The sequence below is a fragment of the Molothrus aeneus genome, chromosome 32 (genome assembly GCF_037042795.1).
Source record: "Molothrus aeneus isolate 106 chromosome 32, BPBGC_Maene_1.0, whole genome shotgun sequence".
Taxonomy (NCBI): Eukaryota; Metazoa; Chordata; class Aves; order Passeriformes; family Icteridae; genus Molothrus; species Molothrus aeneus.
In genome coordinates, this window is record NC_089677.1 from 1795813 (window position 1) to 1867901 (window position 72089).

Below are 72089 nucleotides of genomic sequence, written 5' to 3' on the forward strand. Positions count from 1 at the left end.
AAGGACCTCATGCAGTTTGCCTTGAAAAGCAAAAAATTCTAGTGAGCTTTTGGGCAACAATACCAACCTAGGCAGTCAGTGCCAGCCCTCTGCACCTTTGGCTGTGCTCATATTCTAGATGAGTGCACAGTGGACTGAGTGGGGGAGTTACAGTGCCAGGAAATAATTATTTCCCTTCTGTTTCCCTCTGTGTTTGCCTACTTAAAGCTGCTGAACAGCAAACCACCCATGGCCTCAGCATGGAAAAGCTTCCTTAAGGCTTACGTAAGCCAGGTGACCTGGGGAAAGTCATTCCCTGGCACGTAGCAAAGGGGACCTGAGGTAGGAGGGGAGGCAGCCTCAGCAGGAAGGATGTCCCTGCATGCTGCACGGCATTTGGGGACCTTTCTGCTCACTCAGCTGTACTGAAGGTTTGAGGGACTTCCTGAAAGGTATCCTTGTGTTATGAAGGTGTTGGACAACCCACCACTGCCCATTGTGGCCCATTACACCAGATTCATTCTGTAGCCACCCAGCTTCCAAAAAATTATGAGAAAAGAAAGAAGAGAGATTTTAGGAAGCCTGCCTTTTCCCTAAAAGTCTCCAAAGTTCCTGTTTGTGGAGCTGGAAGTTTGGAGCAGCTATTCTAGAATACAGCTTGAGGAGAGTGGCTGAAGTCATTAGAGCTGGCTACAGTTTCACCACTGTGTACCAGGAGTTTTCCTGAGTGACCTCTCTCAGCCTGGACCTGTTTTAATCATTAAATGATAGCACAATAAGGAGGATTTGGAGAAGGTTCTTGTCCTGTAGCTCTGCTTTAAGAGGAATAGAGAGCTTTTTCTCTTTCTTTGTAGAGGAAGGATGTTATTTAAGTCCAGAGAGGAAGACATGTAAGCTGTGCATCTCTCATTGGGTCAAAGTAAACATCTGTTCTCCTCATGCTCCTGTGAATTATGTTAGGCAGCCACCTGTGCAAGGCCCTGGCTGCTGTAAATCCCATTTTGAAGAATTCACCATTCTTCCCAAATGTTGCACAGGAAATTTAGACACACCTTTAACACTATGTAAACTTTATGCCAAAGGATGAAGTGTTTCAAGAGAGCTGATGAAATGGTAAAGGCAACAATACCCAACTCCTTTGGCTGGTCTTTCACCTAGATTGATTGGTTTCATTTTTAAGTAGAAATTATCCAATTTTTTTAGTAGGCAAATGATCAGTACAGCAGAAACCAAGAACCTGCCCGACTCCCCACTTAACCAGGAATCCTGACAAGTTTAAGGAGGATATGAGGGCTCTGCAGAGGGATCTGGACAGGCTGGATCCATGGGCCCAGGCCAGTGCTCTGAGATTCCACAAGGCCAAGGGCCCGGTCCTGCCTTGGGTCACACCAACCCCCTGCAGCTCCAGGCTGGGGCAGAGGGGCTGGAAAGCTGGGAAAGGCCCTGGGGGTGCTGGGGACAGCGGCTGGACAGGAGCCAGGTGTGCCCAGGGGGGCAGGAGGCCAATGGCACCTGGGCTGTGCCAGCCATGGTGTGGCAGCAGGGCCAGGGCGGTGACTGTCCCCTGGGCTGGCACTGCTGGGGCCACACCTCAGATCCTGGGGCACTTCTGGGAACCTCAGGACAGGAAATGGACATTGAGGGGCTGGAGTGTGTCCACAGAAGGGAACGGAGCTGGGGAAGGGTCTGGAGCAGCAGGAGGGGCTGAGGGAGCTGGGGGGGCTCAGCCTGGAGAAAAGGAGGCTCAGGGGGGCTCTTCTGGCTCTGCACAACTCCCTGAGAGGAGGGGACAGCTGGGGGGGATTGGGCTCTGCTCCCAGGGAACAAGGAACAGGATGAGAGGAAATTGTCTCAAGCTGTGCCAGGGGAGGTTCAGGTTGGACATCAGGAGGAATTTTGTCATGGAAAGGGTTCTCAGGCACTGGAAGGGGCTGCCCAGGGAGGTGGTTGAGTCCTCATCCAAGGAAAGACTGGACGTGCCACTCAGTGCTCTGGTCTGGGTGACAAGGTGGGAATTGGTCACAGTCCCTGTCTACTGGTATTAGCATTTAAAAAGAACTGCCAGGTCCAGATCTTCAACTGCTGCAAATCATTGTATTCTCTTTTCAAATGCGCTGGTGAATTGGTTTTTGAAACCAGTAAACTGTTCTGCTTGAATAATACTTTTATATGGAGCAGTTCCCTTTTACTTCAGTGATGTTTTCTAGTGAGAAAAACAGTATAAAATTCACACCAGAAATTGTACAGGAGTCCTGACATCTTTCCCAGCTCTGCTCTGCTGGAAGATGAAGGACTTTTCACTTCCTCTTACTTTGTATTTCATCCCTTTTGTCCTTTGTTTGTTCTGCTCTCAATTGCTCTGCTCCTTCCTCCTCTGCTTCCATGTTTGTATACTCCTTGTCTTCCTTCTCCTGCCACTTCTCTGATTTTAAGCTTAGCCAACACTATTAGCTAAGTTCAGAAAGACAAAAGTGAACAGTTAGCTGGGTTAGAATGCTGAATTGGAGAGGGTAAGCAGGTACCAGAGGGAGGCTCTGCCTCCTTGGCATAGCCAGCTGGTGGCTTGGCTCTGTCTGTGGCCTTACAGCAGGGTCAGTGCAGGCTGAGGCACATTTCCAAACATTTTGTGACTTGTGGGCAGCCCCTGCTCCCCTCTGCTGGGTGTGCAAGGGAGAGGGCACAGTGGTGTGCCAGCTAAAGCTGGTTAGTGGGTCAGGGAGCTGGCTCTGGCATGGGGAGGGACTGATCTTCACCTCTGCCCTCTGCCATTCACCAAAAAACACATCATGGGAACCAGGCTGCTGCTGTGCCTGTTCTTTCAGAAGTCCAGAGCCTTTTGCAGTTTCTGTCTGTGCTGTAACAAGAGTGACCAAGGGGTGGGGCCTTTTTGGCCTGTCCATTCTCATCGACCCAGTCTGCCCTGTGTATATCCCAGCAGATGTCCCTGATGCGCTCCTGATGTCTGTTCATGTGCCTTCTAAGAAATGCTGCTGAGGACCATTCTGGTTACATTTTTAACCATCTTAAATTGTGCAGAAAACAGTAATTGTCATCTTCTCAGGCCTCAAGTTCTTGTCTGTGCACTGAAAAGGCACAAAATAATTTTGTCTCCTTCCCAGCCCATTCTAATTTAGGAATCTAGGCCACCATGTCACACCATTTCCCTTTACTCCCCATTCCCCCCACTTCTTTCCCAGCTGCTGAATGTTGGCTTGCTGTAGGGAATTTGGCTGTGGCATGATGTAAGTTATATTGTGAAACAGCCAGACTCTGATCTTAATTCCTGGCTGGTAAAGGCAGAGAAACTCATAACTTCAACTTTACCCTCAGTGATCTGTCCTGACTTGTCCTGTGGAATGAATAATACTCCAAAAATAGGAGTAAATACAATGTCCTTTCCCTAAATAAATACTTTGGTCAAAGTATTTGGTCTGACTTTGGTCAACCAAAGAAACAAGGATTATTTCCTTCAGTCCATTTCAAAAGCAAAGCATGAAGTTTGATCTCGCTGAACAAGTTCTGAAAAAGAAAACTCCATAATTTGATTCACTCCTTTTCCAGAGAACACCATCACTGCTGCCCACTGATTTCCACTGAACCCTCCAAAATGTGCACACACCCAGAGAAAGGGCAGTCCCTGTTAATTAACTGAACTGTGCTTCTGCTTTCAGCAAAAGATAATGTTCTGACTGCCAGTGGATCAACCCCTTCTTTGCCACCTCAGAAAGGATAATTTGCATCCTGCTGCACAAGAGACCAGGCTAATACTGATTACTCCCAGGATTCACGGCAACATCACAGGAAGCTCATGAAGACTGCAGTACGTGCAGGCAGAGGATTCACTCTCTTGTAGCAAGTTCTTAGCTTCTATTCTTCAAACCCAAGAAATAGGCATTTTCCTAGCACAGCTGAAATGTTCTGTCATCTCTGGATGCTCTGTGGAAGAAAGGAGATAATTTATACCAGTTCAGAAGAAACACAACTGCTTTGTTGTGTTTTCAGTGAAATCATTGATGCTAAGTTTGTGATAAAATAGAACCTCAGTTTATAAACACTTATGATCCAGTGACAGACCTAAAACTGTATTTTGGTGCTTATATTGTTAGTTTTTCTATATATATATATGCTCATGGTTGCATTTCACTTCTCATGGTTACAGAGGTTGAAGTATGTTTAGTAACATAATGGAAATTACAATAGGGAACAAATGAACTAATTCTTTTAGTTTCTATTTGCTAACCAGACATGAGGAGGGGCTATTTCTTGAGGAGGTCCTTGACAGCTGTGTGCTGTGAAGTCTTTGAATGCCCCCCTTTTCCTCGCCTTTCCATGCAAGTCCTGCCCTTTTTCTTTGCTCTTAGCCTCTGTAGGCAGCAGACTCCTTGCCCTGTTGCTTCAACACCAGGCAGCCCTCCAGCCTTCCTCCAGCACATGTTGCAGCCCTGACCCCATTAATCTGGTCAAAAGGCTTTCAAAGTGGAAACACTTATAATCATGGGACTTTCTCCTGTTGTCAGGCGCAAGCAATCTGTTATCTTCACAGAAAATATCTCTTAACAATGGGTAAATTGTGAAAGTAACAATACCCCAAGGGCTGTCTGATCCGTGGAAAATTAAAAATCCAGAAAAATTCTTTTAAGGAGTATGTAAAGGCAAATCACTCCTCCTGGATCAGTTTCTAAATTGGTGGGGTAGGGATGTAATTAGTTTGAAGGAGTCTTTAGACAAGTCTCAAGTTACCAGTAAATTATAATTATATTTTACTTTGTAAAATATGATTTAATATAATCTACATTCAAATCCAATGTCCCACAGAAAGAGCATGTGGGAATTTTTCCCCATAGTTTTATGGAAAGGTCCAGCATTAATACTCACTGATGAATCCTAGAAGTATAAGAGGTCTGATGTCAGATGTTGGCCTATTGTACAAACCCTTCCTACCACACATCCCAGACAGCTCACAAACGCTTTATTCATCCTGAGTTTTAGAGACCTCAATTCCCTGTCACAGCCCAAGACCTCAAAAACCCTTTCAAAATGCAACTAAAACTTATAAAAAATTCTTTCAACTCCCAGTCCTATGAATTGGCTGTGATGTCCCCTGCTGAGGGGATGAATCCATTCCCGTCATTGCTATATATTGTATTGATGGCTTTAGTGAATCCAGAGCTTCAGTCTCAGTCTTCTGCTTAAATCCACAACATAATTCGTTTTCCCTTCCTGAGAAATCAAACCAGATCAAAGCTGTCCTTAAAATTTACCTGATCTCTTGACGGAATCCACAACATGCTGCTCCCTAATGAACCTAGGGATTTTGTGCAGTATTCTCATCCTGGTCATCATGTAATACTTAATACTACTGATTAAGTATTACATTATAAAATCCTTTTACTTTCCCTGAATAGAATGGACATGAAATTGTCTCCAAGAAAACTAGATTTCTGTGGGTTTCTCTGTGCTGTGGCCATCAGTAGTGCGCAGAGTCTAGGTCAAAGAAACAGTGCCCTGCAGTTCCAACAGGGACCAGTTCTATGAGAGAATGTTCCTAATACAAATATTTTTCTGCTTTTCTTAAGCCTCGGTCTCTATGAATTCTATATTACATCCACTGATATTCTGCCTATCAGAAGCCTGACTCCCTAACCAAAAATCATTCTCATCTGAGCCCTTCCTTTCAACACTGTTTCCTCCTCACAATATAAGCCCTGAGCTGACAGGAGACTACAGCTTATCCTCTATCCTCGTGGTCTGTTTTGTGACATGGATGCGGAGCCACAGAAGCAGCCAAAACAACACAACTGAGAAGCTGGCATGGAAACAACTTAGCAAGAATGAACAATTGAGGCTGGGACAAAGAAGGACATGGGGAGACAACTGACGAAGAGCAAGTATGGTGGAACAGCCATCTGCAACTGTTCTTCAGCTTTTTGTGGGATCTGGGATATGTGCTGTCACCGCTGCTTCAGAACAGAAGCTAAAACTTAGTTATAACTTATTGTACACAAAATATCTGTTTTAATTGAGATTGAGACACTCCTAATTCTGTTGTATTTTTTTTTCAAAAAGCATTCCTGATGTCAAGTAAGTTTGATTAATTTGTAGTTTCCTGGAATGACAAAGGAATGCTGCAAAGCAGCAACCAGTGCAACCAAGCCTGCCCAATGTACATTTCACAATTAGAAAAAGGTACAATATAGAGAAAGACTGTATAAAATGACCTTTAAATCTTGAAACAACTCTTAAAAATACCAGAAAACAGTCTATAGAGCAGAACATTGCATTAAATGTAATTTTCAGGAGTTCTTTGAGGTATGTATCTCAAGGATATTTGAATCTGCAAGTACAATCTACATACTAATTAAAAAATCCCTGCTGCAGCTCATAAGATCCAGATAAAATCTCAGAACATTGTTTGACTCATAGTCCATTTTCTGCATTTCAATATTTTGATTTTTCTATGTAACAGCAGATTCAAAGGACCACAGAATGCTGTCTTTGTATTCATTATTATTAGTGCAACATCAAAATATAGCTTATATTTTTCTTATTCTCTTTTGCCTTCCTTTACAGAGGAGGAGCAAAAAGTAGACTAAGACATAACTGCTCCCCCAGTTTGTGCAAACCACAAGAAATTACACAAATAGATCTTTTTTGCTTGAGGCTTTGCACTTAAAACTAAGTTTTGTCATGACCTAATGGGCAATATGTCACTAGGCATTTACAGGAGGAAAAGCATGCTGCTCAAGTATTTAGCTGACATAAATTATTATAGAGCAAAAAGTGGATGGTGTTGCAGTATTTACAATTAAAATGTGACAAGTAGTCCAGTAAATATTGTTTTGCTTTTCCCTACTGTCTTTTCCTTTGCAATGCCAACAGCAGGAGCAATCTGGAAAGGAGGTTTAGCACAGGTTAATGCAGTTCTATTCCCAACAGAAAATTTATATTCTCAGTAGCTGGAAGGCATGTACACAGGTAATGTGGGTGCTGGTTTCTCAATTCCAAAGCCAGACCTATGAAACCAAATTGCCCTAGCTTATAAATCTTTTTCCAGCTTCATTTACATGTAATAGCATGGAATGTAATGCTGGTATAAATTAAGTGAAATCACCGCCAGGTGTAAGAGAACTAGGAATGGACTTAGTTTGTTGGGCAAGAAGGAACACTCCCTTTCAGGTCAAATTTTCAAAATCTGGCAGGCTGAATTTCTGGGGTTGTTCCCCACAACCCCATTTGGCGTGTGCCTGGCTTTTGTAAATGCAACAGTCTAACTAAAGGATGGTTTAAGCAAGAGTTACAAAAGTGGGATCATGCAGCACCTAGAAGACTGGCTTCTGGTTTACTTCGTGTTGATTTCTCAAAGGCATTCAAAGAAATCTCTGTTACTACCCATCTCAAAGTACTGGCAAAGATTCAGTGAGAGCTGAATCTTTCATGATTTCTATCTATTTGATATTTTGCTTAATAAAACACCTTCAATTATGTGTAGCAGACCTTCAGTTACAGCCTGAGCTGTATTTGTTATGAGTAGTCAGTGCAATTCAAGACAGTTTGAGTAACTCTCTACCATGGTTTTTCTAAAGAACAAATAGGAGAGTGAAAACCACAAATTTAATTAAAAAAGCATTACCTGCAGGGTCCTAGAGCTGGACACTAAATCCCAGGATGATCACAACCATACCACTAAGCCAGCCAATGACCCCAGCACTCTGTGCAGCACCAGGGAGAAGAAGACAAAGACTCTTGAGGTGCACTTCTGAATTTCCCTACTCCAGGCCCCAAAATTTTCTAGCACACAGGTTCCACAGGAAGCATGGGGGGCCTTCATTCTCATCCAAGCCCACCACTAAGCCACTTTCATAAGCAGATCTACATGGTTTTTCAAAAGATTCCAAGACACTAAGACTACTATTCACTGCATTTCATAAGTACAGAAAGAGAAGGTTTAAGAACTTGAGTGGAAACATCGAGTAAGTTAGAGCAAAACTGGGATTGGAAACTAAGACTTCTGTTTCCCATTGCCAAACTTAAACTTCAGAACAATACTCTCTCTCCTGGAGTACCTCTGCTTCGTGTTGGCCCTCTTTTTAGAGATTAACCTTCCATCCCTAATTCCCATGATCAGTCCATGGAAATGAATGAGAAAAGGCTCAGGACTGAGCATTTAAGTTGCAGTCTTAATATTTTGTAGCCCTTTTTTTTGTTAACCCAGCACCTGTGCTCTCTTATCACTCAGTACTTAAACTGTGATTATAAAAGTAATTAGAAATAATCACAGGTACCTATATTCCAAAGGCTCCAAATTATATTTGGCAAACTGAAGTTATAATGCATGGTGTAAGAAAAACACACATAATTTGTCAGCCTAATTAATGAGTCTGGGTAGAGATAAGTCATATTACACCTGAACATATGACATCCTCTTGAAAGCCTGTGACCTCTCTCCTTATTATGGGTCCACCCACAGGAGATGACTGCAGTCTTTAGCAGAAGACACGTTACATCTGAACTATTTTTGGGTGCTTTCAGCTGATGATGTATCCAGAATAATCATGATACTACCACATGCCAGCAGATACTGTGCCACAGTCCTTGTGACTGATTGTCTGAAGAACTATATTCTTACCTATAACTATTAGGATCAGGGTGGAGTTGGAGGTGGTCTGGAACCAAGAATCTCTTAACTTTGCAATTGTCAGCTTCTGGATTTGGCAGCTGAAGGATGAACTGCCTGAATTCCAAACATAGCAAGTGCAAGTTAAAAAGACTTCTCTTCCACTTGTGCATCACTTCAGAACTTGCAGAGCAGAGTGGGGTTGAAGCCTGGCATGCAGAAATGTGTAGTAGAATGTGGTTTCTTAACCTCTTACAGACTCCTGGGCACAGTGAGGACACAGTGAAGTAACACTGCTGCTCTCACAGAACCGGTTGTGCCTTACACACAGAGAAGGTTCAGTGAGGTTCTTTTAGCGGCCACTCCTGGGTGACTGTTCCCTCCATGTCTTATGCAATCCTTAAGCAGGTGATGCTGTAGGCATTGCTCACATCTCTTCCTGCCCCTACTGAACAGACTTTTTGTGATGATGTCATGGTTTGACCCCAGCCAGACCCAAGCCCCTGGCAGCTGCTCACTTGCTCCCCCACCAGTGGGATTGTGGAGAGAATCAGAAGGGTAAAAGCTGGAAAATCCATGGGTTGAGATAAAGACATCTTAATAGGAGAAGCAAAGGCTGCACACACAAGCAAAGCAAAACAAGTTGTTAATTCTCTGCTTCCCATGGGCAGGCAGGTGTTCAGTACCTCCAGGAAAGCAGGGCCCTGTCCCATGGAATAGTGACTTGGGAAGACAAACACCATCACCCCAAATATCCCTGCCCTTCCTCTTTCTTCCTCCTTCTTCCCCCTTTACATACTGAGCATGATGTCGTGGGGTCTGGAGCATCCCTTGGGTCAGTCAGGGTCACCCGTCCTGGCTGTGTCTCCTCCCAAACTCCCAGGCACCCCAGCCCCTCCCCAGCATGGCCTTTGAGGGGCAGGAAAGGCCTTGGCCCTGTGCAATCCCTGCTCAGCAATAACAACAACACCTCTGTGTTATCAGCCCTGTGTGCAGCACAGATCCAAACCACAGCCCCATTCTAGCCCCTGGGAAGGAAACTAAAAATTAAAATTAAAAATTTGCCTATTTTCTGAATAAAATTGCTCTTAAAAATAGCCACAAATTCAGCACCACATGAGTACGGAATGGAGACAGAAATGTGCAGGTAGCTAAAGCCCACTGGGGAAAATATTTACAGCTATGCCATATTAAACTATGCAAGGTATCCAATACCATCTTGTCTAGTGGAATTACCATTGTACAATTTGTGCTGGGGGTCTACAAAACCAGCAGATTTGAACTTTCAGGAAAGCAGAGCAGAACTGACTTATTCACTGCTCCTCTTCCCCTCACATGATCTTTGCTTTGAGGCACTGAAAATATCGATGCATCCCCAGTGTTTTTCCCTTGAAGAAATCAGCTTGCTGTGTATTTTCATTACTCATCTCTTTGTGTTCCTGCCCTCATTTCTTGTACAATGTACATGATGCAAAGGGATCACATGATTTTTTAATTCTGTTGAAGCTAGTGATACAGCAAGCTCATCTTGTCTGGATGTCTCTATCTGGCCTGTTCGGAAGGGTGGTGTTAAGAGTAAAGATGATATGTGATGTCTACATGTAGTCATGATCCAAGTCTGCTGAATGTGAAATGATCTAGGATATAATTTTAGGAATGCTGTAAATTTGTGAAAGATATTCTCTGGTAAGGACCTGTCTCAGAGCTGGCACAGCGAGTGATTTGCATTGCTCCTGAATGTAACACTGAGTGTCTCCTACAGCCTGGGGCACTCAGCAGCTGGTTTTGTCAAGTACCAGCTAAGAAAATTTCAGAGAGAAATACAAACCCTTGCATCCCCATCACATTGATCAGGATCACATCAAAGAAATCATGATTGGCATCAATCCTGTCTCCTAGAAAGACCACGTATCTTTTGATTAGGTAATGGGAGGCAAGAGATTTATCTTCAGACTGCCTCCTGAGGTGGAACACAATCCTTGCAACTGTTTTGACAGTTGGAAATTAAAGCAAAGGGAGACTGAGTTATTTAAGGTTACACAGAAATCAGAAAGAGAGCAGAAAAGAAATCATATTCCTTAACATCCTGGCTATAAGGCCAGAGCACTCATTCCTGGTTACAGGTACAAGAAACAGAAAAAAGATGGGCGAGTGCTGACTAACAGCTTGATCCTCAGCCTCATAGGCAGCAGGAGAATCAAATGCTGTGTTAGAATCCTGTGCTCAAACCTCCCATGGTTGTAGCTCACATTTGGTGTGAGTCAGTGAGAAACATTCCTGCAAGTTCATGTGTCCTCACTGAACAAATGCCAGTGGCCAGCAGGCAGCAGTGTTTTGTAAACACCAAGCTGGTGCATTAATACAACATCACATGCTGTTATTAGGGTAACACCACACCAGTGTAGTGTAATACCTACAGGAGCCTTCATGAAATGTCATGTCTAAAGACTATTTTCAGTTAGCCTTTATCTTCCTGTGCAGTCCATCTTTCTGTGAACATGCCCCTCCAGCCCTGATGCAAGTTTCTATTACTGTGTTTTAATACAAAGGTAAAGCAAAATATTGCCAGGTTTAGCTTTGTTCATCAGATGCATTTCAAAAACTGAAACTCCATTTTGGTATGAGCATCAGTGTGCACACACCTCAAGACAGGGACATTCTTTACAGTATCTTCAGCTTTAGGCACATCTGGCAGCAGCAGCAGCAAGGAGACACCTCCTGACTCTTCAGGAGTACGAAGGTGTAGGAGCACTCTGTGCAGTGACAGACCACAGAAATACAGACATAACAAAGCTGCAGAGGAACAGACAGACTTTTTGCCAGATTTAAGTCCTGCTTCTTCTTCTAAGATCTACTCCTTAGTTTTCTCTTAGCCAAGTTTTATACAGAGATGAGTCTAATGAGGTTTGTCCCAGTTTACATCCCTGTGAGAGAATCTGAAGTTTTTTCACCTCCATCACTTTGCAAGCTACATATTCTGATTCACTCCATGAGTCCTGTCTAGTTTGAGGGTAAGTGAAACACTCCAGGATGGTTCATCTGCTACAGCACATTTGATTTTTATTTAGCTTTAACACTGGATCATCCTCCGGTCATTTGCATAAACTCTTGGGTACCTGAATGAGAGTCTGACAGCCTCACCCTCTTTGTGAATAATGAATCTACTGACTGCAGTCTGTTTTAACAGGGAATTCCTAAACAGTTTCCATGCATTTTGTGGTTCAGTTGTCTTGAAATACCCAGCAGATCTGATGTGACTCAGGTATGTCAGATCTGAGTAAGCACTGGGCCAGTGATCTGCACACAGGCATTAAACCCTGATGTTTAATATCCACATAACATGCATCAGCTCTGCAGTTTGTGCACTACAGATCCCACATCCTCACTTACTGCACCTGCAACACAGAGACAGTCATCCCAAGTGTAGTTAGTCCAGGGGACTTGTTTCCCAGCCACATTCCAACTGCTCTTTCATTTAAAACATTATATTGTTGGGTTTTGAGGGTGGGTTTTTTTGTGTTGTTGTTGTTGTTGCTACTGCTGTTGTTAATTTTTTCCCTAGTGCATCCCTGTAAAGCATTTCCAGTCAATGAAATAATATTTTTGAGGTTAGATTTTGACATACTTTTCCTACCTGCCCTAACCATAGCTTTAATATCTGCAGTTTATTTTTAGTATGAACAGACATAAGTACAGTAAAAGCATGGATTTATGCATGCTGGTGCGTAGGTCTACAAAGCCTGAAAGCAGTTACTGCTCAGCCATTTGAGCTGCTACTTTTCCTGAGGTTGCTTCTGTAGAAGAGAGAATTTGACAGGACACACAAACTCCACAATTTAGAAAACTCAATTGAAACTAGCTGTTGTAATTTACTCCCTAGTACTTAGACATGTATTTTCCAAGCAGCTGTACCTTCTTCCCTTACTTTGCTTCTTCTTTATATGCTTATTTTATTTCTTTCAAATGTATGAATCTGCTACAGATGGTTTGAAGCTTTTAAAGAATTTCTGTTGTGTTTTAGTGCCATCACAGAAAGATACATAATTTAAAAATAAAGCAGCTGTTATAAGACAAGCAAGAGTAAACTAAACCAAAGTTCTTCATTGATGCTTCCAAAACAAAGAGAAGTCTTAATTCTGTTGAAATACTGCTGGCTTTTCATTCATGCCAGACCAGGTAGCCACACTGGCTTTTCTTTTGGTAGCACAAATATATTTTAAGGGAGGTTAGGTGTGTTGGGTACTGCTGAGTGCTGAGGCCTGAGCCCCACCTGAAAGATGCCCCAGGCTGTAATGAAAGCTGTTTCCCCCGTGAATACACAGAGGTGGCATCCAAGAGATTGGGATGAGGGAGCCAGGATGAAGAGTATCCTGTGTGGAAAGCAGGTGCCGGTTTAAACGGGAGTAGTGTGAGGAGCAAATAATGTGTTGTTGAAAAAGCAGGTGGGCTCCCCTTTGTCACCGTCTTACCTACCCCCACCATGGATCATGACTAATCTCGGTGCAAGGGCGGGTATGAGCCCCCGGTTCACTTGGCGGCTGTGGCTCATCCCTCTCCCCTGCACTCCCCAGCATCCCACCTGCCCTCCGAGGCCTTGGCACTGCCACAGCGCCCGCACCGCCGCGGGCTGGGTGGAAACGGGGTCGGCATCCATCCATCCATCCATCCATCCATCCATCCATCCATCCATCCATCCATCCATCCATCCATCCATCCATCCATCCATCCATCCATCCCCTCCCCTGCCGGTCCGACCGCGGCTGCGGCTGCCCCGCAATGACATCACCGTGCGCGGAGCCCCCGCCCGCCGTGCGCGGGGCTGTGCCGGGGGCCGGGGCTGCCGCGCCCGCCGCTCGCCCGCCCCTTCCCTCCCCTCCTCTTCCCTTCCTCCCTCCCCACCTCCGTCCCTCCATCCGTCCCTCCCTCCCTCCCTGCCGCCGGAGCGCCCGCGGCCCGCGCCCCTCGGCCTCCCCCGCGGCCCGCAGGGAAGAGGATGGCGGAGAGCGAGGCCGAGACCCCCAGCACGCCCTGCGAGTTCGAGAGCAAGTACTTCGAGTACAATGGGGTGCGGCTGCCGCCGTTCTGCCGCGGGAAGATGGAGGAGATCGCCAATTTCCCGGTGAGGGACAGCGACGTCTGGATCGTCACCTATCCCAAATCAGGTAGGCGGGCGGGCGGGCGGGCCGGGGCTGCCGCGGCTGGTGGGGGCAGCTCCTCCTCCTCTCCCCGCTGGCCGGGCCGCCGGGGCCGGGAGCGGGGGCTGGAGGTGCCCCGGCCGCCCCCGCGGGATGTGGGAGCGAGGCCTGAGCCTGTTCTCCACCGCGGGTGTGCCCGGGGACGGTGCCCTGTATCCAAGGATGGTACCCTGTATCCGGGGATGGAGCCCTGGGGCCGGGGATGATGCAGTGCCCTGTGTCCAAGGATGGTACCCTTGGGATGGTGTCCTGGATCCAGAGACTCTGTCCTGGATCCGGGGATGGTGTCCGGTGTCCGGGGATGGTGCCCTGTGGCCAGGTGTGGTGCTCTGCGCCCGGCAGCCCCCGCAGCTCTGCAGAGTTGAGAGCCTGTCCCGGGCACGGAGAGGGGTCGGGGCCCTGTGGGGACTCACGGGGGGTGGGTACACGCGGGCCCAGCGCTGCCCCGGGACCCCGCCGGGCTGGTCCCGAACCGCTGGAGTGCCGCGGTGCCGCTCCGGGCGAGGGAAATCTCGCTCAGCAAAGATGTCGAACGGGGAAGGGCTATGGCATCACTGCAAATATCTGCGTGGTGCACAGGTTCGCTGTCTGCTCCACAGCCTTCCCTCCGTGCTGCGCTCCCGAGTCGGCTGCCCTGATCCTTCTGGGAGAACATGTGCTCCAAGTACGTTCTTCCTGCACTGTCTGAATCACCAGAAAGGCCCCCTGGTCACAGTACAAGTGAATGTTTTGTCCAGTAAATGCTTCCTTTGGCTGTTGCACACCGTTTGGGTGTCTGCTTGTAACGCTGTATTTCTTGATTTTTTTATTCTCTCCGTTTCCAAGCAAAAATATTTAAAGATATTTTTCATGGATGTAGTGCTGTCTGCAAAGAGACAGACAATATGGGAGCTTTGTACCCCACCTGATAAAATCAGATAAACTGTTTTGTGAGTGCATTCTCGAGTGACTTTTTTCCTGACAATGAGATGATCTCTTTCTAGGAAATCCGAAGTCCACTGGAGAAAACAGATGTCAGCTCTGTAAATGTCCTTGTAATACGATGTTTCAGTATTGTAGGTTTCTCACTTACTTCATTGTTTGTTGTGTGAATGGCTAATGCTTTTCAATTTCCTGGTGTGCTGCTTCAAGCATGCACATTTCTACAAAGTAGCATCTATTATGCTTTTATAATTTCTCAAGCAGTTTCAAACATTTGTCTTTACATTTTTTTATATCTTGTTGCTAACTATGCTCTTAAAAACTGGCAAGACCTTTATAGATAATCCATTAGATAAGGGAAAATGTGAAGATGGATGGCCCTCAAAATACTAGGATTAGGAATAGACAGCAACTTTCAAACTGTTCTTTTAAATTGTCTTCTTCAAGATTTATATGTTGCATGCAGCACCAACTCTGTTAAATTCTTTGTGGTTTAGGATTTCAGTTTTGAGAATCTGAGGCTACAGTGTTCCTGTGTTAGATTTGCACCCCAATTTCATAGTGGCATCTTGTTAAATATCTTCAGCCAATCTCAGCCAGCCACAATATCATTAATAGCTGGCAGTAGCTTAGTTTTGATGGCTAGACAGTTGGCTGTGGAAAGCCAGCTTGCATAATCATATTTAATTTGCTGGTTTGTGCATATAGCAACATAATATTTGATCTTTTGGGGCCCCAGTAACAGGGAGCTGCCCACTTAGAAAATGGACATGCTGCAAGAGGATTTACTGGCAGTCAATGGGAGAAGGAGGAGATGGGTGAGATATGGAGAAGGTGCAATATTGTGTGGATGAGCTGGAGGAGCAGCCTTGAGATCAAAATAGGATTTTATTTGCCAGGAAAGAGAATGCTTGGGTGGCGAGTAATCTGATGTCATTGTTGAGGGAATAGGCTCTGGACAATAATAGCATCTTCAAGCTCCACCTTCTTGTAGCCCAAAGTCTACCAAGACCCTTGGAAGTTTGTTTTGTCAGCTGCTCCTGTGTGGCTTACAGCTTATTTAGGGCTTCAGAGGGGCTGCTGGCTAGGGACAGGCATAGCAGCAGAAACTGGGCTTCCCTAGGATGGTTCCCACTGATTAAGCCAAGGTCATGCAGAAAGTCTACAGCAAAGCCAGGAAATAAATCCAGAAGCCCATTATCTAAACTCCAACTTCATCTTGCTGCCTCTCTTCCGCTTGTTCTGGTAACATTCAGAGGTAGAACATGGCTGGGACCACTTTACTAGTTTCTGTGAATAAATTGTGTTTGAATAATAGTTCAAGAAAGAAAAATGCACCAATGTCAAATAGGTCCAACAGAAAACTTTTTTCTTGTTCCTAAGGAAATCAGCTTTGTTCAGTGTAGCAGCAGCTCTCCATCTGCTCAAACTGTGGAAAATACCCAAAAAAGTCTGTTTGCTGGATGTGTGAGAGGCCAGAGCCTGTGGCTGCAAGCAGAAGGCTTCAGCAGTAGCTATTGACCATATGGTGGCTTATTTGGCAATGAAAATCCACAAGTGGCCAGGACTGCTTCAGCTGTCCCAGGGACTGGTGGAGTGGTCTGGAAGCCATTTGGAAGACACTGTACACTGCAGGAATAGTGCAGCTCCAAACATGTGAAATGGAGGCGGTGCTTGGAAATAGTTACAGTTATTGGTAAATTGGGAGTGACCCAGGAAGAAGCTGTTCCAATAATGGTTGAAAATCAAATGTACCAGTGGCCTTACTGGCAGTAATGTAATAAGCCTAATGGAAAGTGACTCTGCTTTAATGTGATTTCCACTGAGGGATGGCTGAATAATGATATCTCTTATATCTTTAATTATTCTTAACACCTGTGCCCAATCAATGGTAACAGCTTTTGGGAGCTTCTGGACTATGAGAAACTTTATGCCTAAAACCCAGAGACTCAGATATATGAATGTGTGTCTATGTTTGTGCATATGGGAGTACTGTAATTATAGAAAACCTTTTTTATCATGATGCATAATTTAAAATCGGGTGTGCTACTGAAGAAATGAAGTCAAAAGTTTCATCTTCCACATAACTTTGTTGTCTAGAGTGGGCAGGCTGAGTGGGACACACAGATTTGCAGGAGAAATGTAAACCAGAATGCTGTTCTCTATAGTGTGAAATAACTGGAGCTCACACCACAGATAAGATACAGAGGCACTGTTTATAGGGAGCACTGTGCCTCTGCCACAACTTGAGCTGAACCCTCTCATCCTGTGGATTTCCTGTGCCCTACTTGAAAATTAAAATTCTCATCTGTGAGCTTAAGCTACAGAATTTATGGAGAAGCAAACTTTTCCATGGTATTCCCTTTGTCACCATGCTGAGAGCCAGGTTAGCTGTTTGCTAACATCAGTGATTTCAGTGGAATTAAATCAGTCCCTAAAGTGTAGTGTTTGGTTCAGGTTCACTCAGTGTTTTATTGTATCTTAGAGTGTCCCCCTGGCTGGACGTGATCTGTCCATGTCCTTGCTCAGAAGTGGTGCACAGCAGCTCCCTTCATACCATCTTGTGTGTGTTCTAAATGGATGTGTACTCGGTCTTCTCAGGTCAAAACCCACAAGTTCATGCCTTTTGCAAAACTGGTAATTTGAGAAAGTGAGCTGTTTACATTAATAATGAAGCACTCTCTCCCATGGTGATTATTTTGCCAAATAAGTTTTTGGAGTTCTGTGTGGAAAAATGTCAATTATTGAGCAAATATCAGCTTCAAGTCCAGCCAGTTCATGAGAACTTGCATTTGGTGCCAGACAACAGGTGAAAAGAGCAAATGTTGCCTATGGCCTTACCTATCTGGGGGTGTCTTTCTATAGATTCTCAATTTCCCTTGTAGCACTGGATTTTTGTAACTACCCTTTGGCTGCTAGGGAATATGATGGCTCTAGACCTTTGCCTTAATGAATTGCCAGCAGTGATTTTGTGGGTCATTCCAAGGACAGCTTTTATGTGTGTGTATTTACTGAGTTCTCCTCTTTGGAATTCTTTCACACTCACTCTGGTGTTACGTGAAATGAATCGGGGAAAGTCAGTTTGAGTTGTCCATTTTGTAATGTGTTTGAGAGGTTCTGTGTGTACAGGTCATGCCTCTGGCAGTGCATTGTGTGCATGGAGAGGTTCTCAGTTCTCCTCCTGTTCTGTGTGCCTCTCCCACTGTGTGCACATCTCTTTTATTCTCCTATTTCTAGCACTCCTGAATCCAACACTCCCTCTTGCTGGGTCACCAGGATGTGCCAGTCCCTTCCTTGGCTCATGGAGGAGCTCTGTCCTTCCCCTCCCTTACAGTCTCTCTGCATTCTTCCATGGCCCATTTCCCTCAGCTCATAGTCCTTGTTATGTTCTTCCCATGCGGGGACTCTGTGTGCCCTGAGGTTTTCTTCTGTTACAGGGAAAGAGTCGTTTGATGCATTGACCATTACAGCTATGGCAGGGACAACTGTTAAACTGTGGGATACAGTGGGCACAATATAATCAGCAGTTTTCCTCTTTGTCTGATTCCCCAGTAAAAGTGATAGACTTCAGCTTATCAACATCTAAAATATTGTTTGATTAGACTCAGCACTCAAAAGTTGCTGCACTTAAGGCAGAGAGGCTTGAACCATTTGAGATGTAGACATACATGCTTTTTCTTTGGATATGAAGTTGGTTTAAGAATTCCTTATCTTTGGCCTCTTGTTTCTTCCCCTTCCAATGAGCCTTAGCTGTCTGTGGGACCATGTTATAAAACAGATTGGCAAAATCTTGAATAAAGAAATACATTACAAAGAAAATGTACCAAGTAAGTATGCCAAAATCTTTCTTTGTTTATCTTGTTCAATCTTACTTTTCATATTTTCCACAGACTGTAAAAATCTCCTGGAAATGAGGCTATATTTCCAGGTGAGATTGGTATTACTGTATTTCACAGTAACAGTCTTATTATTCAATATACAGAGTATTATTGCTTGACTAAGTTCCTGTGGCTGCAGATACCCAGATGGGCACAGGTCAAACACTGCTGACAGTCAGTCCTGATTTGCACAGTCATAACTGAGAGGAGAATCAGGCTGAAGGGTTGCCCAAGGATGTTCCTGAGCTGTGGGAGGCTCGGCTGGGAGCTGTCAGAGGGACGTGTGGCAGCTGCGGTGGATTGCAGAGGTTTCCCTCCTAATGGCAGGTCTGAGTGGCCTTTGTAGCAAAGGCTCCTCAGGGGACGCAAGCATCCATCCGCATGTGTTAAATTAATTGACTTGCCTTAATTTCAAGTGTTCTCATATGGAACTTCTCCCAGCAGTTTTGTTGGCATTATTTTAAACAACAGCTTTGCAGTTGCAAAAGAGCCAGATTCTGCAGTGCTGGATTTATAGTGCTATAGCCTCTGCAGAATTTTGTTGCTTTGGTCTTAAACCATTTTCATTTAGAGAATTAATGCAAATGTTGCTGGCCCAGAGGCATGCCTTGAGAAATCATGAGGGTGGCTTAAAATCAATTTTTTACACAAAATACATTTGGGATTTTTTTCTTTCACCTCTGGTTTTTGAAGCAATATTATGCTCTGTGACATGGAATGATGAGAAACCTCTGTTCGTTTCATGAATCTGGATGAGCGAGTTGATACCTTTAAAACCAGAATAGAGCATGTAACTTTTTCTCTCTGACAGTAACATCGCAGTTATTTGGTTTCTTTAAGCAATATATAAAGCTCAGATGTTGTTCTGTTTTAATGACAGATGAATGTGCATCAATTCCCATACCAGCTGGCTAGAATGAATGGAATTCTTTTTCAAACAGGAAGGAAAGAGCAAACTGCATTGTGTGTAGAGATATGCTTTGTGAGCTGTCTCTTTAGGAACTGATGGACAGGATCTACATTTGAATCTGATTTCATGTTCTTGATGACTGAAATTGTGTTCCCTCCACCACTGAGAAGAGTAAATATTCCACTGCCTAAACTCACTCCATTCAGGTGCAGAAAGTGACTCTGGTAGATTAATATTTTTGGGGGTTAGAGCCTCTGGGTTCCTGTGCTTTGAAAGTCCTTCTGAAATGGGTCTATCTTTTTATTTATATATAGCTCAAAATACCTTCAGGTATTGACTCACTCTTAAATGCTGCTAGGTTAAGAAATTATAAATAAAACTATCAAAAAATAAGTAATTGAAGACAATGTCTAGTTTGCCACTGATGCATTTGACTTGATTTCAATGTGAGTAGAATTGGATAGGTCCTTTTATGTCTCAAACTTGAAATAAAAGCAGAAAAAAAATATCTGTGGTTAAGGGAAACTCCTTTTATTATCCAGATAGCAGTGTTTCTCTCATGACCCTTTTATCAAACCAGTGAAGAGATGTTACTAGAGGCAGAACAAATGGTTCAGAAGACGAAGAATTCTCCAGTTATTTAATAGGTTTTGCTGGGTCTTTTGCAAATGCTGCATAATTGCTTCCCTGCTCTTAAGTAGTGCAAAACTCAACCTTTTTTTTTTTGTAAACAAGCATAGGAAAAAAAAAAGAAAAGTGTAAAGTGGGTAAAAAGTGTATTCTGAACATGTGAAATCATTTTTGATTGTATTAAATGATAATGACCTCAAAAACTAAAGAATTAGAAAATTATGTAGATCAGCCAGACCCACCTGCCAGTCATTCTCATTTCATGTTAATGTTCATTTGTCACAGTAAAGATATTAATGAAAGGAAGCAAAGTGCTTAATTTTTTAATTCTTATTAGGCAGTCTAATTAAATGAAGGTTTTTCTTTTGTTGGGTGCAGTGGAGGCATGAACTGTACACACGGAACCTCTCAAATACCCCATGCTGAGGGAAAGGAACGACCCTGTTTTGTCTCAAAAATGCTGCTTTAGAAGTGATACAAGCATTGGGACACTGGGCATGCAATGTGACTTCGTGGCTGCAGATTCTGTGACCAGGGATAAATCATATTATCTTTTTGTCTGTGTTTTCCACTGGGTGTGTTTCTTATAATTTTTCATATATAATGGTAAACAGTTCTCATGGGCAAACAGATGTCACCTACCATATATATTTTTTTCCTGTCAGGGAGTTGTGCAGAGCCAGAAGGACCCCCCTGAGCCTCCTTTTCTCCAGGCTGAGCCCCCCCAGCTCTCTCAGCCCCTCCTGGTGCTCCAGCCCCTTCCCCAGCTCCGTTCCCGTCTCTGGACACACTCCAGCCCCTCAATGTCCATTTCTTGTCCTGAGGTTCCCAGAAGTGCCCCAGGATTTGAGGTGTGGCCCCAGCAGTGCCAGCCCAGGGGACAGTCACTGCCCTGGCTCTGCTGCCACACCATGGCTGGCACAGCCCAGGTGCCATTGGCCCCTTGGCCACCTGTTGACACAAGGCCATGAGAAACACAGCTTAATCATGCAGTCCAAAGCCTGTTTACTGCTGGTCAGGATTGCCAAAGTAACACAGAACAGCTACAGGCATTGCTGAAGCTGGATTGCTCTCTGCATGCAGAGCTGAAATGCACATTAATAATGATCAATGTCACTGCTTATATGGGATCACCAGTGCTTTCTGTCAGAAAAAGTATCTTCTCTTCAACCATTTTGCTGCAGCACTGTAAATCTGTTGCCTGAAAGGGAAAAACCTTGTAAAAGTATTAAAATGATAAAATAAAAAAGCAGGTCTTTATTGGAAGCTTACAGGTTTCCCCATGGTTATGGGCACACCCTGCATCAGATTTCCATAATTTTTATAAGTTTCACAAATGATGATATCTAACAAATACTATCCAATTAGAAGAGCAGTTGGTTAGGTAGTTTTCCCCCAGGTTCTGTCCCATTAGAATTGGTTCAGGGCTGACATTTGGAAAACAAAATGTCCTTGAAGGTTCCCTTATTGAAAATCAGTCTTTCAGGAATGTTTTAGAAGATCACCTTATTACTCTAAAATCTAAGATAAAGGGTAGGAAAAATACCAGGAGCTATATAACCATGTATTATCAGTCCACAAAGCTATGAATATATGAAAAATGTATAAAAAAGCTAAAATCTTTAGGCATCCACCCCATGATATATCGGTTGGCTGATCCCCTTTTATACTCCCAAACAGATCTCTTTCCATTTCTGATTCTGAAGAGCAGCAATGGAAAGGGTTGTTGCTGGCTTAAAACTGCAGTCCAGCTAGTGGGGGGGACATAGGTACCTTGAGAAGAATGGTTTTGCTTAGTGCAGCTATAACTTGAGTGGGGTTCTGTGTGGGACAAAATGCATTACTCCTTGACCTTAGACAAGCAATAGCTGACTGGACAGGTTGTGTTTTTTTTAATGTATAACCTGTACCTGCAGCTGTTTCACATTATATTATTGCTGTGCTGCTCTCTTGAAACTTGACCACCTAATATGTGCAAATGCACATTGTGTGTAGGCAGGTTTTGCCTAACAATTTTCCTGGAAGGGGTTGAAGCTGAGGCAGAGAATTGCCTTTTGAGTAATGACAGACATCTGACATTATTATGTGGGGAGAGGAGTATGTTCACAGCCAAGGGTATGAGATCTACCTCAACACAAGTGCCTAATAGAAGTGCCCTGTTGTTCCCTGATTTCTTATCCTATCTCAGTCAGCAGAGCTTGCTGTGAAGCTCTGTATTTACTCACAGACCATAATATGACTGTAGAAGAGAACACAGTGTCCCAGAAATCAATGGAGCTAGGGGTAACTCTGCAGTTCTTTTCGATGCAATGAAGTCCTTGAGTGTGATTTTAAAACCCAATGACTTGTCATCACAGCAAAGTTCTTTCCTGCATTGTTGTCCTTGGTACAGTGTGTGAAAACAAAGGCACAGTGGGAAGAATTTCAGCTGGAGATTATGAGCTCCTGCTGGGGTAATGTATTATGCAATTTAGGCATGTTTCTTGATATGGGTTCTAAAAAGATGGGAGAATGGAACTGCCAGAGGATACAAGAGGGCAGGCTACAACTGCGCTAACAACTTACTGTGCTGGGTTGGCTTTAGACCTGGTCAGCCTTAAATGGATGTGGAAAGGGGGAAGAGAAATGTCATTCTGTCAGAGCAAGCAGGCTTATTGGTTATTTCTACGTTACTGCATGTTGTATGTTATGTTTTTTTGGTCTATCGGATGTTGTGCTCTCTTTTACCATGGAAGTATGTTTGGTTGGTGAGTAGAAACTGGAAGAAAAATTAACCCAAGGATATCTGCTTTTAAAGGTGCCTGTGCTAGTGCAGGGTTGTTAGTACCCTTAGCCTGCTGTCCATCATTCCTGGTAGAACAACAATGTGCAGAGTATTTTGGGTGGACGCATTCCGATTTGTCCCACACAAAATTTGCTACATGAGTTGATGCCAAAAGTAGAAACTCCTTCAGCTAATTTGGCAGATCTAATTTTAAGTGGATTGGAGCAGTTTGTGTGAAGTTACTCCATTAGTGTTGACACCTGGTACAAGACAGGGTGAACATCCACAGATATGGACAGCCCAGCTAAAGCTTCCATAGAAGAGTAAAACCATTTTCCCTTTGAATATCTGATACCAAGAGATTTCTGTAACCAGCCAGTAGCAGCTGTCAGTGAAGGACCTGTGACAAAATCCAGGACAGCTGGATATGATGAAGTCATGGATGTAGGGACAAACTTGAAGACACAAATCAGGACTCTTCAATCAGAAGGCAAAATGAAGGCAAATTTTTGGCCTGTTGATGTTTTTAACAGTAGATCTGTAGACCTGACTCACAGTTCTTAGAGCTGTTAGGATGCTACTTACTCAGCCCTTGCTGCAGAGCATGTCAGGATGTTGTGGATTATTAACAAGGATAGAAAATAAATGCTTTTTGCCCCAGCTCTCCTCAGCAAAAGACCTCTGCCAGCAAGAGCCAGATGAGCCTCTCTTCTTCAGGGAATCGATCTCTGTGGGTGTGGGTTTGGCTGTTCCACAGATCTCCCAGAGAACAGGTCCTGGTGTGTTTTATTTACTAGTGTTGCTCCAGTTTTAGGACCCAGCATGCTCCAAAGGAGGTGTTTTGCTCCAGGCTGGTGTTTGGTGTGGGCAATAGTGGCCGCCTGCCTGGCTGTGTGAGTGAGGCTGCCCCAGCTGTCAGTGCCAAGTCCCAGACACTCTGTGGTTGATGTGCACTTCTCATCCCGTCCTCTGTTGAGTAGTTAGTGTGCTAATGTAAGGGAGAATCACGACTCAGGCCACTTTAAAAAAAATAGTACTAATGCATTAGCCAAAAATAGCTCTGCTTTGTAACCAGTTCATTAAAGCAGTGCTTTAGGATACTGTATTGGACATAATAGCAATAATTCTGTGGATAATATGTGTGTGTAAACAGTTTGGTGACAGCATTTTTAGCAAACAGAAAGTAGGTTTTCCTCCTAAATAGAATGGGGTTTCATAGTGTGCTGTTTATAGCCTCTGGCAAAACATACTCAAAACACAACTCAGAATTAATGGACCCATGTCTGCAGAATTTAGCCTGTTGATTTTGGTTCAAAAGCTGGTAGCTGCAAGAAGAAAAATAAATGGATTATGAAGTCTAAAAATCTAATACTGTGCTTACTGAATGTTGCTGGAAGTTGTGTATTTAGCACTTCTTTTAAATCCAGTCTTACCTAAATTGTCCCCTTTCAGAAGGTCTGAATTCAGGCTTGTTGTGTCCCACAGACTCCCTTGACAGTTACCTATTGACTGTGCAGCATTTAGGCCATATAAGAGGGACATTAGTTTTAAAGGATGAGTAATCAGTCCTTTCTCAAAATTGGGCCCTCTGATAAATATTTAATTGGTCAGTCAAAAGAAATAGTGTGGCAATATAAAATCACCATTTCAGTCTTTATTCTGAATCCCCAGTCTCATTTAGGAAAACAGAAGAATTGGAAAATATGGTATCAAGGTATATACATTATTTTTATTTTTAAAACGCTAGTCATTAATGAAAACCTCTATTCGTAAGCCAGGTGGAATTCGAATTTGTAGGAGAACTTCAGCATATAGACCTCAAGAGGAGATACTTTAATGTTTTGGAAATGTTTTTTTTTTCTTCTAATGGAAAATCTAATTTTCCTTCCAGTATTGTAGGGTGAGGATGAATCTGTCATACTGACCTGAAGATTTACACTGCAACTGGCCAAGGAGGAATGAGCTTGCAGGCAATTAGAACAACAGTGTGAGGCTCTGCTGTACAGCACTTGCAGACCAGTCTGGCAGCTTTGGCAGCCCTCACTTTTAATGAGCACTTGCATCTACCAATGCTATAAAAAAGTTATGAGTCATAATGGATCTGCTGCACTGGATTAGCCAAAATTTGGTCAAGCTCTGGCAGATCAAACAAAGTACAGATAATTGGGGTTGTAAGATTACTAGCATTAGTATTTCTTTATTTTAATTTTCCATGTGGTTCCATACAAGGAACAAATAAAGGGAATATACCAGGGCCTTTGCATCCTTAGGCTGCAGCTTTGTCCTGTCTTAGCTGATAAGAAGGAGAAACTGAAAGAAACTACCTTAAAAACCACCTAGAGAAGTGAAATTTCACTGGAAATCTTACGGTTTTATATCTGCCACTTCACTTTGAACACATCTATGATATCTGGTGACTTCATAGGAGTGCCAGTGGCCAGAAAGAGTTGAGAGAAGCCAGAGAACATCTGCACTAGAGAACATTTCTCCCTTCCACAGTGACTAAATTTGACATTGAAAACATCTAACACACAGAAGGTAGGAGGAGTAGCTGTGGTGTTTTCGAGTCGTGTCTGTTTCCCTGTGCTGCCTGGCTGCTGCTGCAGCAGCTCCTGAGGAGCAGAGGCAGAGTGGCCCTGGTCTGACTTAGCTCTTGCTGCTGAGGCACTGGCCATGGAAAGGGCACAAAGGAAGAGTTCCCAGTCACAGGGACTGCTGGGGTGTGGTGGGATTTGTAATGAGTCCTGGTTCCTGTGCATCATTAAGTAGCCCAGGAAAGAACAGTGCATCCTCACCAGCAGACTCCTGTTATGCAGGGTATAGAAATACTGGCTCACAGATAATTTTAAAAGGTCTCCTAAAGACACCTGCAGATTCTGGCAGGTAGTAGCTTCTCACAGCGGTTTCCCACCCCCTCTCTTTCCAGATATTGTGTGATAAACTGGAACACTCTGTTCTCCTGAGGCGTTTTATTGACATAGCAGAGGAGCTTGTCAGGAAGAGCATTTCTCAGGTACTTTGCACTGAAGTTCCTCAGATGCAGACTGCCTCCATTTTAGCTGTAATTGGATAAGTGTTCATGAATTCCATGTCTGTTTTGGCAATATGACCTTAGAGGTAGCAGGGTAAGCAGTCTTCCTCCTGAATGAAATGTTGCAGATAGAAAAAGAAAGGGTAGAATTGCTGGGAACTTATTAATGTGGCATTCGGTTTCTCCTATCCAAAGGCTGGCAGTTAATCCTGTTTTTCAATGATTATCCTACTGTGTTTATCCTTCTGTACCATCCCAAGTGAGATGTGCATGTACATGTGCAGGTGTTCAACAGCACAGGGAGGAAGCAGTGAAGATACTGGAGATGCACAACATCCATTGCCTTGGCAGGGCCAGAAATGTAAAGGCACGCTTTTCTTTTCTTTTCTTTTCTTTTCTTTTCTTTTCTTTTCTTTTCTTTTCTTTTCTTTTCTTTTCTTTTCTTTTCTTTTCTTTTCTTCTCTTCTCTTCTCTTCTCTTCTCGCTTGCCTCACCTTTTTCTTCTGTCCAACAGGTATCATAATTTTCCTTTTTGTTAGAAAGGCTCTGTGACATTCAAATATGGCCATGTTTTGTGATAGACTGGGATTGCTGGCATTATTCACATAATCTCCTTTGATAATCTCAGTTTCAGAAATTTACCCTACTTTCCATCCCTAAAAATGATGGTTCTTGCAAAATTCCATAGAGATCACTAAGTCAGCTGAGTCAAATGGCAAATTTCTGTATGTGTTACATACAGGTGGGGATGCAGCAGAAGACTCAGATCCCATCACACTATGGCATTTTAATAAATTCTGCTACCCCAGGTCTAGGCTTGGGCTCTTCATTTTTTGTATAGGTACAGTATCCCACCTTATTTGGCTTTTCAGCCAGCTGATGTTCCCAGGGTTGAAGATGTTGCCCTAGCAGCCAGGTCTGGAATTTGGACTGCCTGTTGCTAGGTTAAGTCATCCTTCCTAAACCAAAAGAACATTTAGCTCTGATACATTTAATTTGAGTGGGTTTTAGTCCTAGCAGAGATGTGAAGAGGTCATATCTATCTAATTATACATATAAAAGTTTTTAGATTTTTTTTCTTTTTAAAAAATTAGGCATGTGATATTTTAATTTGTTCTTTTAAACAGGAAACCAGGTCAATGATAAATTTTTTACCTGGAGGTTTTGGAATTTGTGTGTGTGGTAAATAATAATTGATTAAGGGTGACAAGTTAAAAAAAAATCACTGTTCCCTCAAAAGTTAATTCCCTAGTTTTCATTTGCATTGAGACCCTGAAATTCTGAAGCATAGTAACTTGAGTGCTAATGTGGGAAAAAATCAGGCTAAAAAAATCAGGGAAAAAATACAGTGACTAACAAAAGAGAAAACTAGCACAGAGATCATGGCTGAGGGAAACCGAGATGAGTGATCCTGCTGCAGGTGTAGGGAGGAGAAATTCCAGCCTACTGGATAGTCCCAGCATGTCTCTTTCAGCGTGTCCCTGGTTTTGGTGGGAACACTTTTAGATGGAGACTTTTGAGCTTCCAAAACCCCCACTTTGGATGGGAAATACGTAATTTCCCACCTCTGCAGTTCTCCATGGATTTGACAGCAATCAAGCCAAGTCTGGTGCACAGTCACAGGTCTCTGGGCATAACCAGGTAAAGGGGTGCTCCCCATGGGGGCTGTGCTCCCTGTCCTGACTTTTAACTTTTCTGGTCGACTTTGTGGAGAGCTGGTGCTGCCCTCCCGAAGGTTCAGTGTGGTTCTGCCTCAACCCTGCAGCCTTTCTGTATTGAGGCACAATAGACATGGCAGCTTTCTGCCTAGAGAGCAGCTGAGCAATGAAAAAATAGTTTATTGTGTATCCCCACAGAGTTAATTCTTTTCATTTCATGAAAATAGGGCTGCTGTGATAGCATTTCTCTTTGCAGGTGGAATAGGAAATACTGAAATAAATTATGGAGAACCAGGGTGTTTCTGGTCAGAATAAATATTTAATGAGAACAAGGGTTGTGGTCATTCAGAGTCACAAGGACTGATACTAAAGTACTGTATGAATGTTGATTTGAATGCATAAAATATATGCTTGAACTTAAAAATGCGGAGTGAACGGCCTTGGGGGCCATGTATTAAGTGTGTGACAACTGTCTCTGTGGGTGATGGTAATATAAAAGTGTCTTTTTTTTTTTTTTTCATGTCCCAGTCCTTTTGAATTTACCCATCAATCAGTAAGGGAACAGTGGAATCTTGAAGTGCTTGCTATCCAAGACAATTCTTGGAGGTGTGTGTTCTTTCACATTGTATCCAGGCTGTGTTCACTCCAACCATTGGCCTCACTTAATTGTTTCTGTCTCAGATTAAAAAATAAACAGAATAATGATGCAGTAGTGTTTTAGATCTTATATTTTGGTGGTGGTTTTTTGATTTTTGTTTTTTTTATTGGAACAACATACAGGATTGGTATAACATACATACACAAAGGTGCCTGTTTGTGTGTACAGTCTTGTTAGTTAACATGAATTAACTAGTGACTGTTGAAAGTGACTTGCAACTCACAAATTATTTTCAAATGGTCATTGATCTCAGAGTTTACAGCTCACCATTCCACAGGCTGGGATGGAGGAGCAGGCTTGGGCTTTGTAACCAGTTCTGGAACCATTACTTGTTCCTTTAGGCAACACGAGAGAGTGGATAAATCCTGGTCTCATTTCCCTTACTGCTCACAGTAAATAATTAATAATGGGTTAAATAATGGGTCTGTCTTTTGCAGTTTCCAGGGTGTCCCACACTCTTGGGATCTTTTCATCTGAACTGTGGGGTCTCTCCCTTGGCTCATTGTGGTCTCTCCCCATTCTGTTCCTCCATCTCACCAAGAGCCTTTCTCTTCATAACCCTCTGTCAAATATCTCTGTTTTGAGGGTTCCCTACCTGCCTGAAGGTAAAGTCATTTTGAATAGTTTCCCTGTCCAAAGCCCTAATTGAAGCACCTATTAATTTTCCAAAGTGCAATCACTGGCCATGATATCTAATGGGTGCTTTGTAAATGTCCTCAGAGTGGGGAGAGATGCATAATTGAGGTTTCTCAAGCTTGTGACTGATGTATGGGTGTATTTGGGGCTTTATCCACTCCATAACCTGGAGGCATAAATAGACTCTCAAATCATTGCATAACAGGGGCCTTGCCTTCAATTTAGAATAAAGGTCTCTCAGCACAGCCACTAATGCATTTTGTGAACTTGGATGACCTCTGTTCACCTCATTTTTAGTTCCTAAAATGGAAATAGTAGTGTTTTGCCAAAGTAACATTTACAGAGGTAAAACCTTTTGTTAAATGCTTTGCAATTCACAGCTTAAGTGATTTGGAAACAGAAGTGTATTTAAATTGTTACTGAAGAAAAAAAAATCTCAGGTCTTTTGCATGGAAGATCTACATGTATTTAAAAGACCAAGAGAGCTGACATACTACAATAAAACTGTAGTAATAGACTTAGCTCACAGCAGACTGTTGAGGACAAAAGTTGCCATTATTTCTCTGTTTAGTCTCCCTTCATATGGCTGTGTTTAGATAAGAACTGTAATACAATCTGTTCTCTCTCATTGTTTGGTTTGTGCAGGCACAGGCTTGCTGCAGGAAGTGGTGTATCTAGTGAGTCAGGGAGCTGATCCAGATGAGATTGGACTAATGAATATAGATGAGCAGCTTCCAGTCCTAGAGTATCCTCAGCCTGGTCTGGACATCATCAAGGTACAATTTATTGCAAAGAAAGTCTTCAGCATTTGGGTGTCTTTTTCCTCAGTTCCATGTTTTTCACTTCATTTCATCCTGTGTCCTCGTCACTGGACTTGTTTAGAATGTTGCAATGATTCAAAGTGCTAATAGGTCATTTTAAATTGCTTTTATTAAGCTTCATTGTGTTCTGTTTAATACTTTAAATGTGTCTCCATGTCCTAAATATCTTGCCAGTGGGAATCAAAGTTCCAGGCCTCTCCTGCTTATGTAAACGGGAGCTGGCCAAATGAGGCAAATTTGCTTTGATTCCTTCCCTGAATTTGTAAAAGAGTAACTAAAAATGCAGCTATCCATGCATCTGTATTCCCATTGCTCTGACTTTACACATCTCAGTCTTTAAATCCACAGATCCTGGCTCTCTACAGACACTGTAGGGTGTAGCTTGAGGGGTCTGGAATATCCTGCATGAAATTCCATGCAGTATTAAGAATCCCTTGATGTATGGCACATAAGTGTGATCTTGTTCTTGCTGCAGCCACTTCTGACAGAGGCATGTCTTGGAATTATTAGGATAACTCTACAGGGCCATCCTGGTAACAGCTGCAGTGCTGCTTGGACTGAGCAAGCTGAGGCTGGCAGGGATAGAATTAAGCTGCTTGTGGTCAATGACAACGGCATGCTTCCACCTACTTTAGGCTGAGAGTATTTAGAGGTCAGAGATTGCTCTTCCTATTCATCTGTGATGCCTAATCCAGCAAGACTTCAGTGCTACCCTGCTGCAAAACAGTGGTGGCAATAGTAAGAGGTTTAGTTTGAGATTACACATTCTTATCTATGCCATGTGCTAGCAGCTTGATTCAATATGGATTTATTCCATTTTTTATAGCAGAGCATGATTTCTGTCATGAGACAATTTTGTATCAAATTACAAAAAAAAATATTGTTTGAAAGATGTTCACACATTCAGATTTGGGTCTAATTCTGAGGATAAAATAAAATGCAAGGGTAAAATTTGGAAGAAGTCAGGGGTCATGTTTTCAGAACTTCTAGTATTTTTTCAAGGATTTTTAGTGGAGGCATCACTGGAAATAAAGTGACTTTGATATTGAGAATCTTCAGCAGTTATATTCTCTTTCTGAGAAGGTCCTGCAAATGGACATGCTTTGAAACAAAAGGGATAAAACCCCAATATGACAAAACCCCTAACACATTATCTAACCTTTTGATATTTAAAAACCAGATGTAATTCCCTGACCTGATTTTGAGTCCCTAACTCCTGTTAATTTTAGGAAGTGAATTTGTGAATGGAAGTCAGTGTAGTAGAGGGCCTCAAGTGTGCCAGCTCAGGCCAGCTCAGGATGTTCCCTGAAGCAGTGGTCAATGGGAAACAATTCTCTCTGCTTTATTTTAGGAGCTGACATCCCCTCGCCTCATCAAAAGCCACCTGCCCTATCGGTTTTTGCCTTCGGACCTCCACAACGGCAACTCAAAGGTGAAAATGAGCTCATGTTTGTTTTGACTCTGCTAGCAGCAGTTGTGTCAGTGCTTTGGGATGAGGAAAAAGCTTTCAACAAGATGATTTTCCCCCCATCACAGGTAATATACATGGCTCGAAATCCCAAAGACCTGGTGGTGTCTTATTACCAGTTCCACCGCTCCCTAAGGACCATGAGCTACAGAGGAACGTTTCAGGAGTTCTGCAGAAGGTTTATGAATGACAAGTGTAAGGAGCTGTTCTCTCTGCACACATTTATTTTCATCTCTGCATTCCTTCTGCAAGTACAGAAGTGAACTGGATAAAGGTGCATTTGTTTTGCATATACAGCAAGGAGGTTGCTACAGATAGCGCTGCGGGGATTGAGATTTGTCCATGCAAACTATGAGCCGTGCTTTTTGTAAATATTTGCCTTACAGTATTTGGCCCCCTGGATTCAGCACTTTGCCACCCAAACCGGAGCAAAACTCTGGTGTACTCTTCTGAAATTCAGTATTCAGGCTGCCAGGTACCTCGTAAAAAGGGGTGAATACTCCCAGCATCATTTGATTTCAGTTATGCCTCACTATCAGCTACTTCTCACAAGTGTTTCTGGTCCTCAGGTTTGGGGTTATTTTCCTGGTAATTCCTTTAATATTTAAATTTCAGCCAAAAATTCAAGGTTCATACATTGGAAGTTAACACAAAATTCTCTAGTTTGCATGGGCCTTATCTCGGCCTGCACCAGTGAGCTCAAGTGAGACCCCATGAGAAGGCAGCTGCAGGCTGCTGCTGCCTGAAAAATGCAGCTCTGTGAGGAGAATAATAACCAAGAGACTGCCACACTCTAGCTAAGGAAGAGAAAAAAAATCCTGCTGCCTTTTATTTCTCTGCAATATCTCCTCTGATACCTTAATGTGACACTGAGAATTCACCAGGTACCTTGAACTCTGAGAGCAGGATCTCCTGTAGATCCAGAGCAGCAAACCTGGAATTTAGGAGAGTTGATGCTGAAGGAGCTGTGTAATACCAAAGGGAAGAAAAAAGGAAAGCCTACCAATGGGAGGTTATTTAACAGGCCTAAAAACCCCTTTGCTGCTCCTTATCCTGCAAGCTTGAGCAGGATTAATGCTCTCCTCCCACTCCAGCCCACCTTCAGTTTTCCATTTGCATTCCCTGGGAATGCAATGTTTGCCTGTAGCCCCTGATCAGGAACTTCAAGACCAGAGACATAAAAAAGACACGTTAGAAGGTCTTCTAAGATAGAAAGGTTGGGTACTCTTTTCTCTGTAAGTATCCCAAGAGTTATTTGTCTCTTTATCTTGTAGCAGCCATCTGACTTTATCACGACCTCCCAGAGCCAATAAAACATCGCAGCATGTTCCATGGCCATAACTGTACAAATGGGAGGTTTGTAATGCACAGGAAATTTAGTCACTGGTAGCAGAGAAAAATGTAGAATGCATTTCTTGAGGGGTTGTCTTGTAATACTGGCAACAAAAGAGATTCTTGAGGTTGTAAATGCCAAGTACCAGTGGCTGAACCTCTGGTAGAGACACATAAATTGACTGAAATCAGTGCAAATGTGGACTTAATCAGAGAACTGGAAAACAAATGAGTAAAGCTTTGGGGGGAGGGTTAGGTCCCCCATTACATGGGTCAAAATGAGATGATGCTCTCCTGGGGCTATGAACCACTCCAGTTATTTCTTTTCTTTTTTTTTTTTTTTTTTTTTTTTCCTTTCTGAAAACAGCTTAATAACCAAAGTGTTCATTTTCCTCATGCCAATCATAATGTTTTTGCAGTAGGGTATGGTTCCTGGTTTGAGCATGTGCAAGAGTTTTGGGAACACCACATGGATGCCAATGTACTTTTTCTCAAGTATGAAGATATGCATAAGGTAGGTTAGATGTAGCAAAATGGTGTTTTTATCACATTTAGTATCCTAGTTTTTAATACATAAAGCACAAAATTACATTCTTATGTCCATATTTAGGCTCCCTAATGCCTGATACCATTTTTAAAGCACTGGCTTTAAAATTTCAGTAGCTTCTATGGACTTTAGACATTTTCATATCCATATTAATTTACTGGGGAGTCTGCCTGTATGTATAGGCACTGAACTACTTTCAGGGCAGGCAGTGATGTGAAACTGTTCAGTACTTGCTACACTCAGCCCTGGGCATTCTTTTAAAATAAATGTCTTGCTCTATGTGCCATATCAATGAGGGAAAAATATATAATCACTATTTTGTCCTCTGTATTTGGCATTTATTGGAATTATTTGGTTGTTCTTACTGATTTCTGTAAAACAAATCTGAAAACAATGAGGGTATGATCATGTAGCATAAGGTAGATAGAATTATTGAGTCCTTACAGTATGCTGGCTAATAAATCCACTCAAATCAGAAATCTAGTGGAAATACTATGTATTTCTTGTTGCAGTAATAACTTTTTGACAGCTAATGAAAATACTTCAGAATGTTTATTTGACTGGACAACTAATGCAAACATAGGAAAAACCCAGCTCCTGTTTCTAAACCTGTAAGAAGAAGAAATCAGGACAAGACTCAATAAAGCTGGGTAAATTATAATTCCAGCTTTACTGAGCCTTCTGATGGAGTGGGATTCTAAAAGAAGGTGTAATACAATCAGAGTAAATAAAGTTTAGTCAAAATCATTTCAATTCCATGGTTTTGAATAATTAATGGATTCCTAACTGTGCTCACCAGATGGTGGCATCACAGCATCCTTCTGCTTCCTGATAAGTATTACTATTTTGTCCTTGCAACTCATACTGAGGAACCCTGGAATTCTGGAGATGTAAATTAATGGTTATTCTCAGAGGCCACCTCCCCAGATCCTTCCCATCTACATGAATGCAGTCCCAGACACTGACAAAGGAAGAAGGGCTCTCCTAACATTTTTAGTCAGTTATTTGACTAAGGTGAAAATCAAAGTAACTTTTAAATCCTCTGAAATGCACTGGTATTCCAAAGGGATCAGGGTGGGGTGTTCCCTGAAGTGGGAAGCATCACAATTACTTTTCAATTGTTCCCTGTTCCAGCATCTGAAGGTTACATGGCCATGCTTTCGGCCAGCCTGTCTTACTCTAATTGTTCAGAATGTGTTTCTTTTCAGCAAATTGGAAGGTGGCAAAACTTCAATGCAGTGGTGTTTCTGCAACTTCTGCACTTCTATTTTTCACACTCACCAGGATATAACTTACTTTGCAATATTTAAACTCATGAAAAATGTGATTTTAATTATTGTGAAGTAACCCAGGTTTTAAATGGTCTCTTGCAGGACCTAGCGACAATGGTTGAGCAGCTGGTGAGGTTCTTAGGAGTTTCTTATGACAAAGCACAGTTGGAATCCATGGTGGAACACTGCCATCAACTCATTGATCAGTGCTGTAATGCAGAGGCTCTTCCTGTTGGCAGGGGTATGTTTAAAACCCACAGCAAAACTCTTCTTGGAGAAGTTGCAAGCAATCCCCAGGGTGTGTTAGATGCTGGCAAAATATTGCCATGTAAAGGATGGGAGGGAGCTGATTGTTGGTGCAATTGGGGGGCTGGGTTGTTTTGAAATCAGGTTAGGTAGAAGTGACTGGAAAGGATGGAAGAATCCAAGATGAACAGGGTAATGTCAAACCACTCCATCAGAGAGTTTGTCTCACTTTGATGGATTCAGCTCCTTGTGCTGAGAACTCTGCTCTGCTCCTTCTGACCTCTGGCATGCCAAAGCCCACAGTTCATCCTGACCTGAGCCCTAGGGTTTAATTAGATCAGGATTTTCAAGAATAGCAGATATTTCTTATTTGGAAGGCATAAAATTACAAGGAACCACAGCGTCCCTTATAAGCTTTTTATTTTAATTTCTTAACTCAGCTGTTTAAAATGTGTTTGTCTTCCAGATGTTTATTCTGATGAGACTCTTTCTCTAAGAACCTGCAGGTGCCATGTGATCTGTTGATACATCTATCCTTTGATAAGAAATCAAGTCCTTTCAGTTGCCTTTGAAAAACATAAGAGTGAATTTAGGCTCCCTCAGATTATTTTCTGTGGGCTGCTCTACATCACTTTTAAAAACGAGGCAACCAAGTCAAGATGGTCAGTTCCTATGTTACCCCTACATATGCCTTACCCTAACCTAAAATCACTTCATACACTAATTTAATCCAGTTCTATTTGGACCTTTCCCTTGTTTTCCACCCATAGCAGCACTTTATGATACAGCATCACACATGAAGCACATGTTTATCGTCACCACAAAGTTTCTCAGAGGAAGCAATTTGCAGGTTATTGTCCCTTACTCAGCGGTTATGACAGGAATACTTTGGTCTTCTTCTGTGTATAGGAGCCCTTTCCATACTACCACTTTCAGCCATCCTTCATGTGATCGGCAAATTATACCAGCTGCAATTTTTATAATTATTTTCAAATCTCTGATGAAAATGCCGAATACTACCGTTCCTCTTGACTACTGATTCTGTGTTAGCTGGTTATTTATTCAGTTATCACACATTTGGTTGGGACATCCCCAAGTCCTTGGTTAAGGTGCTCATGTGGATGCAAGGCTTTACAAACAGCAGGGTTGTGTTCTACTTGTTGGCCCACATGTACCCTCTTAATTCTACTGTCTACGTATGTTTCAGAAAAAGGCCCTCATGTTGTAATAGAGAAGGAAGGGAGCTGCAGCACTTAATGTGATACTTCGTCATTTGTTTGCTGTGTGCTTTTTAGTATAAATATCCTTATTTTGAATTTCTTTTCTTTGCTGTCTTTGGCTTTTACAATATTTTGTTACTCCAGAATGTAGCTTCATTAGCAGTGCTTTGTTCCTTCTCTGTTCGTTTCTGTGACAAAGAATGGTGGCAATGACATGACAGCTGATTGTAATTTGTTTCAAATATTTTAATTTGTCATTAGTTACATTTACTTTATTATTTTGCTTTATTTTAGTTCTTCATATTTTTTTTCTTTTAGCACATTGATCTTTACTCTGAAGATAACCCTGAACTGCTGTGAAAGCAGAACAATGATTAGATATGTTACTTGTATTTGACTCTTATCACATCATAATTTACGCAGTTGCATGATTCAAATCATAAACCAGGTGGGTGACTTTTTGACAAGCTATCAATTGATATGGTAAAAAAAGAAAAGAATTATTAAAAACAATCCACTGTGTATGTATGTCATTTGTAGAACTTGTCATTTGTCCGTACATGTTTTTAGGGAGACTCAGAAATTAAAGGATTTTTTTTTTACCAAGCAAAGGAATAAAATACTTTATTATCATTATTGAATGGGAAATACAGGGTTTTGTGTTTCATGCTGTACTTTGTGCTGTTATAGTTGCCAGAGCAAGATTTAAGTTAGTATCAGATATTTATGATTGTGTTTTCTTAATTTATTCTTTTAAAAGTATGTGAGAAAATTGTTGAAAACAATAAATGGCATTTTCAGTGTCAGATTATTCTGGTCTTTGGATCCCGAAAAGAAATCAGGACCCTTTCATACCTTCAGGATTTTTACAAAAGCCCTGCTTTCATAAAATGGCCCTTGCCACACATGCTATACCATCAGATTAATAAGTAATATGTAGATGTTTCAGACAGTTTTGTCTTTGGTCTCAATTATATAGTTTCTGCATAAAAGCAATGGTAATTGAATTAAATGGGTATTCTTCTTATGCATCAAATGCATAATTAAGTTCCCTGCATGTAGCTTTGTTCTTGCTGTTATGATGAAACTCTGGTAGCACAGTCCCAATTTTCCTTTCATTTATTCCAGTTGAACAAGTCTGGATTTTGTCTTTATCTCCAACATAAATGAGAAGAGAATTGGGGCTCTCAGTCTGGTTATTCCATGAGGCTTATTCAACCACAAGTAACCCTGGCTGACTTTGAGTTAAATATATCTTGGGCTGCATTGAAACAGTTGTTAAGGGGGCTCCTGCCTTTGGCTGGTAGGTTCAGCAGGGTCACCAGGTTATGTTATGTCATTGGTTGGGTTCCATAGGTTAATTCATATGAGGAAGGTGCTCAGTGTCCATATTGCATCTCCCAAAAGCTTCCTATTGCTCCTGTTAAAAAATTAAAGTGTCAGTGGCTCAACTTGAGTACATGGCACTTGTTCTCTTTCATAGATGGAAATTTGTATTTAGCAAACAAATATCTCCATGTTGAGAAATGGAAATTCATCTGTTGGACTTATCTCTAGACACAAAATAATAGAAATTAGCAATGAAAATATTATACTCCAGTTGTCAGTTTTATACCCCACATTCTCTGTACCTTTTGGATAGTTCTCTAAGCAGTAGGTGCCAGAGGCATGGTGATTTTGAATTGTGTTCTTAGCTGTTGGAATTATTAAACAGCCATAGCTTGCACTGAAAGAAGAAATCCACATTTAAGTGAGCACCCAACCCAAAATCTCTGTTCATTTCTGATTAAGGCCAGAGTAATGTCTCAGAGAAATATGAATTCTTCCTGTGTGACACTGGGCTGGTACAGCTGAAGATGTGTTTTATTTGAAGGCTTTGCAAGTGTAGTGCCAGAGTAACTGGGTGAGACAATGAACAGCTTTAGGTCTCATTAAGCTTTCAGAGAAAGCCCAGACTGATCAGAATCTCACAGCTGATACTTGGTGCCCAGCACAACTAAATTGTAGGTATTTGGTGTCCTGTTACTTCCACTCTCTGACCTGTATTCTTTCTCTGTGTTTCAGGACGAGTTGGGCTATGGAAAGACATCTTCACTGTTTCAATGAATGAGAAATTTGATTTAGTTTATAAACAGAAGATGGGAAAATGTGACCTCACTTTCGATTTTTATTTATAAAAAATGCATGCATATGATATCCAGATATAGCTAGAAGTGCTTTATGCATTCATTTATTACCTGCTGGACAAACTACTGTAGCTATTATGTGTAATAAGATTTAAAGAAAGAAAAACAATCTAAGTAAACCATATCAGATGCAATTATCTTTGATCCTGAACAGCTGTTTATCTTCTAGTATTTAAGTCCTCTGTCCACATGGAAGAACTTCTCAGACAATACTAGAACATTCAGCTGTTATGGAATGTATTATATACGTATAAGGTATGTATCATATATGCAACTAGAATGTACACCTTTTCAGCCCCACATTGATTATTTAATGTGTTTTATAAAAGCTTGTCACTAGAACCGAAATGAACATCCGTAAACCAAATAAAAATTTATTTCTGAGGGAAACAAGTAACAGGCCAAAACAGTATGCTAGAATGATCTCAGGGGTTAATTGTCACATTTATTTTTATAGCAGGTATAGCCAAGTATAAATAAATCCCATTCCAAAATAGGAACTAATCCAAGTGGGGTTCACATTAGGTTCTGCACACCCTTATCTGTGTGATTTGAGCAGGTTCTGTGCACTGGCACACTCTGGGAGACAGGGCTTGTTCTGGTTTACAGCTGTGATTGTCAGCCTGATCCCAAATCCCATCCATGCCTTTATGGACACAGCTCAGAGCTGTGGAGGCAGCTGATGGAGGCAGTTCAGATCCATGCCCAGGGACAGCAGATAGAAGATTCTTAAGCCCTCAGCTCTAGGTCACTCCCTCAAAATGGGGCTTAAAAGCCAGGAATCTGGTGCAGGGACTTTGCCGAAAAATCAGTCTCCAACCCGTGTCACTTTGCTGTGTGAATTTCTCCCTTTAAGGGCAGCCCCAAAAGTTAAGGTGCTGAAAAAGCTCGAGTTTCACTAAATGTTGAGGGCACTTAGCACTGCTTATGGGTTGTTCTCCTGGACTCCACCAGACCTAAGGGGAAGATCTGTGCCAGTGTAAAGCAGGCAAAGGGAACTGCAGCATCCGAGGAAGAGAGTTGATGGATATGCCAGCAGGTGGGAGTATTGCGCAAATATCCATGCACAATAGGTTCCAGGAATTGTTAGCCATGACTGATCTGGATTATAATCAGGATTCAAGTTTATTTCTCTTATCTTTTTTTGGTCTCTACACAAACAGCCTGAAGGAGGCTACTATCATTACAGTACTCTCCCAAATTATTTTATTGTTCTATTATGTAATGACATCTATGCTTTTTAGGTTCTCAGCTGCAGGAGGCCCATTTTTTGCTAGTCAAATGTTCAGGCTCACCAAAAACTATGAGGAAGGACTAGTTTTTAGTGTTTCAGTTCTGTTGGGAAACTGTCAGTTCAGCACTGGCAAGTGGTGTAGCATGATGTGGCTTGACAGCACTTTTCCTTGTATATTTGTGAGTGAAAATGCTTTCAGTGAAATTTTATTTCTATTTTTATATTTTTAGTACTGTATGAATATTAAGCACTACACATTATACTTCTGTGCTTGCTTGCTTACTGAATAAAAGATGTGTTCTGTGCATTGTGGCTGCTCATTTTCTAGACCTCCCACTCAGGCCAGGTGGTCTTTGCAGACAAACTACAACAAACTGCAGGAACATAGGAGAAGGAGAATTTCCTCTTGCTACAGAGAAAGAAAAAATTCCCCCACAGTTTCTGCAGATTAGAGTCAGAAGAAAATTTCATTAGCACAAAAAATCTACTTAAATCACTTAATCCCGAGGATGTATGAACAATACAACCTAACATTTCTGAAGGCACCAGGGAATCCTGCTCTGGTTCTCAGAGCTGCTTTCCTTTGCTGCAGCTGATGCCCAAAAGCCAGGAATGTCCCACAACCACATTTCTAACAGCCAGGTCCATCCACATGGACCATCCACATTGCCTGTGCAGAGGGCCACCAGCTGCCAGGCCACGTTACCTGTGCTGAAATTCTGCTGTTGGATCTTTGGTACTTAAAAGCATTTGAGTTTTTCTATCAAAATCCAGGGACATTAAACTGCTTCCTTGAACTTTCAGGACTCAGGCCAATGTTACCAAGACTCTGCACAAACACAGACACCCCTTGGCCCAAATTGTCTGTGGAGAGAATGCCTCATTGCTACCAAAGCATTGCAAAAGAAGAACAAAAATACCAGAAAACCAAGAGAGTTTCTTTTTTTGTCCCCTCAACATTCCAGTTTGGTGAACTGCTTCTGCTGAGGGAACTGCTGCAAAGTTTGTGCCCCATCCAGATTTGTCAGAGTCCTGAAGGTTCAAGTGTTTGTTGCTTTGAAGTTGGGCAGGACAGAGGAAAGACAAGAAAGCTGAGGAACAACCAGTAAAGGTTCTCAGCACTTTTGTATAAGCCTCACAACATGGCACCAGTAGTTCTGGAAATAATTATAAAGATGCATAGGCTTGAGTCATCATTATAATAAACCATCCAGTCTTCCCTGGGCTATAAATAACACCACTTAGTAGCTACCAGCAAAGGTTTAAAGAGAGGATTAAGGAACCGCTTCTGCTGCTTCAGTCAAAAAATAAAAAGGTTAAACAGAAAATCAACTGAATCAAATAATATTAAAAAATCCCAAACCCAGTGAGCACACCTGTGAGAAGGGCACAGTACAGAAATGATGATGTATAATCTCACAACATAATCCATTTGATTTCTTTGCTGCAGGATCTGCAGACTGGTGTCCTCTAGTTTTTGAATCATAAAACATGTGCAGATGAGTATTTTCTGCTACCTGTCATAGTGTGTGTCATGCAGAATGGAAATGCAACTAATAATCAGCTTCATTCTGGCAATGGAGAGAGAATCAGCAAAAATGAGCATTTAAAAAAAAATAACCCGAATTTCAGCTTAATGAAGTTCAGACCTCGAGTGCCAAGACTCCAGTACCAACTGCTGGTTTAGCTTCAGAAAGTGGAAAGGAAATCAAGAAAACTGATGCCACTGATCTCTGGTCTATCAGTTAAAAACCACCCCTCTTAAAGATGGGAGAGTGATGGCAAATTCTAGAGGCAGACTGGAACAACTACCCCTTACAGCTCTCAAGCTTGAATCACACTTGGGTGCATGTAACATCCAATGTCCTTCTGACAGCATCTGAGCTGTGTGGTCTTTAAAAATGAATGTGAGAAAAGTTTGCAAAAATGCAGGGAAAGTCTGTGTGCTTTAGAGCCCTGACTTGTCAGAATAACTATTAGCAGCTAAGGACTCCTTAGCATAATTTGGTTTTAAAAAGGGTGAAGAGCTAATGCAGGAACATTAGGTTCTTTTGGTGAGCTGTACCATGCCAGCACAATTTTTCTGGATTTTGCTACTTCATCCACAGGCAAAATTGTAAAGCCACGCAACAACTTTTGCTGGAGTTCTCTCTGTGCACAGATGATAAGCCCTGGCAGTGCAAGCTAGAGTAGTTTGAGAAGCTGCCACCTCCAGCTGTCCATGCTGCCTCTCTGCCAGGAATGGCCACCACGGAGGAGAGACAGCAGAAGTAAATGTGTGCTGGTTCCTCAGCTGCTGGGATTTACAGGCTGACGGTAACTGGAACTGACGTGGATGGTGCTGGCAGATAATGGGCTGTGCCAAGAGCCAAAGCACGTCCCCAGGTGCTGCCCTGGCTTGGAGGTGTCCTCCCAGGTCCTTGTCTGAGCTCCTCTGCACCAGCCCTGCCATTGGCCAGAGGTCTCTGCCTGGGAGCAGCCTGCTTCACACCCAGGCTGAGTCTCACCTGCAAAATATTGTCTGTGAAGCTAGCACTGTGTCCTTGAGCAAGAAGGAGAGACAGATCCCCTCTGCCACATGGCGTGTGGAACTAAAACCTGCTTTTGGGAGGCATGCTGTTTTGTAGGAGGGAGTGCTGCAATGTGTGACAGCACACAAGATGAAGGAAGAAAGGCAATGTAATGACTGCTCAGTCTGATCCCAGTCACAGGCACTAATGTGCCGACTGGCTTGATGTGTGTGGTACGAGTGATATTCAAAGTAACTGCCATGCAGACATTCAATCCACTGTCACCATCTCTGTCACATACTCAGCTTTTGCCAGCACTGAACATAAGATGACAATTTAATCCTCGCAGCTGGTGTTACAGTGTGTTAAGACTGCAGCCCTTGCAGGCCTTACATCTGCTTCCTTTTGGCTTTGGAGGAGAGTCACCCATTAAATATGGGAGAGTTCTAAGGACTCAGAAAAAGTGAACCAAATGGAAAAAAACAAGAACTAAGGAAAATGTTTAGATTTCAAGCTCCACTGGGAAAACTGCTCTTTTGTTTCAAAAGGAAAAAAACAAATATTATTTTTCCCAGGTACCACTCTTGTTTTCCTCTGCATCTTATTCTGCACCCCCCTCCCCCCAAAGGCAGTTCTAACCCTACAGAAACAGATAGTCCTGGAAATGCTGCAGGAGACTTTCAGTAGCTGGGATTGCTACCATTCCATAGATGGTAGGATTTAAACTCACAAAGAAAGACCCCCAGTGGCTCTCCAGTTTCAGGTTTTTAACCACACTGCTTCAGCCATACATGCTGAGGGGTTGGTCTCTTAGCAGCCAGACCCTTTCAGACACATTCCTTATTCCCTCCTCAGTAAATATCAGAGAGAATAGATGCTAAAATAGTTCTGATTTGTTTTTAGTGTTAAAGATCTGTATAAGCCTGTGTACTCTAAACAGGATGAAAAAGGAATATAAACAAAAATATGGCATGGCTCAATTCAAGTTGTAAACATTTAGGTTTTAACCATACAAGCATGGATCATTTGATCACTCTTTTACTGAGTAATCTGTAGCAATTTACATGAAGTCTTTGAAATAAAGAAGTAATTTCAAAACTATTCTTTTATCTAGCAGTAACTATGTTGCTATGTACAGCTATTACATTTCTGTGATCCTACACCCTTCTGCTCAAGTTATTGTCTCTAAATGAGAACTATCACTGAATTCAAAGGGACTACATTGAAGGTAGGCTACATACACCAATATTTGGGGGAAACAAAGTTTTAATGTGCCATGTAGGGCATTAATCTGTATCAAGAACTACTGAAATACTGAATCTGTTAATGGATGTTGGAAAACAGCATTATTATTTGGTTGCTGATGCAGGGCCAGTGTGTCTGGATCCTGCAAGGCACTGCATTTTTTTCCAGAATGTGTCTATAGTATAGTATTTATACAGTATAGTATATTACAGCCACATTTTCAAGTAATCTCTCTCAACCTATTAAAAAAAATATACCAAACCTGAGGGACAGACATAGAATAAGGCCTTTTAGTCTTTTTTCATGTTGGACTGCAGTGATTTAAGTAGTCCTTTAGAATGTCCAGGAGATCATCCCTAACTGCCCCCAGTGAAGAGGAATCTGCTTTATCTGTAGTTTGATCCACAGTTCTGCTTGACAGGAGTTCTTTCAGCTTTCCACCGAAGTACCTGAAACAGAGATGTTTTATAGCTAGGACCTTTATAGGCCAGTAGTCTGTCTCTGCAGCCCAGCATGTCCTGATAATCAGAATGAGCTGCCACACAACATGGAAGAGGTGCCAGAGGTAGCAGGGCAGACCAGGAGGCCGCCTGTGTGCTACTGAACCTCATTATGTGATGTGTTGCAGGTTGGCTTTCACTTTGTGAGTATTTCTGCCTTTGGGACACAAAATTACTTAGTCACTACATACAAAATTCTCTTTTTCTTTAACACGAATAGCTCCTCCTCTAGGTGATTTCAGTCTGCTGCATTACTGGGCAGGTCTCTTGGAGGTGGTTTGTCCAAACAAATGGCATGTGCTGGAATCCAGAAAACTGTCACACAGGGACAGATGACATGTGAGAGAGAACATGGTATCTGTAGGATTGCTCATTCTTTATAGAGAGTGCTGTCATGTTTATTTTCATCCATTTTGTGTGTTCCATAAAGCAAGTGCTGCTGCTGTTTTCCCTGCATTGTATGAAGAAAGGAGGAAAGTTGTTTGGTCCTCCTCTGAGTAGGGCAAAGGCTGGCTGTAAGAAGTTGATACTTCTAGAATTATCCTTTTCCTCTCAAGCCATGGACACAGGGAAAAGAAGCAACTGCAGACTGAGAACACTTTGATTAAGGATTTTATAACTGGAGTTAGCAAGGTGCTGAAAGGAAGGCAGCGAGGAGACACCATCTATACTGTGGATAGTCTGATTTATATGTCAGGATTTTTCCTCTGGCTGGTGAACAGGATTTTTCCTCTGGCTGGCAAAGATGCTGCCTGCTTCCAATACACAGCTCCAGGAAGAGTTGGGAGGAGGGAATAATTTTGCAGGAAACTCCTGCTTCACCCAGTATTTGGATTTCAGGGTGACTTGCCCTGTGTGTCTATAGTACAAGTAGGTGTGCAAAGCTGTGCTGAGAGAGAGAAAGGAGTGACGGGAAAGAAACAATGTGAAAACCACCCTGCAGATCCCAAAGTCACAGAGGAGGAGGAGAAGGTGGTGGTGGTGGTGGTGGTGGTGCCCTGGGCGTTGAAGCAGTGATTCCCCTGCAGACCCATGGGGAAGCAGGGATTTCACTGCAGCCATGGAGAGGACCGTGCTGGGGCTGACACCACTCTGGACCCACATTTTGCTAACCTCCAGGTAGCCACGGCCTGAAGGAAGCTGCAGCATGTGCAGAGGCCTGAAGGAAGCTGCACTGTGCTGGAGAAGACTCCTGACAGGAGCTGTGGCCCTTGGAGAGGAGCCCATGAAGGAGCTCTCTGTAAAGGACTCTAGCCAGTGGGAAGGACACACACTGGAGCAGGGGAAAAGTGTGAGGGGGAAGGAGTAGCAGAGAGACCTTCTACATTTATGTCTAAGCTGACCAGAAATACAACATTTGCAAGATTCATCCATCTTGTAGCTATGGTGAAACATGGCACGGCTGCAGAACTACGCATACAGACACTTGGGAAGCTCCTATCATTTAAATTATTGAAATGAGAGCCAAATCTCTTAGTGGCTATAAATGCTGTAATTCTTCTTAAGATAGGAAAGCAAGCAGAGCTGTTCTGATTTATGATAACTGAGGATCTTGCTCTCACACGAGTAGGAATGTACTTAAAAATATAAGCAGTGGGGTCTGATTTATGACTTTTTATGCACTGCTGTGAATTCCAAGTAACACATAAATCAGGAGTTATTCAGTGCAGGTAAGTTATTCTTGATTCATGCACTGATATTTTGCAAGTATAAAGGCAATGTAAGTGAGAGAGAACCAGGCTAAGTATTTGATGAAACTTGAAATCTGTTTGCTTTGTATCAGTAACTTTGACTTCTTATGGATCACATGCTGTTTCTGAAGGGTCTTTGAGAAAGACAAGCTTAGACCTGCTGCACATATACTCCAACCAGAAAATGTTTTAGAGTCCAGAAAAATGCCAGCTGACTTCACAGGAGTGTTTAAGAGCTTCATCCTGATTTTCTGGAGTCAAAGAAATCTTTGCTAATGACTTCAGCAGCATTAGGATGTTACTTACTTACAGATACTACTTACCATATTCCTATTGTAGTCACAGAGCCACAGAGCTGCTGCTGCATCTGCTTTATGGACTGTCTTTTTGCTAACAAATAGATTAAAAAATGATGCAGTAAAAGGAAATGAGTAGTATTGAAAGGTCTCTGAATTTCCCTGGGTTGGTACAAGTATCTGAGGAGGCAATAGCAGAACCATCATGTGTGTGTTAATCTGAAACATTTTTGTTGTCTGAAACATGGGTTACTGACCATATTTATGATGGGGTAGGTCTTGCAGGCGTTGGTGGTTTTGGTCTCTTAGAAATGGACCCTCCCTGTTCATGGTTTCTAAGGAGCCAAACCTGCACAGGTCGCAGTGCCGTGTATCAGCCACTGTGGTTTGTTCATTCATTTTGGGTGAATTTTTTCAGGGTGGGAGGCAGAAGAGCTTTTCTACCTATGCAAAATGCCGCACAGTGCTGCACTTTCACTGGCTGACCAGGAAGTCTTGCTCTTGTCCTGCTGTTTTTCACCTGGCTGTGCAGTATCTGGTTTTTTTTTTTTCATATCTCCCTTTACTGAGTTGTAGTTGACAGAGTGGTGAGTTGACCTTGACTGGATGCCACCAACCCTTTCTATCACTCCCCCTTCTCAGCTGGACAGGGGAGACAAAGGATAGAAAACAACTCAAAAGGCTTCAGAGCTCACAGAATTCCCTGTGTTAACATTTGCTTTCTGTACTGTGATAATTGAATGGCAGGAGCACAGTGCAGTTGATTGGCACAAATCAGAGAGAGGAGGAAATGTGTTGTAGTCTCTGACTGTCACTCAGCTTGGAGAGAAACTAAATTTCTGATTTTGAATTACATTTGTAATAGAGAAAACAAGGTCTTTAAATATTTCCTTTGAAGTCTGATTGGGTTAACCTTGTAAGTATCACTAGAACTACACTGTGATTGAGTGCATAAGAATGTCCATATTCAAAAATGTTACGTGACTAATGACTATAAAACAGTATGGAAAAGATTGGATAATAGCACCATCACCTGGGTCACCCTGGTTTTGTCAGCACTTAAAACCCTTTACACAGGGGGAAAAACAGATGCCTCATCATACCTGAATAAGCTTTGGAGCAGCCTGTTGTCTAAAATCAGAAGAGAAATTCTAGGCACCAGGCCTCTGCCAAGGTTTTGGTCCCTAGATTTCCCATCTCTCTTGGATTCTTCCCTGGAGCTGGGAGCATTGCTTGCAGGAGCCATTGGAGTTGGGTGGCTGCACAGAGCAGATGCAGATCCCTCAGCTTTGCCCTCGTGGAGCCACTCTGACACTACTCTCGAAATGCCATGTCTGATTGCTGTTTCCCACTTCACTCTTCTGTTTGTACTTGCAGTGCAGTTTGCTGCAGATTTCCTGGAAAATTAATACTATCTCTTAATGAAACAGAGTAATTATTGTAATGAGCTTGTGTCTAGTATATGCATTTTTCTCCCCAAAACCCTGGAACTCAATATCAACATTTAAAGCAGCTGTGCTGCTTAATAAAACAGCAGGCTTTCTCAACTAAAAGGTGGTGGGTTTAATTATATTTAGAGTACTTTAATGTACACAGGCTTCAAGATAATGCAGAAAACATTTCCAGGTAAAATTCTGTGGCAAAGGAGTTAGTGTAAAACTCCAGCCTCCTATTCTAAACTGCATATCCAAAAGTGCTGACATAGGAGATAGCACCCAGCACAACCACAGAAATTGTGAGCTCCTCTCATTTGGTATTTGGTCACTACTGTCAGCAAGATGTATCTCAGTCTATTCTTTTTTTAGCAAATTAGATTCCATGTCAAGAATTCAGTTGTGTCTCTCTTGTTGCTGTGCTTCTTTTGGTGTCCTGTACTTTGTTGTAGTCTCATAACCCAGGGGAACCCATGGCCAGGTTGCAGACCATAGAACTCAGTGCCTGCCAAGACATCACACTTCGACCTCATTTTACTCACAACACAAAATAGTTGTGTGGCAGCAGGTGACATTCAATTAAGTCATCTGCAGGTTGTGTCCACAGTCTTAGAACTTTAGGTCAAAATTCCTGTTTAGAGTGTGGGACACACGTTCTCCACTGCCTGGGGGTAAGTGATCTGTGAGGCACATCGTGTTTGCTGGATCCTGTGGAATGAACTAAACCCATCTAATTCTGCAGATGGGAAGAGTGTGGAAGGGGGAGCCATGGCCCTGCTCACATAGCTCTTGTTCCTCCTGCTTGTATGTGAGGAAACAGGGTCTTTATTTCCTTCCCTGCTCTTGAGTCCACTGAAACTTGAGAGGTGTGTCTTTTGGATTAATTTCTGTTCTGAAGTCACTACAGGACCACTGATTGCGATTATAATGGATTTTATACACATCTTATCCTTTGACAACTCCTTTGGAATGACAATATACTTACCAAAGAAAGCTCATCTTCTGAACAAGAGTTACAGTTTATTCCAATCAAGTATGAATTTGCTGGTAATCCCAATCTGGACATTTCTCTTGCAAGTAATTTTAATTATTATCATGTGAGGCTTCCTCCATCACAGTTTGTGTCACTTTTCCTCCTCTCCTTGCCATGCAGGGTCAGATTCATTGTAGGAGTAAGCTGTGACAGCTCTATTGATTTCACTGGATCTGTATCCAGCTGTGAATTTGAATGCTTTCTTTTGTCAGAATGCCTTGAAGTTGAAATGAAATGTGCAAGGCATCTGTGATTGTGTACCTTCATTGTAAGGAAGGGGTGAGCATAACAAAAAAATTGGCTCTTCTAAAACTGCAGCAAAGCTGCAGCTGTAAATAACAAAAAGCTGCATTTTGCCATCTTGCTTTTTGTAAACAAAACTTCTCCTGAAGGTAGTTATGTTTTGTTTAAGAGCAGATCCTAAGCTTGAAAAAAACATAAATATCTATGAACTAGCCCTGGAGTTCAAATTTGTGTTCAAAACCTCCTTTGATCCAAGTAGAAGGTAAACAAATGCTCATTGCTATGGCTGAATTTGGCTCATCATGAATCCGACAGAAACATCAGGCCAAATCCATGAGAGCCAGAGATATCTTAAGTAAAATAAATCATCCCTGTACACTCTATTGCACTTCCAGGTACTCACTCTCCATGGCTGGTTGTGCTTTTAGTGGGAAAGTAGCTGAGATACGTACCAGGCACAGACCCCTGATGCAGACAATGAATTTTTACCCCCCTGCTACATGGCATCCCTACCCAAAGCTCAATAACTGAATAAAGTCTCTAAATTGTACAGGGCAATGATTTTCTCTCTGTTGTTTGAAGTGTGAGTGCTGCTTTCATGGAACACAGTTGGGCACTCAAAATTATTTTAACTTTTAAAACTTAAGTGTGTATTCCAACTTACTGTTTAGTCAGAAGTATCAGAAGAGAAACCCTAGAACCTTTAATTAACTTACAGTTGTGTTTGGCTATTTATTGGTTTCAAAGATGTGGACCTATCAATAACTGATTTGCATACACATTTTTAGGAAATTACATTATACATTAATAAATTTATAGAAATTCACTGATTAATATTGAGTTCTCAGAAAAAAAAAAAGCGATTTTGCCAAACTTAGGAGTATCTGGATGACTGCCTAATACATTTTACAGCTACATCTGTGACCTCTGTCCCAGATCCCAAATTTTTCTCCTGGGACATTGGACAGACCTTCAAAATATAGTTGACAAAGGAGATGAAGTGGAAAAAGAAAGCATTTCAGATGCTTGATGTTGGTCAGACTTTGACAGTCTCAGAGGGTGAGTTCAGGAGTTGTTGAAACCTTTCTCTTCTATGTAGCAGATGTGAAATGTGATGCTGTGCTCGAAGGGCCACATCGTGTCATTGCTGTTGGTAATTGTTTACAGGCTGTCCCTGTTTATGTCAAGAGCAAAACTGCAAGTGGGAGCAGGTTTCCAGACCAATAACATCAAAAAGTGCAAGACATGGTCAAAACCTATTCAAGTGAAAGTTTTGGAAAACTTGCAAAAGTAATGTGACCTAAATTGGACAACTGGAATGTTTGCATGAGATTTTGTTTGTGCAATGTGTCTCTTTATGTGAAAGAGCTGCAGTTTGCCAGCAGATTTTTTTGATTTAAGAGAAGATCTCACAGCTTAAATTCATATACATGCGGTGTTATGAATATGCATAGATTAGGCTGTGAACTCTGAGTCAGAGACCAGCTGGTTTTTGTCTGCACAGAGAGCTTCCCTGCTCACTTTCGGAATTTGTCACCTTATAAACCACCATCAGATTGGACTTGAAGGAGCACTGGGTGTTTATATGATATCAGAACTGAGGCCTATCAAAAACAGAGGAGGATTCTGATGCACAGTCTGCACCAGCATCACTGTATGCTTCAATTTCTGTCCTGAATGTGGAGGTGAAAAAGTTGTTTGTTTGTTTGTTTTTTTCCTGAAGTACTTGACTGTCCTTTGTTTGTTTGTTTAATTTAGGTGAACTGCTCTGTTACATTTGCATTTTAAACGAATCAGTCTGTAATGGGTTAATGGTGTTGATTTCTTTGCTAATACTAAATTATCATTAGGAGGACACCTATCCTCCTGAAACACTTCAAGAGTGTTTTGGTAGAAGAGAGGGATGTATCATTGAAATTGATGAGAATGAACATGTTTTCATATAAACGTATGAAAGTTCATAGAGTTAAAGCTTTGAAAAAAATTTATCTTATATGATGGAAAGTCTTGTAAGTTGTTAGTTTTTTGAGAGGGATTTACCAATATTAAATTAATGTCCTGCCTAATTCTGGACAAATCATTGAGAAGTAACAATGTATAATGTGCAAAATAAAACCAAAACTATAAAAGAAATTTATTTTTGCTCAGTTTGAGGAACTAGTAGTCCAAATGAAGCATTTAAAAAATCTGGCATCAATTTAGGTCTTTAGGTCTTATCCATGTATACTAAAATACAGACCCCAAATATTTTCCAAGTTACCATGCCATATATTGATTTCCTGTCAAACTTCCCTCAAATTGCCAGAAGTACCAGCATGTTCAAAAGGTAGGCAAGAGTTCTGTAGTTTGCAAATTTCTCCTAAGCTGTAATTGTGAATCACTTGTGGGTTGTGGAGCTCTCAGTCCATAATGTAGCTGCAACATGAGCTTCTAGTGATACAGACATATGCTACACTTTTTCCAAAAATTGCTTTTTCTGTATGTGCAAGTGGCGTAGTTCCTATAGGAATGTTACCAGGTTGATGAAAGGAATGGTCTGCTAAGCCACTGATCTGGTCCTGGAAAAATATGAGCCTTTGAGAGTAATCAGTCTGTTCTCTAAAGTAACAGTGGAAAGTTGTGGCATGTGGAAGAAATTGTAACTGATTTATTTTAATTGTGATTTGAAAACATGCCACTCAGCTTGGCATATCTTTAAGTGAAAAAGGGAAGTTAAGCCAAGGGACCCACTGATGGAAAAGTTATAATGTTTCAGGATTCAATATTTTTGTAATAAATAATTCTCATTCATCTTCATTTTGTTTAAAGTAATTTTTCATTAACAAAGTTGTGAAGACACCAGCTGTGTGCGAACTGGCATTAAATATGGGTTCTTCCTTCACTGAAGTAAAATGGAAAGTAAAGTTGTACTCTGCATGAAAGTAAAAACCCTGAGCAAATCTGTGCTGTCACAGTAGCTTTCTCAATGGAGCACTAAATAGTTCTTACTCCTCCAGTGAAATATAAAGGGTGAAATTCTGCAAGAGGATCTGCAGGGAAATTCCTTTTCCTATATTTTATCTTCTGGGTTTATATGATCTGGCCTTCAGTAAGGGGTCACCTCAAAAAATATTCTGTAAATTCTGGTCCAACTTTGTTCCCAGCAAGTGCAAAGTAAGAAAACTCTCGGACAAAGAGAGAATGAGGGAGTGTAATACTGAGGATACAAAAATGGGATTAGGACTCTGAAAGGAAGCAGGAGGAAGAAGAGGAGCAGCAAAAGAAAAGAAGAAAAAGGGAGGCACCTAAGCCACTTTCTCCCAGAGAGACAGAGGAGCTTAAAAATTCTAATTAATTAGTGAAAACTAATTAAATAACAAATGACAGAACTTTCCTGGAATAAAAGGTTAATCTTTTCTTTATTACATGCAATATAATAAAATGTAAAGCTTTTTGTATGCTTGGGGTTGGATTTTCTTCCAGTGTTCAAGGAGAATATATGTTTCTCTTGACTTCCTCTTAAACTCATTAAACTGTGGAGAGTAAGGATCATGCTTAGGCAATCTTGTCCTTTGGCCCTCTGGTTTGTTAGGGAACTTCTCTGGTGCTGTCTGCTCTGTACAGAGGCTGAAATGCCAGCACAGGGGTTTGCTTGGGCTACCAGGCACAGATTGGTGAGTTTTCCACGGGAGGGCAGTGCAGGTGCTGTTTTCCAGGAGTGGGGACAGCAGGAATTTTCAGAGATGCTCTCTGTTTTAAGCTCAGAATTCAGAGGCTGAGTAGACAGCAGTGCTTGGCTTCTAGGGCTTCATCCCCCAAAAAAGAGATCCAACTCAAATTGCACAAGGATTTCAGAAACAGTTAGTTGAGACTGAGAGCAGAGGATGTGCAGAGGGTGCAGTTTGGCACCAGTAGAACCTACTTGCAAAAGTAAACCTGGCTGGTAGTTGACTCTGAAAATGACCTGTGAGGGTGCTTGATGCAAATCAATAGGGTGAGGAAGCACAAAGCAAAAGCAAAAGTAAGGTGATGTATTTTCACCTTTTAAAAGTAACTGGTGACAAATGGATTGGAGGTGTATGCTGGGGAGAAGAGGAGGAGAAAACATGATTGCAGTCTGAAAAACACTTGAGCAGGGCAGAAGGGAGAACTTGTGCTATAATTTCTTGATCTTGGGACTCATGAGTACGCTGTCATTCCAAAGGTCAGATCAAGCTTCAGATGGTTCTTTGTGCTCTGTATGGCAGCCAAAAAAAATCCTTCAAGAGAAGGTATTTTACACTAACAGTACCACACCTGTGGTCGAGGAGCCACATTTCTCAGGGATTCAGATTTGTGGTGATTTTCTCCAAGAGCAGAGCAGAGCTGCAAAGAGCAGCCACAAAAAAAGGCAGGATCAAGCCACTTTCTTCCATTTGTAGTTGTCTACACGATAAAACAAAACTTGGCCACTCATGTTCTTACACTGGTCAAGGGTACTGTGGAGCACTTGTGGTTTTTGTCTGCCGATAACTTGTGGTTTATGTTCACCTAGTCCTTTTTCATTGTATTTATTTTCAGGTTGAGCAGCCACAGCTGCCTAACAATGACAGTAAGTCAGCTGGAATCGCTACTCAAGGAGAAAGTATGTTGACCAGGGTAATAACAGAAACCCCATGCAGGGGTAGTAATTCATTTCAGATAAGCAGATTATATTCTTGATGTACTGATATCAATTTAGTAACAAGTTTTGAAGGTTGTTGCCCTGTTGTTGTCTCATGAAGATCTATTCATACTTGTATGATTAAGGGGTTTGTTGTTGTTTGGGCATTTTTTATTCAGCTCAATGAATATTTAAAAAGCCTCTTTTATCCCCACTGTGAATCCCTTTTTAGCATCAAAACCCTAAGAACTCCTCTTTCAAGCAGTCTTGATACAAATCTCTGGTGTAGGAGTGACATAGTCCCACAATTTTATTTCATTATGTGCTTGTGTCTTGAGCAAAGACATTTGACTTTTTCAAGAGACTAGATCCTCCATGGCAGCACAACTTCTGTAATTGCCCAGCCCTTTGCAAAGCTTGTGTAAAATATACTGTCACATCACAAGAATGGTATTTTAGGCATTTTGCTCTCTTTTTACACGGATGTATCCAGATACTTAAATCTCAACACAAATTTGAACAGCACAAACCCTCTCTTACAAACCAAGGAGAAAGTGGTCATGTGACTGTGGTAAATCTGTATTTTTATTATTTTATTTTTGCACAAATGGAGCCATGAAAATTTGTTTATAAACACCATGGTATTTTAGTAGGTTTGGGCATTTGCAACTTTACCTAATGTCACATATCACTATCATTAGCAACTAAATAATAGTTATTATTTACCAGAACACAGAAGAGTATTCCATGCCTTTCACAGCACTGTGTGACAGTCTGTTGGCTCTACCCTAAAACTGCTCATAGAAGAAGAAATACATTAAACATAACCTGATGTAAATTCCTAGGAAAATCCAACCTCCTGCTGTGCTTGGCATGGACTTGGCCTGTAATTTGGGAGAAGGAAATAAAATCTTTCTGATTTCACAGCTGTTATTGCACCTCAGGGTTGCAGTTGTATTTGCAACCCATTTGCGTCTCTTCCACCAAGTAGGACATCTGAATATATCCTCACTCTAGCCTGAATAAAATATTAACATATCGCAAGGCTGTTAGGACAGATTGTATCCAAGACAATCTTTTCTCGCTCTAGAAAAGCCTATCAATCATAACTTGGTATAGTTGTTATTAATGCCATAGCTTTTACTCATTTTGGCTATATGCACCTAACTGAAGAGCAAAGTTTACGTTTTCATGTTAAGTGTTTCCTATCACAAAAGAAACTGCTGAAATGCTTTTTTGTTACAGAATTTATGAATTGAAAATATCCTCCAAAGTTCTAATTAGAGCTATATTTATTTTACAAGGTTCTGTGGTATTTTTTTCAACAGCATTGTGAAGTAGAGCTGTTACATGTATTTTAGTATATTAACAGAAATAATTATTATCTTAAGGCAAGGTTACTGCTACCCATGTGTCCCAAGAACAATTCAGTTAAAGTAAATATAAATGCAAGATGTATAGATGCATGATGTACATAGACAGTCATTCAAATACACTAAAGAGTTCATTTACTCTGAAATATTTATTTGTGACCTATCACAGTGGTTAGTCTAAAGCCAAACCTTATTCTGCTTCTGTTTGGATGAACATAATCTATCAAGGATACATTTATATTCATAACTCTGAGTTTTTAATTGGCACGTGTGTGATAAGCAAACAAACAAGCAAATGAACATACTCCCCATAACACAACCCTTTCCTGCCAGGAAATCTGCCCCAGCCTGGGCTTCCCATGGGGTTGCAGCATTCTTTGGACATTCTCCTGCTCCCGTGTTGGAGTGTGTCCAGAGAAGGGAAACAGAGCTGGTGGAGCATTTGGAACATGAGGAGTCCAATGAGAAGCTGAGGGAGCTGGAGTTGCTCAGCCTGGAGCAAAAGAGGCTCAGGGGTCACCTCCTCACTCTCTCCAACTCCCCGACACGAGGGTGTAGCCAGGTGGGGATCAGCCTTTTCTCCCAGACAACCAGTGACAGGACAAGGGGAAAATGCCTCAAAGCTGCACCGGAAGGCTCAGGTTAGATATTAGGAACAATTTCTGCCCTGAAGATGTGGTTAAGCATTGGAACAGGCTGCCCAGGGAAGTGGTGGAGTCACCATCCCTGGGAGGGTTCAGAAAACGAGTGGATGTGGTGCTTTGCAGCACGGTTTGTGGTCAGTTGAAGGCTGGAGTTGAGGATCTTGAAAGTATTTTTCAACCTTAATGATTCTATGATTCACTGCCCCAGCGGTCAAGACTCCAAAAGCAGGGACAGGATTTGTTTCCCACTTGCAAAAGGATGTGCTGGCATTGAAGGGAGCCTCTATTTTCATGACACAGTGTTCCTGAATATTAAAAATCTCCCAACTTTGTTCAAGAGCTTGCAACTTGCAACAGTTTTTTGGTTTTTTTAATGGCAGCAATAAGACTCTGGAAGTGAGTCAGTCCCTATAAACTATAGTCTCCTAAGAAAAGAATCCAACCACTGTGAAAGTTTGTCAGAATGCAAAGATGACTCTGTATTGCATGTGCACATCCATTTTCTGTGGAAGTCCTTCACTCAGAGCTGTCTAGTGGGACTGAAAATATTATATTAGCCAATTCAGACCCCAACTGTTTCTATTTAAAGATTACTGAAGTACTGTGATTGATTCACATTTACAATCAGGCTGTTCATGTAAAGAAAAAAGTAAAGAGGAGTGAAAATTGATTTATTTGGCGTGCTCATTGCACAAATTTCAAGGTCTCTAAAAATTGTTAATGGATTGTAGAGGACTATCAATATGAAACAAGCATCATACCCATATATTCTACTCCCTCCCTCTACTTTTATCTCCCCTCCCCCATTAATTTTTGATTTTATGTTTATGAGGCTCTGAAAATAGTCTAATTCTTTTCTATCTGGTTTGGGCCTATCTTTACCAGCTGGTAAATAGGAAATGTTCACTGTAGGAAGCCAATACTCTGCAGAGTGTAAACAGATGGAATCAATATAAAGTGACAAGTTAGACTGTGCTACTGAGAATACAGAGCCAAAACTAAGAGCATAACAGTCACGATACTTATTTTGTTCCAATTCATTTGGTACTGAATAGCACTTCATATATGCACAGCTGTGTCCTTCCATTTTTTACTTTCTTTCTTCTGGTTTGATGATGACAATTTCAAAGAAAAACTTTAATTAAAGATTTTACACAGAATGGCCCAAAGTAGAATATAGAGAAAATGAGCACTGATGTGTTTATAGCACAGAGAAGAATATTTTTCAGGCATTTATTTCCTTTCTTTCTTTTTAACAAAACAAACAAAATCTGATGGCTGTATCTCCCTGCATGTAATATGCTGGATTGATAGATCTTTGCAGATTGAAATCTCCCATTTGGTGATAAGGACCTCTAAAATCTTCCCCATCATCCCCTTTCCTCCTGCATTATGTGGTAGAGCAGGCTGCCATTGAGGGCAGGAAATCTGAGTGTTCATCCCTGTGTGGATGTGCTGGCTGAAGTGAGAGGGACAGTCAGACACAGAGGCTGCTGCAAAATGCTCTGGACTGTCCTGAGACAGACTGAAATCAGGGTGACTGAGGGTCCTCCTCCTCCTACACTCTCAGGAAGGGTGTTTTGGAGACCCTCCAGGGACATTTTGTGGGCCAGTGAGATCCCAAGCTGTGCTGTGTCACAGGGTTTGCCTTGAAGGCACATCTGAGCTCCAGTTCTTTTGCTAGAGAGAGTACCAGGTGTTACAGTATGAGTTTTTCTTTACTCATTTATGCATTTTTGACACATTCTCACAAAAATGGAAGAACACAGCATGTTTTACCACTCTATCCCCAGCTTATTCTTTGCAGCATATTTCTTGATGCTGCCATTAAAATTTTTGCTATTTTTGCTTTCTTGGCAGATAAGAACCCCAGATTTCCCATATGTTGTTTATTAGGGCGGCTGTATGGTTCTAATGAGGGGCAGCAGCCACAAGTTTGAACACAGATTTTGCTTCTGATCCTTGTGTCAAGGGCGAGGTGAACTGTGTTTCCTTCAGAAGAACCACTGGGTCTCTCCCAGCCTCCTCTGTGCACCTTCCAAGGTGAGATCCGTGGGGCAGACTCAGTTGCTGAGGAAAATGCCAGGTGATACAGTGGTTGGCAATACCTGTGTGGGTGACAAAATGAATTTGTGGCAGGAAATCATCTCACAGTCAGCCACAGTGTGCAGAAGAGAGTGCCTGCAAGCTCCCCCCTTGTGATGCCTGCAGGGGACCTGTTTTCACTGGATATCCTACATGCTCCTGAAGAATAGGACAATATTTAAAATATTGTCTTCCCTCTTCCCAAGGGAAGCCTGAGTGTTTTACATGATAAATGCTGCTGAGATGCAGTCACTGCTGGGGTGGGGAGCAGCAGCCAGCTGGCACGTGTCAGTGACAACAGAGCATGCTATGCCAAAGACACTGTGGCAAGGCCTTGTGGTTGCTGAAATTGTGTGATATCAGCAACACTCCAGAGAACAAACAGGAGCAGTGCTTCCAGTGGCTCTGCTGGAACGTTCTGATACCATTAGCTGGTGGGTTCATGGCCTTTCTAACCTGTAAGGACAAATGGTCACATCAAGCTGGCAGAAAAACATGCCCCTGGTGCCAGGCACCACAGCATCCAAACCTGTGCTTCACTCATTAAATAATACATTTTACTTAAATCTGATTGCAGGGAGAAAGGAGTCGTGATTTCTGTGTTTCTTTCCCCATGAGCAGCTAGGATTTGTGGTGGAAATATTTTGCCAATCATGGCATAGAAGAGAAATCCATACTCTGGTGAAGTCTAATCCTATCTTTGAATTTCAAATTCCTTTCTTGTTTTTATCTATAGGAACTTTAGATATAAATTCCTATAGAATTAAAAGAAAATACTTTTTTTAATGAATAAAATCTATTTTTCTGTCTTCATGTCTTTAGCCAGATAAGCTTTGTCTTCTTCCACCCTACTTTGACAGGCAGAGTTGCCAAGGAGTCAAATCTGCCTGACTCATTGCTTCTTACTTTGGGCAACCTTTGCTTATCTCAGGGGCTAGTTATAGCCACAAAGAGGCCTAAAATGTGTAGAGTGGGAGGACTGGGCTTGAAATGTTGACTGGACTCAGATTGTTAACTCTTTTGGTGAGAAAAACCCAAAAATACAGAATCTTGGGTGCACTGAAATCACTTTTCTATGATCAGGACTCCCTACAAAGACTCTCCTCCTTACTCCTAATAGTAGCACTGCAGAGCAGATACAGCTGAGTTTAATTGTGTCAGGCAGTCACCCTCAAATGAGTGAGTAAGGAGCAGTGGCAGGATCTTTACTATTGCTGCTGTTATGTGAGCCAGAGAGAACACAGCCTGGCTCAATTCCCCAGTTGCTTCTGCAGAAAAAAAAACAGTAAAAAAAGAGTGATGTTTTTATACAAGGCTTTGTTCTTGCAAGCTGAACAATTCAACACAGAACGGAGTAAGTGTGGAAGACTTCCAATACTACTCTTATTGTCAGTTCTCAGTTTTTAAGTTTACTCTAAGGTCCGGGCTGCTGAGGTGTTTAACAGACCTGGAATAGGCACTTACAGTTGCTAGAATGTTAACATATTTGTTGTTTTATCCCATGTATCCATTTTCTTTCAACCTCTTCTTGATTTGGGGAATTTTTGCAGAATTGAAAAAGAAAAAGTTTTGGTATATTTGGAAAATAATTCACTGATGTTCTGGAGTTCATTGATAATTTGGAAATGTATACCTGCCTTGATCTTTTGTTTCTAGCAAACCTCCAGGTTTTAGTATTGAAGGAAAAACATCCTCTGCCTACCATTTAAGAAATTCATTTCTTTGCCTAAAATAGTCTTGAAGTTTACTAGTGCCATTTGAAGAGAAATTTGCCTTAGAACACTGAGTAAATGAAAAACACTCATTTCTCATGGAGTGTTATTGCAACATTTCCTGCTGTGCCAGGGAAGGTTGTACTCTATTCCTGTTCATTGGAATCACCTGTAATTTGTAGACTGCAGAGAATGTGGAAAACATTATCAGGTGCTGCAGACCTTTTGGCTGCAGTCAGGCAGGATGGACAGAGAGGAACATAGCTCAGCATGACCTGGTTTAAGATGAAGGGCCAGGAATTTGAAAGTAAGTAAAGAAACAGCCGTGATTTTTCTGTGAGAGTAAAAATAACAATAACTGATGAGCCTTTGTGATCTTCTGAGTGACAGTGGCTGCAGGCTGCAGCAGCAGGGTAATTTGACAGTTTATCTTCTGCATGCAAGTTGCAGCCTTCAGCCTTCCTCTGACTAATGGATGCAATGGTATGCAAGGATAAATGTGTTGGTAATTCATTCCAAAGGCATGAGTCCCGGCATCTGAATTCATCCCAATCACCTTGAGTTTCAGGATGGAGGTTAAGATACTGGAGAGATGATGTGTGACTGCCCTTGCCTGCAGTCCCACTGAGTGGCTTTGGTGGGGGATGTTCCTGGCCTCAAATTCAGGACGAGGTTGGGGAGTCCGCATGGCAATGTGTGTGCCTACTCCACTCTGAAAGCTACATAGAAGAGATAGTGAGAACCCCAGAGGCTCTTCCAGAGGAAGAAGTAGTGAAAAGAAGAATTTTCCTTACTCTGCTTATAAGAGGGGTTAGGACAGCCTTCTGCTGCATCCCTTCAGTTTCTTGGTCTGACACAGGATATATGAATTTATTTTTTTTTTTATAATTTTCAGCAGAATCAATACATCCAGAGGAAAGAGTGTGCGTGCAGGACATACCTACAGGAGCCAAGATGCCATCCCTTTTGCAGCTGATTTGAAGCTGGTGATATCTGAATGAGAAATTGGCTCCCCCTCCTGCTGATATCAGTGAGTGGAGAGAGCCAAGAGCTACTGCCCCTCACAGGGAAAAAGATCCTGATAACCAGGTGACAAGTGAAACCCTGCCTTTGGGAAAGGAAACATCTCTTATCAGCTGTGTTTCATGCCTTTGCTGAATTCCTGCAAGAAGCTTGAATATGACTGGGTTTTCCCCTTAGGGTGGAGGAATGCTGTTATTTAAACATTGTGGTACCATTGCACATCTTCACATCCTGTGCAGCTTAGGCAGTGAACAGGAAAATGTCATATCACAGACACTGGGATGTTGTTCTTCCTCTCACTTTAGCGCAGTTCTCCTGTGAAGCAGTCTGGTGAAAAGAAAACTCACAGAGTTTTGAATATTGAAACTCATGAGGTTTAACCAGACCAAGTGCTGGTGCTGACCCTGTCTTGGGCACATCCCTGTGTGTGATGGATCCAGGCAGGGGATGAGCAGAGGGAGCAGCCCTGGCAGAAGGACTTGGGGCTGCTGTGGGTGAGAGCTGACCCTGCCCCAACCCAGAGCCCCCCTGTGCTGGGCTGCACCCAGAGCCCCAGGGCAGCAGGGCAGGGGGGATTCTGCCCCTCTGTCCCTCTCTGCTGAGCCCTCCCTGCAGGGCTGCATCCAGCCCTGGGCCCAGCCCAGGAAGCACAGGGAGCTGCTGGAGCCAGGCCAGAGCAGGGACACCAAGGGGATCAGAGGGATGGAGCAGCTCTGCTGGGAGGAAAGGCTGAGGGAATTGGGATTGTTCAGCCTGGAGAAGAGAAGGCTTTGGAGTGACCTCACTGTGGCCTTGCAGTGCCTGGAGGGATGGAGAGAAACAACCTACAAGGGTCAGGAGTGACAGGACGGGGTAATGGCTTCACACTGACAGAGAGCAGGTTTAGATTGGATATGAGGAAAAATTGTTCACTGTGAGGGTGGTGAGGCCCTGGCACACGTTGGCCAGAGCAGCTGTGGCTGCCCCATCCCTGGAAGGGTTCCAGGTCAGGCTGGTGGGTCTCTGAGCAACCTGGGATAGTGGAAGGTGTCCCTGCCAATGGCAGGAGATGGGACTGGATGGGCTTCAAGGTCCCCTTCCAACCCAAGCCTTTCCATGATTCTTTGAGCTCTTGGAGTGAGTCCAGAGGAGGCACCAAGTGGAGTTGGGGCACTTCTGCCACGGAGACAGGCTGAGAGAATTGGAGTTGGTCAGCCTGGAGAAGAGAAGATTCTAGGTCCTTCTTGTAGTATTTCAGTACTTAGAAGGTCCTATAGGAAAGATGGGAATAGACTCTTTTGCAGGATCAGTTGCGATAGCACAAAAGGTAGTGGTTTTAAACTAAAAGAGAGGAGAATCAGAATTGATTTAAGGAAGAAATTTTTTGTGGTGAGGGTGGTGAAACACTGGCACAGGTTGCCCAGAGCAGTGGTGGATGCCCATCCTTGGAAACATTCAATGTCAGGTTGGCTGGGGCTCTGGGCAACTTACTTTAGTCAAAGATGTCCCTGTTCATTTCAGGGGTGTTGGACTAGATGAGCTTTGAAAGTCCTGTCCAACCCAAACTATTCTATGACTGCATGATTCCACATGCTTTCTTTCCAAATAATGTTTAGTGTCTTATGATTTCAAAAGTCTTTCTGTGGGTTTTGGAGTCTGTGATATCCATCAGGAAATACTACCTGAGATATTCTTTGGTGGATAGGGACCTAAAATAAAATGAAGCAAACTAGGATGGTGTTTTATTGTTTGAGGGTTTGTTCAGGTTTTTTTTTTTAATTTGTATATTAATTTCATTGTGAGAGACTGCCAAAATATTTTTTTCTGATTTCATATTTCCTGGCTACACTATTTCACTTTGTGTATTTTTTTCTGGTTGGGATACTTTCCATAATTAGTTATCAACAAAACCAGTTAAATAATTTGGTGGAGGCAATTATAGAGCAGAAGCAATACTCTTCTAAAGCAGGCAATCAAAAAACAAAAATGATGCTTTATTTGGCAATAAACCTTATGTTTGCCATTGCAATCTGAAAGGTAATAAATTTATAAAAATGTTGCAACATCCCATAAGTGCTGAATGATAAAAAAGAACACAAATTTTCATGTTGGGGACTTCAAGCTCTAAAATGAAGTTTTATCAGAAAAACTTCTGAAGCTTAACAGATGATAATAATGGTCCTGAGTCACTTTTATATGAAACAACAGGATACCAGACACAATACAGAGATAAAATGTAACCTTTTCTTAATTTTCTTACTTCTGCGTTGATTTGTTATAAAAAACCCAAAAAGACAAAACCAAACCCAGTCCTGTTCTTTGGCCCAAATTCTGCCACCAACTTTCTTCCCGCTGTCCCTTCACAGTGTGGTCTTCTGAACTGATTTCTGCTTTTTGGACTCTGCAGCTGTTTCTGATTCAAGCCAGAGCCTGCCAAATATTTGCCTTGGATCAATTAACAAATGTTTTTTTCCCATAATCCTGTTATGGTTGCTCTGGGCTGTGGTGCCGAGTCTCTCAATTAACTATAATGGACTTTGGACCAGTCCTGTAATTATTAAGAGGGTTTTTCTGTCAGGATCCTGACCTGAGGCACGGCTCATACGTATCTTTTGGGCTGAGGAAATATACTACGTAGTATAGGGGAAATATTCTTTTTAGAGATGTGTTTTGGATCCACAAACTCAGCCATATATCCATGTTTGCATGCATAGCATTTCTTTTAGATCAGTTAGACCAATGCCAGAGAGATGGAGGAATTGTTGTACCTTACCAGAAGGTTATGAAAAAATTTCTGGAAAACCCCAGAAGTCTGACAGTTCTGAAACCCCGATTTGTCTAGGAAGCAGTGAACCCTTTTTGAATGGACTTCCCATCTAAAGATTTATTTGCTTCTATGGAAAATATAACTCTCCCTAAGACCAAATCAACTTTGAGGGTTCAGAGTTGGGCTTGGTCAATTACTCTTAATGGTCAGGAAAGTTATTCAGGTTTCACATCAGGGCCTCGCCTCATTCTCCAGTTTTTTGGGGAAAAGCCACCATGAAATATCCATATCTATATATCTATCTATATCTATCTATCTATATATATACACTTGCCTATTTCCTTAACATTCCAGTGATAGCTTGAATTTATGGTGAGATGATACATATTAGATGTGTATCATTATGTATCATTCATTATTAGATAAATGGCCAGAACTACAGAAACAAAAAACACCCAAATTCTTCCTATATGTGATTACTGGGTTCAATTTAACGATCAGAGGAAGAAAAAGGATACAGCAGCAATTTTTAAATATTGAACTTAAAAGCTTTTTCTTAAAAGTCACATGCTCAAGATGAAGCTGTCCCTAGGCATCTTTAATGTTCTCATGTGGCAGTTATGCGGCAAATAACTCAAGGTTATTTTCTTTGGCAGCAATTTCAGAGCAAATCTTTGTGCAAAGAATGATTTCTTTTCCTTGAACAATGGGCTGGATTCATAAAAAAAATAATGGGTATATTTGTTTGTTTTTCAATTTTATCAATTAGGAGTATCCGTATGGGTGTAAAAATAGGAAGTAGAAAATAATGAATAGTAGTACTTATAATCAGCATATTTTGATACTTAGGAAACCAGAAGCCATTTCTATGCTTATGAAATGTGCATTGTCAGCTTCAATGTTTTTGAAAATTACTACCTAAAAAAATAATTTCAGATGAAGCGTTGCTTATGGAATATACACTGAAGTTAAAAGTAAACCCAGACTTTAAAATATGTGGAACAATACCTGTTTAAGTCTTACCAGCACTGAAGTTGCTTTTAGGGAAAACTTGTGCAAAGATGCAGAGACAGTGTCCAAATTCAAGCAGGTATAGAACAAAAACAGGTACTGGAATGTTGTGGTTTTTTTCAGATTATAACCTGTGAAATGGTTTAGGTTATATAAGTAGAGAAGTCATAGAAATAAACAGGGAAATAATCTCATGAAAGGAAGAGCAAGGCCATCCAAAAGCTAATTTGAAGTACCCAGGGTTTGTTGCCCTTCCTAGTAAGTGAAAAGTTAATAGCATATCCAGAGAGCAAGTAGATGAGAACAATAATTTAGAGTTTCTTGTTTTCTTCCTTCTCACTGTGGAGAAGGATGGAAGAGATTGCTGTGTCCAAAGCCAACCTTTGGTAATACTTTTCTTGGTCAGTAAATCTATGAAAGCAAGCCAATCATTGTCATGATTAGAAGTAAGAATTTGGGGATTTAATTATCCTCTCTTCATACTCCCAGGTGAAGGCAATAAAAATTCTGTTGATTTTTATAATGAAAACAGGCTCTGGCCCAGTTTTAATGGCTGCTGCCAAAGCCACCTTAATCTTCATTCATTAAACGTCCAAATTGTACCATACCCTTCTGCAGGGATTTGTTTCATGGTGTGCAAAGTATGGTGGTGATCCTGGCCTAGCCATGGGATCCTGTGTAAGAAACAGGAGCATGAAGAACAGAGGGCAAAAGTACAGTTTTAAACCAGTCGTTCCTTCTGCATTTCTATTCGTAAATCAAATGGGATTCTCTTTCCAGCCAAGATATTTATGGGTGCATAATAAGCCATTTGGTTCAAAGCAGCAGGAATTGAAGAAATGATCCAGTGGAAAGTTCCTGGGGGAAGGAATGGTACTGTTTTCATGGGGCAATCCCTATGGGAAGGGTCACAAATGGAGGATCTTGACTGAAGAGCGTTCCTATTTTGTAGTAAGGCCATGATAATTTGTGGATGTATTACTTTGTGTTGTAGTTTGGGGTTATTTTGGTAGATCAAAAAAGTAAACTGTGATTAGGAGAGAGTTTCAGACACCCCAAAAAAATGCAAGAGTATCATTCCTGATGCTGAGATTTACTGTTTACCTGATCTTTCTCATGGCATTCTCATGGTAAAACCGAAGTGTCCATCCCCAAATAATCCAATCACAAATGTTTTTGAAGTAAAGTTTTGAAGTGCCTTTAATTTTGACTGTAGGCATGAAAACTTTGTTCAAAGTGGAACTGAATCTCTCCATTTTATTTTATGTTTCCACCATGTTTCACATATGTCAGAGTACTGCCCTTACGTTCATTCTGTATTTCCATAGGTACAACTCCCAGCTAATACAATTTGAATCCCTTTAAAATTTCCTTGAAAATTAATTCTCAGATAGTTCTCACTCTCTAGCAAGACATGAAGAGAAGTCTTGAGGGGAAATAGGATGTGGGGGGAATTTCAGGGGAAAAGCATTAAATTCCTCTATGAATTATGCAAAGACCCATATTTTATCTGCATCAGAAACAGGTGTGTGGTTTACTGTCACAAACAGAAGAGCCCTGTGGGTTGGCCAGGATTATATTTTTATTAAATTAATTCATTTCAATTAATCATTAGAAATTTTAATTGTTTACAGTTGATTGTTACAAATGGGAAACTGAAGCAAGAGGCGAGTAAATAACTTAAAGTAAATTAACTTAAGTTACTAGTTTATTAAGTAAATTTAAGGTTGTAAAGGTGTATTCCTGTCTTTCAGTACCCCACAAAAGCAATGGAATTATGATGATCTTAGCAGCTAAATATACTTTTGTGCTTTAGCAAACAATCCAAAGAATAGAGAGGAAAACAGGGTATGTCAGCGCAGCTCCCTTTTCCTGTCCCAAATGGAATTTGACAATTGGTTAACCAGGTTCTCTTCTCATAATCACTTAAATAGTCCCAAAAACTACAAGTAGAATTCCCCTGACTCTTCTGTCCCCCATGTTGATGCAATTAGAGGGTTATATATGGGTGGTATTGGTTTGGTTTTTTTTCCCTGAGATCTTGGCCTCTGCTCTGAGGGACTTCTAAAGCGTTAATGTCCCAACGATGTCCAGAAAAAGTCTGAAAGGAATAGAACTTTTGCTTTCATCTATTGTTGAAAGTCAAAACCAGAACACAGCTTCACATCAGCTGCTCTCATTCCCAGGACGTTGGAAAACTGTGCAAAAAAAAACCCAAAGCACCATAATTGTGATTCAAGGGGTGGTGTGAATCCTTTAGAGCTTGAAGTTAGCAGACAATCTGTTTAACCTTTGAGAAGGGAATTTAAGAGTTGTCTGCATCATATGGTGTAGCATCTTCAGTAGATAAATTCAAATTAAAAAGTAAGGCAATCAGTTCTTCTCAGAACAAATTCATCAGGACTAACTAGACACGTTTTTGTAAGACATGTTTAATCAAACACAAGATTTATTGTATTTATAGACTAATTATGGGGCTAAATGCAAAAAATCAAGAGAAAGTTAGTTGCCTGTGATACACAAGATGTGCTAATGGTGCCATTTTAACTGTAGAATTTATGGATCCTCTTTATGTGACAGAATTCTGATTTTCATTTTTAAAACTACATCTTTGTAAGTTCCTTGCTTAGTAACATAAATAATGAGCTTGAGTCACAGCAGTGTTTTCTGAATAACTTTCCATTCTAAAAGCTGTGTGCAGCAACTTCACTGTCAGTCAAGGGAAATATCTAAAAAGTAAATGCTGCAATCAAGCTGTAAAAGTTAACATCATGTGGAAATGAGTTCTAGCTGCAAAGTGAGGTTTCCATTTAATCCAGATGAAGCTGCTGCAAATTTTCCAGCCTGCTATGAGATCCAGACAACTGCTACAGAGTATAGGTATGACCTGCCATAAGTTACACTGGAATTTAGATATCATCATATTCTAACATTATTGGAAGGGAAATGTGCAGATCTATTAAAATTCATCTTCATGTTAATGGCCAAGAAAGTGGCACCTTATGTAGGATTTGAATGTTCTCAGGACCCCATTGGCCTCCTTGCCCTCAGGACACAGTGCTGGCTTGGAGACAGCTCATTTTCCACCAGGACCCCTGGGACTGTCCTTCCCCAGCTGCAGGACCCTGCATTTCCTTTTCTGGATTTCAGACAGCTCCTCTGCCCATCTCTCCACCCTGCTGAGGTCCTTGGGAAGGGCTGTGCAGCCCCAGGGGGACTGGCTGCTCCTCCCAGCTCTGTGCCACCACCAAGCCCTTCATCCAAGGCACCGATGAATATATTAAATAATTAATCCTGGGGGACACCACTGGTGAAGGCCTCCAAACAGACCCTGTGCCAGTGTTTATGCTCCTCTGGGATTTAATGTTCAGCCAATTCTCAGTCCACCTCACTGTCCACTCATCCAGTCCCCAGTTCCTGAGTTTGCCTAGGAGGATATTATGAGATAGTCTCAAAAGCCCTGCTGAAGTCAAGGCAGACACCATCTACTGTTCCTCCCCTCATCTGGCCAGGTAGTTTCATCACGGAAGACGATCAGGTTGGTCAAACATGACTTCTCTTCAGTGAATCCTTGCTGAATACTCCTGATCACCTTGTCCTCCCTGTGCACACAGATGGCCTCTAGAATAAGGCATTCCCTCACCTGGCAGGGATTTGAGGGAGGCTGACTTGCCAGCAGTTCCCTGGGTCCTTTTTCTTGCCCTTTTGAAGACTGGGGTGTCATCTGCTCTCTTCCAGTCCTCAGACACCTCTCCTGACTGCCAGGATTGTGAGTGGCTTTGCTGTGGTGTCCAGCAGCTCCCTCAGCATTTGTGGATGCATCCTATCAGGGCCCACGGACTTGTAGCTGTCAAATTTGCCTGGATGTTCCCTAAACCGACCAAGGGAAAGTCAACAGACACATTTATTATCAAAGGCCATTCAGGATTCTGTCTTCCATTTTCTCAAATTATACATTTAGAGATGGATCATTCTGGAAACATACAGACAAGGAAAGGGAGTTATTTTCTAGTGGTACCTTCTGATATTAAAATTAATAAAGTTGCCTGTTAAGATTGTAAGCTAACTGTATTAAGTTTTAAAACACAACAAGTGCTCAGATTAATTAGAAGAATTTTGAACTACTGATCAAGTTTGAAATATAAGAAAGTTATGTTTCAGGTTTAGTTTAGCCTGTTTTTAAACAAAGATATATCCAGTTAATGAATGCTGTCTTGAAAAGTTTTAGATGGCTTTATTTCTTTGAAGCTGACAGAGCTCTGGAATTTGCTAAGACAGTTTCCTTGACAGCACTAATCTTCCAGAAAAATAAAAGGGTAGGACCAGAAGCAGAAAAGGATTTCCTTGTCTTCACCAGCAAAACCTTTCCTCCAGTCCCCACCAGCTGAGTGTTGCATGCCAGAGTGTACTCTGGTTACACTCAGAGGGCACCCACAGAGCATGGGAGTACCATTAATACTTTGCAATATTTTGACAGACAGCAAAGCTGAGCCAGGCATCACAAGAAAAGAAAATTGCCAAGTTTTGAGGCCTGCTGATTATACCCACTTCTTTTATTAAGCAATTCCGTGCAGAGGGTTCCTTGTTTGAGTTTACAGCTGATTAGCAAAAGCAGCAGTTCTGTTTCATTTTGTGTGTTTCAGCCTTGCTCCGATTCACAGCACTGAAACGTGTATTGGAATTCCAGATTCCTTGGGCTAACACCAAATGGGAGGGCATCAAAACTGTGTTTCAAGATGTGAATTGCTAGATCACTCTGTCAGATTGATGACTTTGAGTAACAACCAGTGCCAGTCTGACAATTATTTTCTGAAATAAATTATTAGCAGATAGGTGCTGTTGCAGAAACACGTTTTTAAAATTTGGTGTCAAGCTTAGAATAGAGAGAGTGGAGCTGGAATAGATATGGCAAATGACGTCTCCACATGCCCTTAGGTCTGAATTTAACAGTAGGTGATTGTGAAGTGCGATGGTGGAACATAACTGTGTTCTACCTCCTTCATGGGAAGGTGCATAGAAACAAAGTTTTCCAATATACAACACTTTGCCTTTATGTCATAAAAATCCTGACTCTCTAAGAGAAGAGAAGCGGAATCAGGAATATTCTGCTACAGGCTCAGTAAATACAGCACTGTAAATGGGTTTTCTCAACCTTGAAAATTCAGGAGAGTAGGGAAAACAAGGCTACAGGGACTTTCAACATCTTGACCCTCTTTCTTCTTGTACATCTCTGTTGGAGCAGGGTGGTAATGATGCCAAGGTGAGGGTTTGATCCCTGTATGGGCCTGTGTTCATGTAAGAGTTGAGCTCAATGTTCCTTGTGGGGCCCTTCCAGCTCAGAATATTCTGTGAGATCTTTGATAGGGAGGTGAAGGCCTGGACTGGAAGCACAGTGCACTTCACCTTACAAGCCCTCCCAGTGCTGGATGTTTATTTTGGGCTTTCTCTCTATCCTGTATCTTCACCCTGCAATTTCAGCAGTCTGGAATGAACAATAATCTTACAAGCAGGTGAGAACTCGTCAAAAAATAGTGGGGGGAAAAAAGCCTAAAGGATGTTCTCACTATTCAACAGCCCAATGTGAACTAACATTTCAGAAAAACAGGCCAGTCTTCCTATTGTTTCATGAACCTTTTTAAAATCTGCAGTAAGTCAACTTTCAGGCATTTTACAAGTCCCATAAGCAAAAAAAACCCCACATCCACATATCTCCTCTGCAACAACACATGAATTAAAATAAAAACCAACCAAAGAAATGTGTGATATGTTTGAACAACATCTCTTTTAACTATTCCATATCTTTTAACATTGTCGAGTATTAATTGTGCTAATGACCCATTTTAATAATGAGAACTTTGATACTAGGTTATGCCATGGCTGGCTTTATGGTTAAATTAAGATAGGTGCTATCAAGCAGGCTGATCCAGAAAGTATTTTTAACTCTGAATTTTGAAGCAGAGTTATTATTTGAGAAACTTGTCTGACTTGTCATTTGAGAGCATGTGATTGGGAATACAGTTGTGTAGTGAGCTTATTAATTAAACATCTGACCGTCAGAGCATGCCAGGGTAACCTATTTGATCAGTTCACAATGAAGAATATTTGAAAAGGTCTTGTAAAAAATGCACCACTGTTTTAAAAGCTTCATGAACTTGGTTTTTCTAAACAAAACACTATAAATTGTATTCATTACAGCTGTGTTCAGCCTATCAGGACATTGAAAAAGCCTTCAAAGAAATTGATGTCAGTCAGAGTGGATTTGTGTCTTTGGATTACTTGAAGTCAGTCATAAATGGCTTTATATTTCCTTTGCCAAATGAAATTTTTCAAGAGCTAATGAATAGGTAAGAATCATATTATTTTCTTAGGGGACATTTTTTAGCACTGCTGTCTTATAACTTTATTATTGCTTCCTGTGACTACCATCATTAATTCATCTTACTTGTGCCTGTGTTGCAGTATATATGGCACAGTATGCAAAAGCTGATACAGCAGGGTAAAAAAAAACAACCTTTTTTTCCCCTTACAGTGAGATACATAAGTTTAATGGAGTAGAAGCTTTAAATTACTGCTTTCTAATTCCATTTGCTCATTAATTTGTATTTAATTTCCTAAAGGAAGCATTACTTTCTTGCATTCAAGTGACTGGTGGTGTGGGATGATGTAAATTTCCTGGAATAGCAGCTTCACAACTGTTTGCACCATACTTGCATGGTGACAGTGTGTTTCTACAAGTCTCTCCATTTTAAATAAGGGGGTGCGGCAAGGGAAAGAAAGAAAAAAACTACACTAAAGTGAATAAATGAACTTATGGTGAAAGCTTTCATTCTGTAATGCTCACTGTCAGCCACTGGAAAAGACAACTGAAGGGGCACTTCTGTGCTGCATAACAAAGCAACTTCATACCTGGGAATTCAAATTTAAACCAAAAAGAGGCAAAAATCTTTTGAACTTAGGTTCTGAAATTGTAAATATTTTTATTGAGGTTTCTTTGAGGACTGGGAAATCATGCCAACTACCGAATCCAAGTCAATGTACTATTTTACTTCAGCCAGGCATAGTACTGTGACCAAAACCCAAATCTCTTTATGAGCAGAATAGTGTACAGAATATAAATGGAGAGAAAACACTTTACAGCCCAGCTTCAAGGATCTCAGCAGACAGATTTTAGGCCACAAGACATTTCCCAAAATGTGATTTCCTGAATGGGATCACTGTCATACACTGACTAGCTTCCTAAATTCATATTTTCCTTTTCAAAGCCAAAATACCATAGGAATGAAATTTTTTGTGGCTTTTGGTTAAATCTAGTCCAGTATCTCTCATGATTAATCTCTTGTACTCAGAAACCAAAAGCTGTGAGAAGAAAACTGACAGAAAAGACTTTATACTTGTTGGCAACAGTGCCGAGGGCATATGGCCAGTCAAGGAGAAAGGGAGAACAACTTAACTCTTACCCAGCATTTTTACTCCAAAATATTTCTTTAAGCTTACCCAGGCACCCAAATCAAGCAGTGTAAGAAGGTCAGTAACCAGATCAGGAATTACTGGCTAATGATTCCACAACTCACATTTTATCCATTTAACCTGTTGAAAGAATGTAATTGCCCATGTACGTAACAAGTTGAGAAATTTTTTCTGTCTATGCACTGGTTAGCTGCACAGAGCTCAGTGCAGATATACATTTTGCAACAGCAGGTGCTGTATGAGAGTGTCATCTGCAGTAACCATATTGCTTTGTGCATTCAGCACATAAATCTGATTTGCTTCTAATCATTCACAGTGGGATATAACAATGATTGAATATTACTTTGTCAAAAAATTGTTAATATGGAGGTTTGGGTTTTTTTCAATTAATGTCACTTGTTAGTTTAAATCTTTAAGTAAATCTTAATCCTAAGGGCAGTTGTATAATAGAAAGATTTCTGCATGTATTCTTCCACTGGAGCTTTATTCTAGCACTGAAAAATATAGTGACATTTTAATGATGCTGTAAACAGAAACGTTCAAGCCTATGCATGCTGTATCTCTTAGGTGATATTTCTGAGATAATACAATTCAAAAGCTCCACCAGGTGAACGGAACAACAGCAAAAGCTTTTCCTCATCATCTAAATTTAATAATGAAGTAACTTAATAGTACTTGATAATAATTGTAAAAGGAATTAATGGGCTAAGGACATGATTTCATGGTTTTAAAATTTTATTTATATAATATGACATTTGTTGTACCAGGGACCTGCTTGTAAGAAATAATGCATGACAGCATTTGATAGTTGTTTGAGGTATTTACATCTCATGGGCTCCTGATACAAAATTCAGGGCCTGTAGAAGTGGATTCAATTTTGCCTGGAGACTTCAGCTACAATTTTATCCTTCCCTGGTTTAGCATCAGATCACCCACACATTTTTCTCTGTCTATGTCCCCTCTGCAGCATAATCAAGCACATCCAAGGTACCATTGAGGTGTTCTTCACTCAGAGAGCATCACTCATCTGAGTCCTGAATTCCATCCCTTCTACTCTCCAAATTTCCTTCATTTAGAAACAAAACATCATCACTTGAGGCTGTGTAAAGAGCCGCATAAACTGATGGAATAAAATTCACAAAATCTTTCAGCATTCCCATGTGGGAAACGTTGAGATTGTGTCTTTGAGCTTTGCTGTGGATTTTGCCCCTTGATGAGTGAGAGGTGTGAGTAAAGAGTGCTCTTGTCAGTGGCTGG

At 41.6% G+C, this 72089-nt stretch overlaps 1 protein-coding gene across 1 annotated transcript; it reads left to right on the forward strand.

Moving 5' to 3' along the window:
- The first annotated feature begins 13479 nt into the window (after nucleotides 1–13479).
- On the forward strand, nucleotides 13480–39504 carry SULT4A1 (sulfotransferase family 4A member 1). The gene is made up of 7 exons (XM_066568406.1): nucleotides 13480–13755; nucleotides 29520–29650; nucleotides 31047–31127; nucleotides 31232–31358; nucleotides 32915–33009; nucleotides 34416–34554; nucleotides 37844–39504. The coding sequence occupies exons 1-7, from the start codon at nucleotides 13587–13589 to the stop codon at nucleotides 37954–37956; spliced, it is 855 nt and encodes a 284-aa protein (XP_066424503.1). The 5' UTR covers nucleotides 13480–13586; the 3' UTR covers nucleotides 37957–39504.
- The last annotated feature ends 32585 nt before the right edge of the window (nucleotides 39505–72089 follow it).

Bases quoted from the DNA above. Each gene is read 5' to 3' on its own strand.
- SULT4A1 (XM_066568406.1), top strand. From the start codon at position 13,587: ATGGCGGAGAGCGAGGCCGAGACCCCCAGCACGCCCTGCGAGTTCGAG. The intron at 13,756-29,519 runs GTAGGCGGGCGG...TGGTTTGTGCAG, and splicing joins CGTCACCTATCCCAAATCAG to GCACAGGCTTGCTGCAGGAA. The intron at 34,555-37,843 runs GTATGTTTAAAA...TCTGTGTTTCAG, and splicing joins GGCTCTTCCTGTTGGCAGGG to GACGAGTTGGGCTATGGAAA.